The sequence below is a fragment of the Phyllostomus hastatus genome, unplaced genomic scaffold (assembly GCF_019186645.2).
Source record: "Phyllostomus hastatus isolate PE091 unplaced genomic scaffold, TTU_PhHast_1.1 phas_contig_86, whole genome shotgun sequence".
In the NCBI taxonomy this organism is placed as follows: domain Eukaryota; kingdom Metazoa; phylum Chordata; class Mammalia; order Chiroptera; family Phyllostomidae; genus Phyllostomus; species Phyllostomus hastatus.
The window spans coordinates 73,715,839-73,787,927 of NW_025333977.1; the positions used below are offsets into that span (position 1 = coordinate 73,715,839).

The 72,089-nt window shown below is 36.2% G+C and overlaps 1 pseudogene; it reads left to right on the forward strand.

Annotated features, from left to right (window-relative positions):
* The first annotated feature begins 10,259 nt into the window (after positions 1-10,259).
* On the forward strand, positions 10,260-14,929 carry LOC123827419 (annotated as a pseudogene).
* The last annotated feature ends 57,160 nt before the right edge of the window (positions 14,930-72,089 follow it).

Below are 72,089 nucleotides of genomic sequence, written 5' to 3' on the forward strand. Positions count from 1 at the left end.
TATAACTGTATGTACTTTTGAAATAATGATTTTACTTTTAAAAGTATAGTATAAATAAATGTTTTGCAAAAGATAGTTTTATCAATTAGTATGTGAGGAAGTCAGTTTATCAGAAATCAATATTTTATAGAAAAAATATAAGAATGGAATATAATGGAATAAAACAGAAGTACAATGTAAAAAATCAAAGTTCATCAGATGTAGAAGTAGTGAATAGTGTATTGGGAAACTTTAACATATTTTTTATTTTGATGAAGACATATCTTTAAGGTTTTCCCTTTATATATTGATTGGACCATCACTAAATCAAGAACACGAAGCTACCTTGCCAGAGATTAATATTATCGTCTAGCTAAACTGTTTGCTTTACATATTTCAAGGCTATACTGTTTGGTGCTAAATGAGAACCTAAAACTCTAACAATGAGAAATAGCTTAATAACTTACTAAATCATAATTGTTGGTGCCGTTTATAGAGTTGAAGGTACAAGGAAACTAGGTAAACTGTATTCCAAAACATAGCAAGTCCCTTTGAAAAGTAAAACACACAGTTCCATTTTACAGAGAGCAAGCTAGAAAGAAGTGTAAAAGGCAGGCAGTCTTCACGGAAGCAAGTAAAAAGAAAGCAACTGAAATTCAACAAATCAATGAAGACTCAGTGTGAGCCAGTGTAACAATTTAGAACACTTGGGAATGCAACACACAAGGGGATTTTTCATCCCCTGGCTAGATTTTTTTCACAGGCCTTCATGGGATCCTCAGATAAAATTGGGGGCAAGGTAGAAGATCCGTGAATGCACCTGGGTGGTGCGGACATCAAGAGTCAGCCTAGGTTTGAGAGTGGAGCAGCAGCACCTGGAGGCAGCATTCATGTTTCACAAGTACAAGTTGGTGATTGGCTGCCGCATCATGGAACTTCTCTCATACAGATAAAAATCTGTCTGCTCTTGCAGAAGGAGCAGAAATCTCCCATTCACCAGGTCTTGCCATGACACCTGGCAAGTACAACCAAAACTGCAGGGGGTCTGTACTAACACAGGTGAAAGCCATCTGCCATTAGAAGAGAGATGCTCAGGATCCTGTGCTGATGCAGGCAGAGTTCATGGCAGTCATGGAGGAGAGAAGTGGTTCAGGAAACATCCTTAAATAACGAGAATTGGCTGTTTGCTTCTAGGGGAAGAGGAGGGATTCTGAGAAAGTCTCACCATTACGCTTTACTTGAAATGTCATAATAATATTTGAAAGTAGACTCTTATGAATTCAAGGTTTGTATTGTAAACACTAGAGTATGCTTTCTTAAGTTTGGCACTATTGACATTTTGAGCCAGATGATTTTGTTGTGAAGGCCTGACCTTGCAATTATAGGATGTTGAGTAGGCCCCGACCTCTGTGGTCTAGGTGCATCAATAGCATCTTTCATCTGCGACAGCCAAAGTGGTCTCCAGGTACAGTCAAATGTTGACAAACATTGAGAACCACTGGCCTACATCAATCCTAGGAGGCAGATAGATAGGGCATAACCATGTGCTAATAAAGAAGATAATATTGAATTATGAAAAACAATCAGTTTTAAAGAGAGACAGGAAAGAGAAAATAACAAAGAATAGATGGGTCAAAAAGAAAATAAATAACAACATAGTATATTTAAATAATCTAAGCATCCCAAATACAAGTTAAGAATTCTATTTCACTTAATTTCAAAGCACCTTTCAAATTTGGCACATTTGGTATTTAAGATGTTAGTGAGGCATGACACCAGACCCTCATTTCTGACCCCCTTGTTTTCCTCCTGTAAAGGGCCCCAGCTCACAGTCACCGCCTCACTCATCTGCCTCACCTTTTCAAGTTGATCCCTTAACTTTTCACCAAGAATTCATAGCTTAGTGTTGTATTATCCATCAAAAAAGTGTTTTGCTAATAGGTGTTTTATTTACTCTGGGTTCTCTTCTTAAGATGAATTTTGACATTTCATCATCTGCTTTTCCCATAGGCTGCACACAGAGCTTCACTGAGGGCAGGGCTCTCAGTTGCTTTGTCTCACTGTGATATTCAAGTTGTTTGGACAGTGCCTGGAACAGTACCTGGAGCCTAGCACTTAAGGAAAATTATTTAAGTGCATGAACAATTGAGTATATATGAGCAAAATGATGCAGCAATAGAAATTTCCTCTAGAATTTAATTTGTCACCTCCTTGTAAGGAAAAGACTTTACCTCTCATTTTATTGTTTTTGTTATAATTTTTATCCCCATTACATATAAAAATTGGATTAATTTATTAGTAAATATTGTTGAGTAGAAATTATTACCCAGAACACAATTATAATTGCCAAGAAAGAATACTCTTTTTTAATTTACTAGACAAGACTCCTCCTAATAGTTTAAAACTTATTTATGGGGTAAAACAACTGAATATATCTAGAGAATAACTATAATTCAATTAGTCAGTCAGTGGAGAACAATATACTGTAAAAATGAAAGATGTGATGTGCATGGTACAGAAAGTAGATCTAGGGAGAAATCCTAGAAAGTTATGTTTTTAATAAAAAAAACCTTCAAATTTCCTAATAAGGAAATTCATCCATATTGCTAAAATAATATTAACATTAAAAATAGTATTCTTGGTTGCAAATACTATTTAAAAAATGTAATAGAAAATGGGAGGGGATTTGAGAAGATAGGTGAAAAAGGTAAAAGGGGTTAAGAAGAACAAATTGTCAGTTATAAAAATAGTTATGGAGCTGTAGTACAAGTATAGCATAGGGAGTATAGTCAATAACATAGTATTAATTATGTATAGTGTCAGATGGCTACTAGGCTTATCGAAGATCACTTCGTGAGGTAGACAAATATATTATGACTATGTTGTACACCTTAAAGTAATATAATGTTGTATGTCAATTGTATTTGGAAAATAAATTGATTTTTAAATAAATGAATAAATAAATAAATGGAAGTTTCTACCTTCAAAAAAAAGAGAAGAGAAAATACCATTTATAATTACAAAGAAAAAAAATAAAAACCTACAAATTACTTAAGAACAAATATAGAAGTATAAGAACTTTATGAAGGAAAGTATTAAATATCATCAAAAGACATTTCAAAATGTGGGAATATATTGAGAATAATATATAACCCTGGCTGATGTGATTCAGTTGGTTGGAGCATTGTCCCATAAACAAAAATGTTGCAGGATCAATACCTGGTCAGTGTACCTACCTAGGTTGTGGGTTCAATTCCTGGTTGGGGAAGTATGGGTTGCAATCAGTCATTGTTTCTCTCTCACATTGATGCTTCTCTCTCTCTCTCTTTCTCTCTTTCTCTTTTCCTTCCTCTCTCTCTAAAAATTAATAAACAAAATTCCTCAGGTGAGGATAAAAAAATTGAGAATAATATAAATAAATGCCACTGTTTCTATAAATGTTGGGTTGGCCAAAAAGTTAGTTTAGTATTTTTTTTTCATATGATGGCTCTAGTACTGCTTAGCTCTCTTTAACATCAGTCAAAACAATTTTCTTAGGTTGTATTGTGACAGCTGTCATATCACCATACATTAAAAATCAAAATTGTTGAATTTTTTGCAGCCAATTTAATATTGAAGATGAAAGGAAATACACAACATTTTCAGCATACTATGCTTTATTATTTCAAGAAAGGCAAAAATGCAACCAAAACACAAAAAAACTTGTACTGTGTATGGAGAAGGTGTTGTCACTGATGGAATCTGTCAAAAGTAATTTACGAACTTTCTTGGTACTATTGACACTTTGGCCAAATAATCTTTTTCTGTGGGGCTGTCTTATGAATTGGAAGATGTGCCTCTACCAACTGGAAGCCTATAGTGGGAGATAGCCAACTTACTCAAAATATCCAAATCAATAAACATATTTGGGAAAATGAAGAATATGTCTTTTATTTTATGGAAAAAATCTAAACAGACCTTTTGACCAACCCAGTACAAAAACAATTTTATTTTTATTTCTGTTTTTTCAAAGTTACTCTCCTCCTCTACCCCTCTCAATTTAGGACTTTTTTTTCCTTTTGAATTTTATTTTATTTTAATTTTTTAACATCTTTTATTGTTGCTAAAGTACAGTTTTCTGCCCTTTCCCCCAACCCCTCCCTACTATTCCATCCTTCCCCACCTCCCTCCCCTGTTTCCAACACCCATTGTTATTGTCCATGTGTCCTTTATAATTGTTTCTGCAAAACCTTCACCCTTTTTCCCTATAATCCCCTCCCCTCACCCTCTGGTCACTGTCAGCCTATTCTCAATTTCAGTGTCTTTGGTAATATTTTGCTTGCTTATTCATTTTGTTGATTAGGTTCTTGCTAAGGGTGAGATCATACAGTATTTGTCTTTTACCGCCTGGCTTACTTTACTTGGCATAATGCTCCCCAGTTCCATCCATGCTGTCCCAAAGGGTAGGAGCTCCTTCTTTCTTTCTGCTGCATAGAATTCCATTGTGTAAATGTACCATAGTTTTTTGATCCATTCATTTACTGATGGGCACTTGGGTTGCTTCCAGTACTTGGCTATTGTGAATTGTGCTGCTATGAACATTGGGGTGCGTAGGTTCTTTTGGATTCGTATTTCACAGTTCTTAGGATATAATCCTAGCACTAGAATTGCTGACTCAAAAGATAGTTCCATTTTTAGTTTTCTGAGGAAATTCCATACTGTTTTCCACAGTGACTGCACCAATCTCCAATCCCAGGAAGTGCACTAGGGTTCCCTTTTCTCCACAATGTCTCCAATACTTGTTGTTTGTTTCTTTGTTTATGATGGCCATTCTCAGTGGTGTGAGGTGGTATCTCATTGTGGTTTTAATTTGCATCTCTCTGATAGCTAATGATACTGAGCATCTTTTCATGTGACTCTGGACCCTCTGTATGTCCTCTCTGGAGACATGTCTGTTCAAGTCCTTTGCTCATTTTTTAATTGGGTTGCTTGTCTTCTTGGAGTGGAGGCATGTGAGTTCTTTATATATTTTGGAGATCAAACCCTGTCTGAGGTATCATTAGTAAATATGTTTTCCCATACAGTTGGTTCTCTTTTCATTTTAATACTGTTTTCTTTAGCCATGCATAAGCTTTTTATTTTGATGAGATCCCATTTGTTTATTCTTTCCTTTATGTCCCTTGCTCTAGGGGACATGTCAGTAAAAATATTGCTGCATGGAATATCTGAGATTTTTCTGCCTATGTTCTCCTGTAGTACTTCTATGGTGCCAAAACTTATATTTAAGTCTTTTATCCACCTTGAATTTATTTTTATGTATGATGTAAGTTGGTGCTCGAGTTTCATTTTTTTGCATGAGCTGTCCAGATCTCCCAACACCATCTGTTGAAGAAGCTATTTTTACTCCATTTTATGCTTCTTTCCCCTTCGTTGAATATTAACTGACCGTAGAGACTTGGGTTGATTTCTGGACTCTCTGTTCTGTTCCATTGGTCTATGTGTCTGTTCTTACGCCAGTACTAGGCTGTTTTGATTACAGTGGCCTTGTAATACAATTTGATATCAGGTATGGTGATCCCTCCTATTTTGCTCTTCCTTTTCAAAATTGCTGCAGCCATTTGGGGTTGTTCATGGTTTCATATAAATTTTTGAAGTGTTTGTTCTATATCTGTTAAATATGTCATTGGTATTTTAATAAGTATTGTATTGAATTTATAAATTGCTTTGGGTAGTGTGGATATTTTGATAATGTTAATCCTTCTGAGGAATATGGTACATGTTTCCATTTGTTTGTGTCTCTCAATGTCTTTCTTCAGCGTTGTGTAGTTTTCTGAGTATAGGTCTTTTACTTCCTTGGTTAGGTTTATTCCTAGGTACTTTATTTTTCTTATTGCTATATAAAATGGGATTTTTCCCCTTATTTCTGCTTCTGATGTTTCATTGTTGGTATACAAAAATGCCTTTGATTTCTGAATATTGACTTTGTATCCCTCTGTTTTGTCAAATTGATTTATTAGGTTGAGCAGTTTTTTGGTGGAATCTATAGGATTTTCTATGTACACTATCATGTCATCTGCAAACAATGACAGTTTTGTTTCCTCTTTTCCAATTTGGATGCCTCTTATTTCCTTTTCTTGTCTGATTGCAGTGGCTAGGTCTTCCAAAGCTATGTAGCATATAAGTGGTGAAAGTGGACATCCTTGTCTTGTTCCTGATCTTGGTGGGAAAGGTTTTAGTTTTTGCCCATTGAGTATGATGTCAGCTGTAGGTCTTTCATTTATGGCCTTTATTATGTTGAAGAATGCTCCCTCTATTCCCCCTTTCTGAGTGTTTTGATCAGAAATGGGTGCTCTATCTTATCAAATGCTTTTTCTACATCTATTGATATGATCATGTGATTTTTGTCTTTGCTTTTGTTTATGTGATGTATTACATTTATTGATTTGCAAATAATGTACCACCCTTGCATCCCTGGAATGAATTCCACTTGGTCATGGTGTATGATCTTTTTAATGTATTGCTGGATGCAGTTTGCCAATATTTTGTTGAGGATTTTAGTGTCTATGTCCATCAGCAATATTGGCCTGAAGTTTTCTTTCTTTGTTGTGTCTTTATCTGGTTTTGGGATTAGGATGGTGCTGGCCTCATAAAAAGAGTTTGGGAGACTTCCATCATTTAGTATGTTTTGGAATAGTCTGTGAAGGATAGGGGTTAGCTCTTCCTTAAATGCTTTTTAGAATTATCCTGTGAATAATTCCAGTCCAAGGCTTTTGTGTGTCAGGAGTTATTTGATCACTGCTTCAATTTCTTCTGCTGTTATTGGTCTGTTCAGGCTTTCTTTTTCTTCTTCATTGAGTTTTGGAAGATTACATTTTTCTAGAAATTTGTCCATTTCACCTAGGTTTTCAAATTTCTTGGCACACAGTTCTTCATAGTAACTTCTTACAATCTCATTTAAGGGCTTTTATTCATGCAAATACTCTATATTTCTGCAAGAGTAGGCATTAAATGCACTCTCATACTAGGTTTACTCTATTGTTTTAGGTTTACATATTACCTTATATTATAACTTAATAGAAAAATACATGTCTAATTTCTAGTTCAATGATTCTCTTTTCCATTAAACTACAAAACCAACTACAATTTGTTCACCATTCTATTCCCAAGGCTTAACACAGTGTTCAGACAATAATAGACTCAAAATTCATTCATTCACTCATTCATTCATTCAGATTGCATTTGGTTTTTAAACATTCATTTAATTTGGATACAATCTGTTTTTACACATCTGATAATGTTAATGATTAATAAAAATACTAATCAAAGTTGTTTTAAGTTTTATGTTTATTTTCATATAGTTTGATTAATTAGACCAAGGGAAATGGCCTATGGGTAACTATACACATACCAAAAAATTTTCCTCTTATTTAAGCGAGTCCATGTATAGAAATGGCACTTTATTTTATTATTTCTTTACACTGTGGTAAAGTAGTGTTTACACCATTTTGAGTCAGGGAAAACTGAGTTACAAAGAGGTTGCTTAGCCAACAAGACCTCTTAGTTAGACACTGGCAGGTTACATGCAGTAAGCAGGAATAAAAAAAAAACAAGTTTGAATAATGCATATCCAAACATTGCAGTTTCAAGTGTCACTAGATGAGAAAGGCTGGGATGATTATTTCTCAAGCACAATTAGTAACCATATCATATACTGGTGCCATTTAGAAGGCTAGCGTAATTCAGTGATTCAGTACACCTACAAATAATCTTTCATATCTAATGATATTTACTGTGATGTAGAATATTAACTAAATCAGCTCTATATAGAGGTAGTCTCAAGAAAACAAACACTTCAAGTGGTCTTATTGAGACCAATATTAATATCAAGTTCATCTACAAAACCCCCTGAGTACCTGGAGAATATATACTTCAGGTCTTGAAAATATTAGATGCTGACATTTCAGTTTATTCAAGTATTTTGTTTCATTTCCATAATCTGTTTTATGCACTGCTTTTTCATTTTGAAAAAATGGGAGTGAGTTGAAACTAATTGCTCAGTTGCATGAGCCTTAATAATTACAAAAATATCATATGGTTTATGAAGTACACTCTATTTTAAGAGATGCTTGTGAGTAACAAAAACCTGACTGCAATATGATTTTATGTGTGAATGCCCCTTTAGTGAAAAAAAGGCAAATTTTGGCCAATTATAATAAAACTATAATCATATTCTAGATATTGTTGACTCTCAATTTTCCTTCAGTGTTCAATCGTAGAGGCCACATCACAGTTTTTCAGAAGTCCATGCTTCTGGTAAGTTCTCCACTACAAGTATTTTCTGAGAACCTCAAGCATGCACCACTGATACCTCTCAAACCTTCCTACCACCTCCTGCTCCTAGGAAGTGGCATAATGAAGCTTCTGTCACTTACAAAACAAACATTGTTAGCAAGCTGTTTTTTTTTCATTCCTGAAAACATGCCTTAGATTAAGCCATAATATTTTAAAAATATTTTCACCGAAGGAATAAGAAAAGTTAAGCTGAAGAGAATAGTTTATGGCTCAGCCTCACTGTCACCAAACTGACACCAGAAAAGCTATATCAGCCTCTGCAAAGTTACGCCCCACCATTAGTGTCCTAGTACAAACTCTGCTTCCATCCCAGAGGCAAAAAGAACTTCTCCTCAAATCCAAGACGTTACCATTTTTTTTACCCCAGAATTTATCCCTTCTCAAGGGAAGGAGTTTTTAACTCTTTTATGGGGAAATTACCATTTTTATCTACAAAATAAAACCTGAGAATTAAGATAATCATACTACTCAACGTTATTCCCTATATCTGGATTTTAAACTATGAAATACCATTGCATGTGACATACTAATAAGGCAGCGCATGTTGGACTGTGACAACCTCAATCTGGCTAACAGTTGTCTTCTACTGCGGGATGAAGACACTCTCTGACTTGCACATCCTTCCTGGAGTGATCTGTCCTTCCTTCCAATAAATGCAAATGAATGCTTCAATGTAAAAATCATTGTATCCCAAGGACAAATAATAGTTTTCAGTAGTAGGATAGCATGAATTCAGATTCAATAAAAAATCCATTTCTCTATCTCAGCAGGAATAACATTTTGCATAAGATAAACCTAACTTCTACCATTAAAACAGAATACATTGCGGTGGCAAACAGCTGCATTTTGACCTCTCCTCCTCTTGGGGGCTACACTATAAGAACAGGGAGATGTTTGCTTTACATATGCATGAGTGAAAGAGGAAACCAGAGTATAAATTCCCTAGTCAGTAGAAACAAACCCAAAGTCCAGTTTGAACTCCAGTCACTGGATCTTCCAGCAAACCCAAAGCGGCAGTTTTCAAGTCTTAGCATTTTATAATTAAATCTTCATTACACACTCACACAAAAATATTCCAAACAACCCAGTAGGAAGTGATTCTTTGTTTATCCCCTGAGGAAAGCCAACATACTGCATACTTCTTATAACTTCTATTACTTTTCTTCTTGGCCACCACTAATTAACCTCTTTCTTTTTAAATCTTGTAAATCATTAAGCAATTATTCATTCACTACCTGGAAAATCTTTTCTATTGTTTCCCAGTGTTCCTTTTAATCACACATTACTGTCTCACCTCTCCAACTCAATTGTGTATTTGGAGGATAGAATTGTAGAAGGGGGACAGATTTGTGTCTTTCAAATTACCTTAAATTGTTTCTCTGCAATAGGTGATGAGTAAGTATAATCTGATCCTATTCTATTAACATGTTCAGAATAATACAGTCTCTACTGTCTTCTATTAACTCCCTCATACTATCTACAAGTTACCTTCTTTTTGGTACCACTGAATATTAAATGTGTTATCTCAGTTATAATGACTCAAAGTTTTCAAAATTCCCCTTTTCTTATTGTCTCAGCTACTTATCAAAAAATTTGTCTAAACTTTTACCTGACAAAAGCCTGTATTACTTTACTTTTCTTTTTAATTTCTCTGTATTTTGCTTAGCTCAGGACTCACTGGCATTATTCTGACTGCCAGTAATTCCCCAGAGATGGAACTTCCAGCCAATTAACATAACTGTTCATCCTTCCTACTAATCCCATCAAAACATAAAATTGTTTATGTCACCATTTTGTTTGAAACATTCCAATGTTTTCCTATCATAACCTTAGCTTGCATCAAAATTCTGTTACCAGGGTAAAGGGGTTTCTTTGCCTGTGTGTGTCAAAACCCAATCAGACACAACCTCGAGCTTGCAGCAAAGAAAGTAAGGGTTTACTTTTAGGAAATGGCCATGCCTGGAGATAGGTTAGCTAATGCTCAAAGGCCTGGCTTCCTAGTGGCTTCCAAGGAATAGGTTATATAGGGGGGAAATCATTCATTGTGATGACTAAGGGAGTTAGGATTATGGTCAAGGTCTTTGCCTTACTGAGTGGTCAGCACTAGGGTAGGGGGTAGTTGATCTTGCAGCTGGACCTGATGTCAGCCATGGCCTCACCTCATCTGGTTTCACCGCTTCTCTTGGTCTGCAGCTGCAACACAACTGAAGCCAAGGTGTTTTCTCTGGTTCGACTGAAACTCCGTCTCTGTGGTCAATTGGCCCAAGTCTAAGATTATTTGACACTGACCAGAAAAACCTTATCATCCTGAGGACTTCATGATTAAGGGAGTGGTTGTGCAAGGGAGAGGAGGCAGGTGAGTATGGTGCTGGATGGGGCCAGTATAAACCAAAAAGAATGAAAGGAGAAAAAGTTGTATTAAAGAAATAAAGTTTAGGGCCCTGGCTGGCGTAGCTCAGTGGATTGAGCGTGGGCTGGGAACCAAAGTGTCCCAGGTTCGGTTACCAGCCAGGGTACATTCCTGGGTTGCAGGCCATAACCCCCAGCAACCGCACATTGATGTTTCTCTCTCTCTCTCTCTCTCTCTCTCTCTCTCTCTCTCTCTCTCTCTCTCTCTCTCTCTCTCTCCCTCCCTCCCTTCCCTCTCTAAAACTAAATAAATAAAATCTTAAAAAAATTTAAAAAAAAAGAAAAAGAAAAAGGAGAAGAAAGGACAAAATACCTTTCTGGGCTATCCTTCCTGCCAGCCAGCTAGCAGGGGCCCAAACACAAGCACTGAGGGCTTCTTCCCCAAGTCCTGAAACAGATGCAGTCCTAGCTGAGGCCATTAAGGCACGTGTCCAGAAAAGTGGTACATCAGTTGTTGCTATTTGAAAATGTATCCTCCAGAAGTGCCTTCACTGGAGCTAGAGAGAAGGGGCTACCCCCTTAAATGAGCACGGAAAGGAGAGTTGAATAGAGGTGCCATCAAACATGCAAAAAGGAAAGGAGCTTCTGGGAGTTTTTTTGTGGTCCAGAAATCAATAAAATCCCCTCAGAAATCCAGAAGCAGAATGAACAGGAGATCTGCAGTGGATTCAGAACCAGAAGTAAAAGTGGAGGGTATCCTCCCACTAATCTTCACCTTTGTGAACCTGAAGAAGCTTCTTGCAGTCTCTTCAGAAAATACATGTCTCAGTATTACCTAAAACCTAGAGTGGACACCAGGTATGACCTGTTGGCCTGGACTTAAAAGCACATTATGAACCTAACCCCTTTTCATGAGAAAGGAGAAAAAATAAATATTCAATAAGGATTACTTTTAGCTAGGAATAAAACTTTTGTGCAGGTTTAATTTTTTATCCCAATAATTTTTCATATTTCCATATATAGCTTCATTTTGAAACCCAAACTACATGTTAACTTTTATAAGAGCCTGATAAACTCTTCTCATGATGTCAGCTGCTAGAATTTTCAGTGTTAAACTCTATATTGTCTCATATGCTCATTATTTTAATTATGTTTTCTAATTTTTATATTGTGGTAAAATACACATAAAATAAAATTTACCATATTAACCACTTTTAAATGTACAGTGTTTATAGTATTAAATGTATTCATAATATGCTACCATCACCACCATCCATCTCCAGAACTATTTTCGTATTGTAAAAATGCAGCTTGGTTGCCATTAAACAAGAAATCCTCAGTTTATCTTTTCCTTCAGCCCCTAGTTACTACCATTCTACTTTCTCTCTCTGACCTTGACTATTCTAAGTACCTCATATAAGTGCAATCATACAGTATTTGTTTTTTTGTGACTGGCTTCTTTAACTAAGCATAATATTTTCAAGGTTGATTCATGTTTTTGCATGAGTCAAATTTATTTTTTAAGGCTCAATAATATTGCATTGCTTGAATATCCTACATTTGAATTATCTATTCATCTGTCAAAGAATACTTGAGTGGCTTCATATTTTAGCTATTATGAATGTTGCTGCAATGAACATTGGTGTTTACATCTTTTGTTTGAGACCATGCTTTCAAATCTTTGAGGTATATACCTAGAAGTAATATTGCTAGATCAGATGGCAGTTATACTTTTAATTTTTGAGGAACTGCCGTAGTTTTCTCCAGTGGCTATGCCATTTTACATTCCCTTCAACTGTGCATAAGTGTTATAATTTCTCTATATTCTCAGCAACAATTGTTAATTTCTTTTTTAAATTATAGCCTTCCTAATGATATGAAGTAGTTGGTACCCATATTATATTTAGAGTAATAACAGAGCACATAAAGAATTACAGTTTCTATGACACTCTACATAGAAATAGCATACTAGCTTCATTCAAATATATGTAAAATTTTGAGAATTATGATAGTAATACTTTATTGGTAAAAATTGTCACTTACCATCTAGGCAGATCATTTAGATTGTCACATATAGTTATTAATGGATTCATGAAGACATACTAATTTGTATATACATGTATTTTTTTTAAATGGGCAAAGGACCTGAATAAGATCTTTTCCAAAAAGGACATACAGATGGCCAACAGATATATGAAAAGATGCTCAATGTTAAATTAAAGCTGCCATGAGATAATACCTATCAGAATGGCCATCATCAATAAATCAATCAACAAGTGCTAGAGAGGATGTGAAGAAAGGGGAACCTTTTGCACTGTTGGTGGGAATGCAGACTGGTACAATGACTGTGGAAAACAATATAGAGATACCTCAGAAAATTAAAAATGTATCTGCTTTTTGACCCAGCAATCACTTCTGGGGATAAATCCAAAGAAACCCAAAACACTAATTTGAAAGAACATAAGCACCCATTATGCTCATTGCAGTGTAATTTATAAGCACTAAGATATGGAAGCAGTCCAGGTGTCCATCAGTAGATGAGTTGATAAAATAACTATGGGACATTTGCACAATGAAATACTACTTGGTTTTAAAAAAGAAGAAAATTGTACCCTTTGTGACAGCATGGGTGGACCTGGAGAGCATTATGCTAAGTGAAATAAGCCAGTCAGAGAAAGACAAATACCATATGATTTCACTTAGATGTGAAATCTAATGAGCAAAATAAACCAACAAACAAATAGAAAAAGACTCATAGAGACAGAAAACTGACTGACTGCTGTCAGAGGGGAGGGGGTTGGGTGAAAAAGGTGAAGGGATTAAAAAGGTAAAGGGGAAAAACACCCCAAAACTTAGATACAAACAGCAGTATGGTGATTACCAAAGGGAAAGGGAGGTGAGGGAGGTAGAAAACGGTAAAGGGAAAATAAATGGTGACAGAAGGAGACTTGACTTGGAGTGGTGAACACACAATACAGTATACAGATGTGTTATAGAATTGTATACCTGAAACCTATATAATTTTATTAACTAATGTGGCCCCAATAAATTTTTAAAATGTTATAAAAAAGAAAAAAAAGTTGGAATAAGGACTTTTGTCATTGAAAGTCAAATGTTTTCTTTCTAAATACAAAATAAAATGTTCCTATTTTCCCCTCCCACAAAATAAATAAAATTACTATTTTGCTAATGCTTTAAGTAGAAATGTATATTGAGTACTTAATGCTATATGTGATTATGCACTCCTCACTTTCTTGAGCTTTACAAAAGGAAATACATTTTTGTTCTTATACATTGATATAGTAATACAAAACTGTATATTAAAAGATACTTTTAAAATAATCTGTATAATAATTTGTGTTTTACTCTACACACATACATGGACATATTTGTCAAGAACTTAACATTAGAAAGTAATAAAGACAAGCATGAGACTTTTACAGGGAGAATTCTGAAGAAAGAGTTTTGATAAGTGCTAGAAATGGAAATTTTGGTGCATTAATGCAATTCTGAGTGATAAACAGTCTCAAGGAAAATTAGAACTTGTGCTCAGGAAGGCTAAGAAGCCTTGGAAAATATTTTAAATTTCTGTTAATTTTCAGCAGTGATGTTGTGCATTACAAAATTTTGTTGAGTTCATTATCATTATTATTTTTTTAGAAAACATTGTTTCTACAGTGAAGTGTTGTCAAAATCCCAAACAAATGTTATTTTTGGGAACAGGGACTGCTTTTAATTTGGATAAAAATATTTTCTTTTAATAAATTTTTCTCAATGTTTACCATAACTGTTGGAGAAGTAATTATGTATTTGAAATAGTTTGATTTTTTCATTTTCTTTATAGATTCCTTGTCTTCCACCTTTCTTCTTCCTTTCCTTTCTTTTTTGCACTTCAACTTTTTTGCTCTTTGCTTGATAGGTGTTAAAAAGTGAAGAAATATTGTAATTAATCTTTCTGTAAGTAAATCAATGTCTCTTTAGAAAGTCACTGAGATAGCATGTTGAGTTAATTAAGTTAAAACAGGAAATGAGGGCCAAAAACAATAATTATCAACTAATGCCAAAATCTAAAATACATCCAAAGGAGTTATTCATAGGTTATAGGCCTGAATTAAAGAGAGATTATTTACAAAGGGAGAAATATAAATGGAGTCATACTTATCCACCTAGGCTTCCTCCAATGCCAGCTCTGATCTCCCCCCCTCTTTTTTCCCCTCCTGATTTGCATCAAAGAATTAATTCTAAAGTGGGAAATGAGTGTTGCTGTTAATTGAATCAGAAATAAAGACCTGGCATTGCAAATAATTGCTATTTTTCTAAATGACTCTTATTGGGACACTCCAATTGATATTTTAGCTCCTCTCTGGAAGCAATACATTGGTAGGCCTTGTTGCTAGGCAAGACCATACAGTGAATAAAAACAAATTATGAGATTTAAGTGGCAAATTTAAAAAATATTTTAGATCTGTAATTTAATATTAAATGACATGTATGTCTATGTAATATCTTTGAATTATATGAAGTATAACTTATTTCAGACAGAAAGTTTCCTGATCAAAATGTGATATCTTTCAAGTTACAGAAGACCTTAAAGTACAGAGTATACATCATCTTTTAAAAATTTAATCAGTGATTTGCCCTGGGTGGTGTGCTCAGTGGATTGAGCACCAGCCTGCTAGTCAAGAGGTTGCTGGTTCAATTCCCAGTCAGGGCACATGCCTAGGTTGTAGGCCAAGTCACCAGTTGGGGGTGCACAGGAAGAAACCACATATTGATATTTTTCTCTCACTCTCTCAAATAAATTTTTAAAAATCTTTAAAAAATTAGTCAGTGATTACATTACAACAAATCTAGTTTTTTTTTTTTTCTGGCTGTAAAACTATTAGCTATCCAGTTGGCATTTTTATGGAGAGGCACAATCTTCCCAAACATTTATGAAATGAAGGTGTTGAGAGGTAATTCTGTATGAATCCTTGTGTTTTTGCATGCTTTACAAGCAGAGGCATTGACAGTGTTTTTATACTAGATATCTTTTCAAGGATGCTTGTATAGCAATTTTAGAAGGTAGAGATTCTTTCATTCCAGAGCAAGAAGCAAATCTGTTATACCCTTAAAAGATAATACCTCTTTCTGGAGTATAGGGCAAGCATGTTCACTACCCATTATAAAAGGTTCAAGTTCTCTAAACTCAGTTTTCCAACCCAATCATAAAATGCACTGTGTGTATAAGTTTCACTTGGTTCTTTTCATATCACTCTGTGGGAGCTGAGGAGTTGGAAACCCGTACAAAAGAGAGTTAATACTCTGGATATTGTTGTTCCTGTACTAATAAAATCCTTTGTCTCTGATCTAGAAGTTACTATCTGTGGAACTGTGGCAGGCTAACTTGTTTTGACTGTAAACTAAACATGTTGGCTAGGTATTTCTTCAGCAAAAATAATGTATTGTGTGAGGGGGAAGGATTTCAGTTTGGTATGTGCACTCACGATGAGACTCGTGCAACTCCCCAGGGAAACAAAGGAGAGAAACTTTGTATACTGTGGGGAAGACCAGAGAAGTGGCTGTTGTTATCATAAGAGTTTTTCCTATAAGGCTTTTGCAACTGTCGTTGAGCATAAGAACTCCTTCTACAGGTCCTCCGGTTTCCTGTTTTGGTTAAAGTCTTTATCATTAATTTGAACATTTCCTCCTTTTGATCAAAATCTTTCTCTATACCCTGATTGATGTGGCTCAGGTGGTTGGACATTGTCCTATAAAGTAAGAGGTTATGGGTTTGATTCGGGTCAGAGCACATGCCTGGGCTGCAGGTTCAGACCTGGTCAGGGAGTTTGTGAGAGGCAACCAATCGAAGTTTCTCTCTCACATTGATGTTTCCCTTCCTCTCTCTCTCCCACCCTCCCCTTTCTTCTCTCCAAAATAAATAAATAAAATCTTTAAAAAAAAACCTCTTTCTCTGAAAGTGTCACAGATTAACAGTCAGGCCATCAGATTTTGTGGCCCTTTGTTCCTCCATACCAGGAAAAAACTCTTTAGGGTGTCCAGTGCCATGGCAGATGGAAAGTTCATGGCCCCAAAACCACCTCTTTTCAGGTACCTGGGAAACAGGTACAGTGCTTAACAACAAGAAATATAGAGGAAAATTAAAACAACATGGTCTGTATGACAATTCTAGAGCAGAAGCTCAGACATACAAGCAGTGAACTGAAGGGTCATTACTATATGGGACATTGAGGTTCTTGACAGCAGTTTCAAGAGCTAGGGATGTTTTCCCTTCCTCAACATTGGGAACTATAGCCACGAGCTTTTTTTTTTCCCAAGAGAGAGAAAAAGAAATACAGTAAGAACTTACAGTAAGAAAAGATGGTACAGATTTAGTCTAGTCGTTTTGGGGAAGCTGTCTTCTTCAGATGCAGCTTGCTTCAATGTTTTTGACAACTTTAACTTTAGGTTCTCAGATTGTGTGCAGGTTCATCACAGTTTGGTGCCTTCTTCAGGTGGAACACATTAGTCCAAGTGTCTACTCCCTAGAGTTTAGCAGCACAAGGGTTAATCAACAATCCATGCAGAGGCCCTTGCAGCAAGTCTGGAAGGAATCTTTTTGGAGGTGTCTTTTCTAGTAAACAATATTTCTAGGTTGCAGAGTGTGGTGTTTGAGGTTTTCATCTCCTTAGATCACACTGTGAAAAAATTATATACCTCAGCATGGTTATTTTTAATAGAAGCAATTAAGCCTTTACAATATTGAACTATGTTTCCCTTTATCAACTGGTGATTTAAAGAAGCAGGGGCCAAATGCACAAAGCATCTTGAATTTATTTCAAAAGGTGAGAGTTTATAAGCTCCAAATAGGAAACTTTAAAAAGGACAAATGGCAAAGCTTTTGGTCAAAGTATTTGGAGGGTCTCCACAAACTTTTTAATTGAGGTTTAATAATGCTATTAGTATCTTCGACTAAACCTGAGGACTGAAGGTGGTAAGTACAGTGAAAATGTTTTAAGACCAGTCAAACAGCACAGGCTTGTTGAAATGCCTGACCAGTAAAATGTGTTGCCTGATCACTACATGACTGCATAGATCCAGAGGGGTCTCCTAGGTAGTGATAATCTTTTCTAACCAGGGAAGAGGTAGTAGCTTACCTTCAAGAGGAATCATCAGTCCAGTAAGAAAACAAATAGTCATGATTAAATATATCTATCTACATAAGATGAGGAGAAGCTATATGAAATTCATTCACCAAACTTCAAATAGTTCATTAGGCAATTTAAAAGGTCTAGAAGCAGTGTGAACAGGCTTCCTTGGGTAACACTTTGCACAATTGGAACAAGTGAAGCAAGTGCTTTTTATGGCCTTATTAACATTTTCCCCACCATTATTGATTTATAGATGCTATCATTTTATAATTAGACCAATGATTTCATGCATGTGCATTAGTTAGGAGTGGAAAATTTAGATTCTCTGGTTAGGATGGGGTTGTTGTTTGGCTCAAACCAGAGGTGTTTTCTTTAATTAAACCAATAAATTTTGGGTTTAAATTCTTATCTTTCCTATTCTGAGGCCAACTGTTGGTCTTCTCTGGCCATTTTATTCTGTTATCAGTGGGGAAAGTATCTCTTAAGGCCATGATGAAGACGTGACTGCTTCTGCCACTTTTAAGGGCGGCATTTCTTGCAGAAATATCAGCAAGGTGATTTTCTTTAGCTTCTAGATAGTCAATTTCAGAATGCCTTGGGCTCTTAATAATAGCTAAAGCCACAGATTAAAGTATAGCATCCAGTGATTCCTGAAAATACAGGCTTTTTTAAATTTTATATCCACTGGAAATAAGGAAGCCACACTGTTTTCATAACACTGTAAAATCATAAGCTATTCTGAAACCTTATTGACTGTCAGTATAAATGATGGCAGTTTTGCCCTTGGCTAACATAGAAGCCCAAAGGAGATAATTAATTCAGCCCTTTGGACTGAAGTAGCCAAATGTAAAGATGATGCCTCGATTATTTCAAAAGGAGTTATAGTAGCATAGCTAGCACAATACTTACCATTTTCACACTTTAAATATGAACCATCTGTAAATCATGAGAAGTTAGAGTTACTCAAGGAAGTTTACTGCAAATTATCATGAAAGGTCAGGGGGTGATCTGTCAGTATTAAGTAGCCATGAGGGGCTTCGTTGGTATCAGAGGGGAGAAGTATGCCAGGGCTAACGTTATTATACATGAAAAAGGTATGTGAAAAGCAACTGCATTGGGTACACAGTTGATAGAAGGGGATCACACAAGAGTTTACTCTGTAGCATTAACCAAAAGGGCAGTGGCAGTAATGGCTCTAAGGCAAGAGGATATCCCAGAGCCACAGGGAAGAGTTGGTGACTATAATAAACCCTGTGGGTTTATGGTGGTCTCAATGTTTTTGGGTAAGTACCCCGAGGGCATTTCTTGTACTTTCATATACAAAGGGAGACAGGAAACCTGATTATTGGGATGCCTGAGAGCCAATGGGTTCATTAAACTCTCCTTTAATGCTTTAAAGCCTATGTCATCTCTTCCTGCAATAAAATTATGTTGGGATCATAGTTCTTTACTAAAATATAAAGAGGCTTGGTCATAAGAGAGACTATGACTCACTTTCACCGACAGCCAACTAGCCTAAGAAAACCTCACAGTTTATGCTTAGTTTTGCACCTTGAGAAACTTACAATACCATGAAGCCTATTTGGACCCATGGTAGTTTTTATTCTAATATCAGATGTCCCAAATATGAAACCTGAGTTTTAGAAAATTGCAACTTTTCATTAGAGAATTTATATCCCTTTAAGACCAAGAGTTTTAACAAGTGAATGATGTCTTCTTGTGAGAACACCTAGCAAGAAGAGCAAAGAAGCAAGTCATCCATATTTTACAACAAAGTAGAACCTCTAGGGAAAGTTATGTCATCCAAATCAACCTTCAGGATTCATGGGAAATAAAATAGGACCCCCAGTGAAATCCTGATGCATTACTACTGACCAGATAAATTTTTTTTTCTTACCACAATAAGGCAAGAAAGTATTGGCTAGCTTCACCAACTGGAAGTGCACAGCACAGATTAATGACAGTAATGAATTTTCTTCCAATTGGGATGCATGCTAGAAACATGGAAATTAAGAACAACAAGTTGTCAAGATAAAAGTAATGTTTATTTCTTGGAGGTCTTAGACAATCCTCCACTCTCGTCTCTTGTCTCTTGTCCCTTCTGGGTTTTGTTGTTATTGTTCTTTTACAAGGAAAATGTAAGTGCTGCAGGGACTAAAGCAAAGGATAATGAGGCCCTGAGTTTCATAATCTGTTATAAGCTTTATACGTTGAAAGGCCTCTTTACATATGGGGTATTAATTAGTTCTGGAAAGGGGTTTTGAGGAATCTATTAGAATTTTAATAAGAGGGGCACTTTGGATTCTGCCAATATAAGTTGAGGATTTTCCCCATAAAAGGGAATGGCATCTGATCTAATAGGGGCAAATGTTCAATATTTCCAGACTTAGCCATAGTGCCAACAGTAATGAGATAAAAGCTGTTGAAGGGTCCTTTACTTCACCTGATTGGCTATTTGGACAGCTACTTCTGTTCAAACATCAGGTGACAGGATTATTTCCCTCCTTTGGGAAAAAAAAATTTCAGCATAATACTTCTTTAGGAAGTCTTGGTCTAATAAAAGTGGTCTTGGTCTGCTCCTAGACTAGGAGCAGAGGAACAAAGGAGAAAAGGGTGTCAATCTGTCAACGAGCCTAGACAAAGAGGAGTGAGTAGAGAGACAGGAACCTGTTGAGTTTTATTTAAGATTCTGACTCTTTGAACTTTCTTATTATTCTCAGGCGGGGGCTGCTTTAGAGCAGTGCAATTTATCATTGAGAGTACATCTATGGTGTCAGTAAGGACAGGGTAAAATTTATTCCGAATCAGGAGAAAAATTTCTCCAGTTTAGTTAAGAGGGACCATTGGGAAAGGCTGCTGTGGTTCCTCGTAGCCCTAGCACCAGAAATGAGGGGCCTGGGGAAGGCTGCTTAGATGAATGAGGGTGTCTGGAGCTCTTCAACTGGTGACGATTGGTTTTCTAATGTTCTAGCTCTTTTCAACGAAAGCAGAAAGTAGGAGGGTTTTTGTTTCATATAAAGGGACTTCATTTGCTGGAGTTGAAAATTAAAAATCTAGTGGCCTTGTTTCTAGGTGACTTGTTTAGGTGGCCAGGTAGTTTATTTGCCAAATCAATCAAATCTATAGCAGGCATGATTTCTCATTACACCCTGGTATTTTTAACTAAAAAAGAAAGTTTTCAGTTCAGCCCATTAGTGAATATACAGTTAAAGGCTACCCAAGTGGAATCAACATCTGAAGAAAGGCCAAAATTTTCTTTAAAAACTGTCTGTAGTCAATTATAATAGTCATCAAGATTATGATAGTCACCAGACTTCTGAGAACAAGCCTTTATTTTGTTTCAATCAGTAAGCTTTCAAAAGGCTACTGTAATTGCTGTAATTGCTTGGTCTCCAGCAAGTTTTTTTTCTTTCTTTTTTCTCTCAAAAATCAGTTTTGTTTTTCTAACTTCCTTTCAGGATATTATCATTGGGCAAGTCTCCTCTACTGTTGAGCTTTGCTGTTACTGAACAGCAAGTGGGGTCCTGCTGCTGGCCGCCACCCTCTAGGCAAAATTTCAGAGGCAAAGTTTTGGTGATAAAGGAAAGGAGTCTTTATTCAAAAGCTACACAATTTTGGCATAACAGCTTACCACATGTAGTAGTCACTTAAGCCTTTAACTCCTGAGTTCCCCTTTTATTTCCCCAGATAATTTTTAATTATCTTATTTCAGTAGAATTAGTTTACAAACTAAAACAACATAAGATAAAAAAGGTACACAGTTTTGGAAGAATGGCAGCCTTCTGACTCAGAGTCTGTCCCCTCTACATCAGCCAAAGAAGAATAACTCTGCCTCCTGCTGTCAGACCAGCCTGATCCTAGGATGCATCAGGAGTTTCTTCTTCATCCAAAATAGTGTCCTTTGGGAAACACAGGCAGCTGCAGCACTTTCATCCAGGCATTGTTGAGGAAGATCGCCTGAGAGCCAGTCTCTGCTCTCCATTTCTTTTAAATATTTTAGCCTATAATTCAATGTGTTCTAGAGGCAATCAGTTTCTCAGCCCATCCCATTCTTGACTGTTTACTGTTGCCTTGGGCAATCTCCTCCTAGGGCCCCTCCCTACTCCTTCCCAGTGATCTGATCAGACAGATCTCTCCAGATCAAGACCCTCACTAGCTAGAGTATGAACTTGCTGATATAAATCAGAAACCCTGGCTGGTGGTTTGAATAACCATATTAAACTGTTTAGTGAATCTGTGATGATCCTGTTACCTTAAGAAATTCTTTAAAGGTAAATTACAATTTATCTCTAGTCCTGGGACTATAGGAAATATAGGGTTCATCAAGATCCTCAGAGGGTTTAATGTTAAAGAACAGGTATAGAGGAGGACAGAGTGCAAGAATGTTCAAAAAGGACGGCACTAGAGGAGAGCGTGAGGCAAGGAAGCTGGATATGGAGGTCAAGATGACATCGGTGGTAAAGCTGGAGACAAAGAAGTGGGGCTGAGGACAGGCTGATAGCTCGAGGTGGAGCTTAAGATGTAGAAGTAAAGGGGGAAGGGCAAGATAATGTTGGAGAGGAGAATGAGGCTTCTAAAGCCACCTTCTCTTTCTTTAAATATTTGTTAGTCTCTAATTTTAAAACTTCATTTTGCAAAGATGTAACTTCAAATTTCTGGTAATGATTAGATGTTTCAATATCCTTTAGGCAGCAGTTAGAAATAAGCAAGAGGAAGAAGGAAGGAGGGAACCACCCCTGCTTGTTGACCAAGGAAAACAGCTGAAATAGTTTTAGTTAACTATCCTTGTTGTAAAACAGTTTCAATTAGCAAAATTTTCATTGTAGTTTTCACCACCCCCAATCATGTGGGCAGTCAAGGGGAATCATGGGAAAGGGAATGCATAGATGAGACTAAAGTTATATGACCAAAATATCTGTCAATCAATATGCAACTCCTCCCCTATGCTAATACAATCACCCGTGTACTTAAGGCTGAGGATTTAGGACACCCATACCTTTTCTTGCCACACTTGGCAGGCCTGTTCTCTTCCTTAATGACATAGTAATAGAACTCTTACTCACCCACTCACTGATCTATGACTCTTTACTGCATTGGTAAGAAGAACTAAGCTCCAGTAACAATCCCACTAAAAACAGGCATTCCATTCAGTTTTGCAAATTTCAAAACTATGATTGTCTGATTTAGTTCTAAGAAAAATAAGTTCGAGGATTTCAAAAGTTTTCCATAATGGTCATTGAGGCTCTAAATTACTTTTGCTCAGATCAGTCCATTTAGTTAAAAATATGCACAAGGCATTACCTTGGTTTTTAAACATAAATTTCGGTAGGGTTCCTGCAGTACATCTCTGAAAATATTTAGATAAATGAGGTCCCATTTTTCAGAGATTTTTCTCAAGCAGAAAACTCAGAACAGCCTAACAGCTAAGGCAAATGAAACAGTTTAAACAGTTTAAAAGGAGCTAAGCAGCCTTTAAACAGTGTGAGTAGCCTGCAAACTTACTACCAGCCAATTCCACTTTTGAAGAGCCCAATCCCAAAGGGGTGGGGTCAATGGCTGTAGCAACACAGATTCAGAAAGGCAACCTGTTCCTGAGCGAGTCAGGCCATATGCTGAAACAGCTTTGTTCTAATAGAATAGCCTGCTTCTGAAACTGCCTGGCCAAAGGGTGAATGACAGTTTCCAGTGGGACAATCTGGCTCCGGGTCTCCAGACAGAATCAGACCAAAGGGCAGAATGAACAATCTAGTTCCAAAGGAATCAAGTTAGTGGCAAACAAGGTCCCAAGAAACAGCCTGATTCCCTAAGGAGTCAGGTCAAAGAGCTAAACTCAAGCTCACAGGAAAACAGTGCCTTTTAACAGAAAAAGAAAGAAAAAGGAAGAGAGAGAGGGAAAAAACCAACAACCCTCTAAACGGATCCTCACTAAAGCCCAGAGAGCCTCAAAATTCAAAAACAGTGGAAGGTAAGAGCTAGAAAAAAATCCTCAAGCTGAGTCAGGGAGAAGACCAGTGAGTTCAAATGGCTCTGCCAGCACTGCACCTGTTTGATCACCAGCCCCAGAGCTGTTGGAGGGTTTTCTTGGAGCCTCCAAATGTGTTGTTTATTATAAACAAGAGAGTCATCTAGTATTCTTCAACAAAAAATGATATTTTTGTGAAAAAATGATTGCAATCTGGGACCTGCAACTATGACAAGCACCATGTAAGACCCCAGGGTAAAAGAGAAAAGAAAGCTTTTGTATAGAGGAAAGGAGGAAGTGAAGGGGATTGTTATAATCCTAGAGTTCTTCTTGTAGGGCTTTCACCTGGGCTGACAATGGGCATGACAGCTCCTCTTGCCTACAGGCCCTACTAATTCCTGTCTCGGTTATTTGTCATTAATTTTGACACTTGTTAGCCTAAAAGAGGGTAAATTCTAAGACCCTTTGTGGTTCTTGACAGAAGACATTCTTTTATTGACAGTTAATGTTATAATAAGTGTATTCAACCAAATGAAGCTTTAGGAGACTTTGACTCTTAAGTAGTAAGAGTCAAACAAATAAAAAGTACATAAAAACAGTAACAATAAGTAGTAGCATGGATCTGAATTCTAGGCAAGTAATTCAGAATGTACAATTTGTACCTCATTGTTAATTTATGAACTAGTTTGTTCTCTGTTAATGAAGTCTAACCTTAAGCCAAGATGTCAAGAAGAAATTCTTTCGGGTAGGTACATTTATTCAGAATTTTAAATATCATTCCATTTAGACATTTTCCTGCTTTGCCCAAACATATGTTTCTGATCATGCCTCACATAATAAAAACCAAATTACTAACATCTGAGCTTAATGTTATATACCTGTGATATTCTTATTTATAATAAGAAATATACATTTGTCCTTAGTCCTCATTCTTGGCATGGAGCTCCTCAATAAGTGATGAAAGCGGTAAAGGAACATTTTTTGTTATGTTAATGAATGACTTTGGGAATGTCCCTGGGTGACTTAAGGCTGGAGGTTGGTTGCCCTAGGGAGGAATCAACCTTGTGATGGGAGGTTTGAAATTTGCATGCCTACCTCCTTATTTCCGGAAAGGAGGGAGGGGCTGGAGATCGAATCAATTGCCAAAGGTTTTGATTTAATCAATCATGTCCGTGTTGTAAAATCTTTATAAAAACCCACAAGGACAAAGTTGGAAAAGCTTCCAGCTTGTGAACAATGTGGAGATTGGGGGAGAGTGTCAGCTAGGAGAGGACACAGAAGCTGTGAACCCTTTCCCCATACCTATCCTTATGTATCTTAATCTATTTGTATCCTTTAATATCCTTCATAAAAAAATGGTGATCTAGTGAATAAAAGGTTCTCCTAAGTTCAGAGAAATACTCTAGCAAATCAGTTAAACCCAAGGAAGAATTTGTGGGAACCCCTGATTTGCAGTCAGTCAGTCAGAAGTACAAGTAACCACCTTGGCTTGAGATTGACTTCTGGAAAGGAAGGCAGTCTTGTGGGACTGAGCCCTTAACCTGTGGGATCTGATGCTATGTCCTAGTAGATAGTGTGAAAATTGAGTTTGAGGTGCAGGACACTCAGCTGGTGCCAGACAAGTGCTTGCTGGTATGAGAAAAGTTCCCATCCTCTGACAATGAAATTAGGTGCAGAATCCTTCATACTGGTTTCCACTTTTAAAAAATGTATTAAAATTGCCTGGAGGATGTTAAAACACAGATTGTGGGTTTCACTTATAGAATTCTGTTCCTGTAGTCCCCAAGAATTTGCATTTCTAATGCGTTTCCAGGTAATGCTGATGCTTTTGATCTGGGGAGCAAACATTGGGCATCATTGATATGGAATGATGTTTTGATATGAGCTCTTCATATTTATAGAGCACATTCTTTTTTAAATTGTTGTTCAAGTACAGTTTCCTGCCTTTTACCCCCATCCCAGCTCAACCCCCCAGCCCTTCCCGCCTCCCTCCCATTTCCATCCCCTCCTACAGAGCTCATTCTTTAGAATAGACAGACCTAGGCTGGAATCCCAGATCTGTCATTAACTAGTTGTGTAATCTTGAAAATCATAATTTTTTTGTGACTCAGTTTCTTTATCTATAAGATGGGGATGATAATAATAATATATTTCTCAAAGAGACTTTTGAATATTGAACAATTCATTTGAAGTGTTTTGCATAGTATGTGCACTTAATAGGTATTCAACAAAAGATATCTCTATATGACTATTTTCTAAAGTAATGACTTTTGTAATATTCATAAAAGAATTCTTTAAATATTAAGTGCTCTCACTTCATTTAAAATATACTTAAAATGGTAATATCTAGTGTGTGTATATATATAAAGTATATATATACCTTATAAAAAGATACATCTATATTAATATCATAGAACAGGCTAAACATACTTTCATTAAATCAGTTCATGAGTCTAGAAGCAAGTCATTTACTTGGACAGGTTCTCTCAGGCTTTATTAAAATGTCTTTTATAGGTATACCAAACATTTTTTTAAATATTGAGATCTGTTTACATTCCATGCATGGTGTCATGTGAATACATTTTTGACATTTTGGTTGTTTTCACTTAAAATTGGACATTATCTCATGATATCTATGGTAGCAGATGACTGATTTTCTAAAAATTGCCATAAAATCTGAGAAAAGCCCATTTGGAATTATAAGATAAATTACCAATTTTCAATGTGATTATGTTTTATGAGGACTTTTTCCTCTATCAAGAAAATGTATTTTTAAAAAATGTTTATTTCAGTATTTGTATGTATGAGTATGTGTATACGTATACATGATTCTTTATGACAATTAGTAATATGCACAGAAGTTTATTAAAGTTTAATTAAATCCTTGCAAATCAAAATGTGTGCCACAAAGAGGCTGCATTAACATCACCTGGGTAAATATTAGAAATGTAGAGTCTTAGCTCCCACCACAGACCTGCTGAATCAAAATCTGAATTTTAACAAGATCCCTAGGTAAGTCTTATGTTCTTTAAAATTTGAAAAGCACTGATTTAATAACATCTCTGATTTTGTGAATTAATTTTCTTTTATTCAGCTACACATACTTATTTTTATATTGAAAGTATATATCCCTTTTTTCCTCCAGTTTTTTCTTAGTTATTTCTATAAATTTAAAAAAAACATACACAATGTATGTCCTATTCTATTGCCTTTATTCATTGTTTAGTTAAAATTCTACAGTGAAGTATAATCAGAGTTCCTCTCAAGACCTTATGCTGGAAATAGCTGGTACATTTTTTGTGTTAATTTTTTCACATGCTTCCACACTGATCTCTCTGATTGTTCTTTCTATCTTGCAGTTAATTTTCCATGTGTCTTTTCTGTTTTATCTGTGATTAAACCTACATAGTATTACACATTCTGTTTTTACATCTTTTAATTGCATAGACTAGCATTTACCAAAATATTTTAACTAAGGTTGGAAATACTGTGCACCCTCATTCCATTTTTTTATCTTCACAGTAATTTTGGAAAAAAATTATTTTATCTTAGATATTTTTCTTCTATTACATTTTTACCTATTACATTTAGTGGTTATGATTGATGAATTTATTAGATAAATTTGGGACATATATTGGAAAAATAAATTATTTGGGTACTCTGATGTGATTATGTGATTAATTATAATAGATTAATAATCAATAAACAAAACCCTTGAATTTCTGGAATAAATCCTCTTTGAACCCAAAATTTCAGAATATTGTGTATTTGCCCTGGCCAGGTGGCTTAGTTAGTTAGATCATCATCCCATTTGCAGAAAATCTGAGGGTTCAATTCCCAGTCAGGACACATACCTACCTTTTGGGCTTGATTCCTGGTTGGGGTGTGTATGGGAGGCAACTGATTGATGGATTGATGTTTCTCACATCGATGTGTCTCTATCTCTGTTCCTCTCTCTCTAAAATCAATGAACAAATCCTCAGATGAGGATTTAAAAGATGTGTATTTCAATTAGTTCATTTCATTCTTGCTCTCAGATACAAGGTGTTCAATATGCCATCCTGTCTGATTAACCCTATCTGGTTCCTGAACTCCAATATTTTATATTAAATTAGAACCTTGAGGTTGGCTGCTAATGCTGAACTGTTTGGTACTCTCCAGTTGTGACAAGCCAGGTCATCTTTATGGAGGAAGATTCTCTGTGTTGTTCATACATAACTTTTCCACCGTTGTGACTACTTTCATCATTGGTTTACTGGGAAATCACTGGTGTGGACAGAGAAACATCTGACTTATTCACCTTGCTGATTTGGTTATCAGGAGCTTCACTCATTGTGGTGGCCTCTCAGTGATCACTTATCTGCAACAGAGAAGCCACCTTATTTGTGAGTGATAGATAATGACAATGCAGAAGAGTTAGGAAATGGAAGGAGCAATACCTAAAGTTGGGTGAGAAGGTTTGGAGAAGATATTCATGGCTAAACCTTTCAGAATAAGCAAGGATTTGAAAATATCAAAAATTACCTTTTTCTTCTGAGATAAATGAATTTTAAAAGCAGAGCTAATTTATATTCAATTTCCCCACCTTCCTTAATATATAGATGTGTATATAGTTTATATATAGATGCAAAATTTATTCCAAATAGTTCTTTGTCCACATATTTTAAAATTTTCATATAAAGCTCTCATTAATCTTCATCTATATAGTTTCAATTTTAATTCTTTTTTCTCAGAGTTATATACAAGTGCTAATAAATTTCAGAATAAAATGTTGATTTTTGACTAAATATTACTTGTAAATTTCCAATGTTATTACATTATATTCAATGAATGAAGCACTTTTTTTCTCCTCATGAATTTGTAGAAACTTGGCTGTTTCACAAGACTGTGAAAATTGTGGACAAATACATGCTATTGTTTTATCCATTGTCTATAGTATTAGTTGTTTTTAGTCATCAATTTAAATCTTCTGTCTAGTTCTCTCCCTCTGTCTCTGTCTCCCTCCACACACTTTTAAACCATTTTAAAGTGAGTTTCAGACACTGTGATACTTATATCCCTGAGTGTTAAGCAAGTTTAATTACTAACAATCAAAATCGGGCCCGATAAGTATTCCCAAGCTGGCTATTTTACCCTGTATGCATGCTAAAAATGCAAACAGTGAAGATTTGCAGCTGGTGATTCTGAAGTAAACTGGAGCCCAACAATGTACACGTGCACACTTACTAAATATCCTCCAAGTGAGTTAGACACATAAGTATGTTCAGAAACAAGTGGACTGCTCAACTGAGGCTCAGAGAAGTTATAAGTAAATGAAAAATAGCAGCAACAGGTACGAGCCAGCTGAGACAACAGTTCCCTGAAACTGAGGCAAAGCTCAAAAGGGAGAAAATCCTTTTTACATTTCCTGCTGTAGTGAAAACTGAAACTGAACATTATGGCCAGCCAACATTCCAATTTTTTTCAAAAACAATATAAAATTAGTCTTTTAAGATTGTTCAACTTCTTTTGTATAACCTTCAGGCATAACTCATCTGAGAAATGGGAAGTATTCAGTTAGTTAATTAAATGCTTAAATCATAGAAAGTTAATATTTTATCCTTTTCTTCCTTTACCTAAGGTATTGTATTAGAAAAAAGTTTTAAATATTATCCAAATAAAATAAAGTACAAACATATTTAACCCTTATTAAGTTTTTGGTCTATATATCTAATATCAAAGGCTACTATATTATTATTGTTTCTCACTGCCTCAAAAAACATGTGTTACATGTTGACAAAGACTCTTGTCTTGACCTAACTCTAAATAGGCTCCTCTGAGTGTTCTTTCTGACTAGGTCTTAACCTTGTATTCTATCCTTGGCCCAATTCTAGTTTTAGCAAGAATCCTGCTGTGTCAGTTTACTGAAAATCCACCACCCTTAAAATACGTTCACCTTGACTGCATTTAACAAGAATCCTATTAGGTCAATTTAGCAAAAACTTACCCTACCTCTTAGTAATTTTCTATCCATTACCCTTTCACCCTGCTCCTTGGCAATAAAACTTCCCTTTTTCTTAATTGTATTTGGAGTTGAGCTGAGTCTCTCCCTTACTATAAAACTCTATTGTAGTAGTATAATGGAATGCACGTCCACTGCCTGCTGCTGCAAAAGCCAATACTTGACAGAGAGGTAAAGGAAAATGGTTTTATTCAGATGCGAGCAACCTGGAAGATGAGGAACCGTCTCTGGGGAAGATGTGGGGACTCATGTCTCAAAGCCTTTCTTCCCTCTTCTCAGTGGAGGCAGAAGCTTTTATAAGGAGAGAGAGGGGAACAGAACAAAAAGATCAAAGAATGGGGTTGAAAAGTTCTGTACGTGCAGAGAGCAGAGTTCATTCCAATAAAGCAAGTGATGGTCCAGTGTTTATCTTCCTGATTAGGTCATCCTGGCTTCACATTATCTTGGCTTCACATCATCCTGGCTCCATGGATGAAGGTCAGTAAAACTGCCAGCAGTGGGATGCTTGAAAGTCAGAGTCTATATCTTTTGAAAGTAGTTCCTAGTATTCTTATACAAACATGCTATTTATCTACAAAGTGCTTATTAGTCAGAGTCAGCACTTACAGAAACAATGTCAAAAGAATGGTGGGTTGGGTTACAATTTCCTACCATTACAACTTTCCACTGTTACAGCAGTGCCCCTGAATACAGTCTACCTTATTGTTCTTTAACAAGTGTCATTAATAATTTTTTCTCTAACAGTAACTAAGAAAATATGGAAACTGTGGTATGTTCTATCTTCATTTTGGAGACTGATACTCAACTATAACATTTCTTTCATTTTTAATTTTTTCCATTTTTAAAAATTTTATTGTTGTTCAACTACAGTTTTCTGCCGTTTCCCTTCACCTCTGCCCCCCACCGCAGCCATCCCCACCTACCTCTTATCTTCACCCTACCTTGGTTTTGTCCATGTGTCCTTTATGATTGTTCCTAAAAACACTTCATCCTTTCCCCCCATTATCCTCTCCCCTCTCCCCTCTGGTTACTGTCTGTTTGTTCTTAATTTCAGTGTCGCTGGTTATATTTTGCTTGCTTTTTTGTTTTGTTGATGTAACATTTTGAATATCCAGAGTAATCTGTAAGTTAATATTTAACCTAAAATTTCCAAAATTTATTTGATTATTAAATCTTTTTATAATGGAATAAATATACTTAACTTAATTATTTTCAGTGTGGTGAGAAAAAATGGCATAGAGCTGTGTTGGTAGTTATAGTCCTGCAACCACCACCAGGATCAACATAATCTGAGCATTTGTTTGTAATGCAGAATCTTAGGCTCCACCTCAGGCTTACAGAATCAGAAGCTGCATTTTAAACAGATTCCTGCTGATTTATTTATATGCACATTGAATTTAAGAAATACCCATGTAGCCCTGGCTGGTGTAGCTCAGTGGATTGAGCGCAGGCTGTGAACCAAGCATCGCAGGTTCGATTCCCAGTCAGGGCACATGCCTAGGTTGCAGGCCATGGCCCCCAGCAACCGTACATTGATGTTTCTCTCTCTTTTTCTCTCTCTCCCTTCCATCTCTAAAAAATAAATAAATAAAATCCTTTAAAAAAAAAAAGAAAAAAGAAATACCCATGTAGATAAACTAAAAAAGTAGGTTTTACAATATTCATTTTATTGGAATGCACTATTGTCTTAGTTAAATGAATCTATATTCCTTGATTAAATACTGATAGATTAAAGGGAACATTGTTTCATATAGTTATGAGTGGCATGAAAAAAATCCCCTGGGATTAAAAATTTCCTACAGGTTGATAATCAAAATGGATTTTTTTTCAAAAACTTAATTAATTTCAATTGGGCACAACTATGTACAAGTTTTGCATGACATTATTGTTTTGTTTGAAAACGCAAGATGCAACAATCTATGCATATGTTCATATAATCAATTTAAACGGGGAAAAATTTGGAAAACTGTAATATCATAATCAATAAAATATACTTTAAAAATACAGTTATATCTTTCTTGTTCAAATTTGAAGCAGTCTTTTGACTTCTTTAAATCGACACTGAGATTTTACTTTTCTTATATTATTCTTTGGACCATCTCCTGCTGTCCTCTTGCCCCATACTCCCAAAACAAATATATCACAATTTTTGTCAAATCAACATTCAGGGTTTATGTTGCTAATTTATCCCAAATTCCTGAAAAAAAAACTGCTAAGTTGCACTCAATAGTCTCATATTTCGGGGAATCTGTTCTGTTTATTTTCTGTTAGAGACATTCCTTCTGGAGACTTCTGTCTCCTTACTTTGATCTGAACTGCCTGTTATCTTGACCAGATGCACAGATGTTTTCCTAGGAATGACTTCCACTACCACCCTGTAAATTCTATTTCACTTCCTTCTTTTTTTAGATTTTTTGTTTTCAAGGTAACTTTTAGTTCTTTTCCACTTCTTTGTTTCTTCAAACATTCTGCAACCTCCATTCAAATGGATGAATCTTGTAGCTTCAAGCAGTGGAGATACATTTTTTGAAAACTTGTACATGTGAAATGCTATTTTCTTCCTTCAAACTGTATTGCTGCAGTTTATTCCATATCTTGTATAGATTATTTATTATTTTAAACCTTTCTGCTCTTTTTCAATGACTATGCTCTGAAACATGGTAATGTGAGTTGGTGTGGGTCTTTTTTCATCTATTGCTCTAATGGACATGTAAGTCTGGAAGATTGTCTCCACCTTGGGAATTCTGGAAAGTTTTCTTATACCATGTTTTTCATTACTTCTTTTGTTCATTTTCTCTATTTGCTCTTTCTGACAATATTAACTGCATGCTGAACCTCACAGATTGATCTTTGGTTTTAATCATTTTTTCTATTTCCTCTTTTCTTAACTGCTTTTTCAGTGGTGTTATTAGATTTATCTTATAACTCTCCTATTCATTTTCTCTTTATTTCTGCTTTCATTATTTAGATTCTAAATATACACACACACACACACACACACACACATAGATATACATATATTGGCATTTTAACATAGCATCCCATATATGTTTCATAGATATTATATTCTCTATTATTGCTTTGAATATAACTAAAATAGTTTTACCTGCTATATTTTATATTACATGAGGTTATTATCTGTTGCTTGTTTTGTTTCAGTTTCCTCCTATTTTTACTTTTCCTTTTGTTATTATTTGTGTTTTTATGTTTTAATTTTACTTGCAAAGCAATTCTAAAAGGCAAGAACTATTTTAAACTACACTTAATATGGGAATAAAATACCTTAAAATAAATTGCCCCGCTTCACATGACAGGAGAGTGATCTATTCAAGCTACAAACGTGACTCCATATTCAGTTCTCTTAACTTCTAAGCTATATTAACCTTGCCTTTTCCACATTGCTAATGTAGGACTAGGTATTTTAGAAAAACTGTCGCTGAAATAATAACCCTTGTACATAATGAGAGAAAAGTACACATGTTTCATTGATTATGGTTTTACATTGTATAATGAATGCAATGATCTTTCAAAGTTTTCATAAGGGTTTTGAAAATTGTAATTACACCCATAGTACACATTACATGATCATATCAATTATTCATGGCCCAAAGATATCTCAAAGGTAGACAATTTAAATATCAGAACATTTGGTTTAAAAGTTTTGTGTTCAGTATATGTCTATAAAGAAAAATAGCAACGACTTCTAAGGTCTCCTGTCTTCTGTTTCTTTCCTGAGAGTTGAAGTTTTTGTGACAAGAAAAATGTTATTTTGGTATAGTTTAGTGGTTGAAAATTCATGTAAGTAAAACTGATTTATTAGAAACTACTGAATACAAGCACATATCTTACCTAAGCCGAATAAAAATTAACCTACATCCTGGAGCATTTTGACTTTAAAAAAAACAACTGAATTTAAAACCATAACATTTGAACCATAACATTTGAAAGAACCATAACATTTGTGCATGTTCCTCAAATAGTGTCCAGGACACAGAAGCTACATAGGGAGTCGATAATGTTATATTAATAAAAAGGCCCATGGATAGATACTTGTGCAGATTCTGAGTTAAACAAAAATTAGAGGATTCTACAGAACTTTTGATGTGCTGATGTGAACAGAAACTTTCCAAATAACTATATTAAGGCTACTTTACAAAATACAGAAGGTAATTCTTCAATCATGGTGCCTATATTTGATGGAGCACTAGAGGTTCAACTTTTATAGGTAATGTAATTCAGATTTTGAGAATATGAAGTACATTGATGGATATTGTTCTCTACTATCCAGTATTATTTCATCCGAGAGGGGCACACACTATGTTAAAAACTCCAGCATTTTTGATGTGGGGAATTTAGAAATGGTCAGTGAAATGACAAATAAAATAAAACAGGTAAAAATAAATTAAGATACCTCTATAATAAGTCTGGGTACATAATTGTGGAGCCCAATACAAAATGAAATTAGAGCCCCTTATTCCAAAAACAGAAAAAAATTTTAGTTAAAAAATAGCAAAATATACAATTTGTTTGATTTTCTGTGATTTTATTAGAAAATGTTGAACAATTGTGATGGGTTTGAATGAATCAGTTCTACCACACTGACCTGTTGCTACAGTCTTTGCTGTCAGTCTGTGTATTCAGCTTTCTTCTAAGCACTTACCTTCCATTTGGCCCCCAGATTTTACAGAACAAGCTGACAGGGAAAATGCATTCACCTGGCAAGTTATTAGTAGGTACATACTCTGTGCCAGGCCCTGCTAAAAGCGTTGGGCACATAGCAGTGAATACAAATGGCAGAAATTTATTTTGTCAGCATATGTTCTAGTGCATGGATACAATTAAATACTTTCTCTCACCTCCTGTGTCCATTCCTTTGCCTCCTCTTGTCATAAATTGACTTCAGCACTTCTTGTTCTCCGGGCTCTGTGCAAGATGATGTCGAGTGCTTGCCATCAGCAGTCTTTCACTTCATGTTATGCTATGGGTTCACTCCATGACAAATCCTTGTCCATTTCATGACAAATCCTTCATTTGAGTCTCTCCTAATTGCCTGGTTTCCTCCCCCCCCCCCCACACCAATCGTCAACTGTTTTACCTAGACTCTGACTTTAAACTCTGTCCCAATTCTGAGACATTCCAGCTCTGTCAACTTTCAGAATGTTGGGCACCTCAGCACATCCTGTACCCCTACCTTGAGGGGGCTCTCCCTTTACTGGTTATGCTCAGCTCTCCACACCCTCTTCAGTCCTGTGCCTATTGGACGTTTGTTTCTGGGATGTATTTGCACTAATGTCTTTGCTTTTCAGTATGTAATGTGTTGTATGTGTGGTTTTCTGCATGTAGCCAAAAAAAAAAAAACAATAAAAGTATGGTTTTTCAGGGTTTCTTAGTAGGAAAACTTAACTTTCAACTCATGGAGCTTCCTTTTCCTCTTGCACTTTTAGGTGAGATATTGCTTTCCTTTCTGGGGAAGGTTTCATGTGGTGAATAATGCAATCATAATCCACAGTGATGCTCCAAAGAGGTAGCTACTTATTTCCTATTAGAGTTTAACGTAGTCCCTTCTTTTCTGTGGTTTCATTTTCTGCAGTAGTCAGGCAGGGCAAGGTCTGGCAGATGAGACCTTGAAAGCCTGAAACAGACCCCTCGTGGATGACCAGTATGTGCCAAATTACCCACAGCTGGAGGTCCTGAGTGCTAGGAAATCGTGGAGGAATTGACTAGTTATTGACACCCCACATTTTGCCCTTTGATTTCTCTCTTTACACACACTGGTCCACTGACATTTCTATAGAGACATCAGAAGCTCCTGGCTGCAGTTGGTTCAGTTTGTGCTAGAGCCCCAGAAGGGTAGAAGCAAAGGAGAGCTTCTCTCCCAGTTTCTATTCTACTCTCAGTTTGTTTGGCACATAACTGGCTCTAGATGGGCAATTGGCTGTCTAAGTTTTATCTTTTTTCCACCACTGACATCCCTTGCCCCGTGGCCCTTATCTATGGGTTTTCTCTGTCAGCTGCAAAGATGCTCCACCTGGCCAGGACCACCCTGCTGCTCCTGCTCCTGCTGTGGGTTTTGGTCACAGGCTGTTCCTCCAGGATGGTGCACCTGTCCCATGTGGTTTTTACATCACACTGAGAAGGCAGTGTCCTCTCCCCCAGACTGCATGCTTCTCTCTGGGGCTTCTCCCCTTGGTGAACTAGGAAGACCTTTCAAAGAAGTCCATGCTGTCTTGCTCCTAATTCCTGGATGTTTGGACACTCCAGAATGGTCTATATCCCTCCTTCAGGGCAGAGATTTTTTTCTCCTGCATTCACTACCTGAGAAAGAATTCAAGGCTGAGAAGCGAGGACCATCCCAATTCCTTGCCCAAAGGGGAGGCAGGTGAAAGTCCAAGAAGAATCCCTAAAAGGGATGCCAAAGAATGAACACAATCAGGTATAGAACAACAGGCAGAATGTCCAGAACAATTCACACTGCAGTGGGGATCTACCACAGACACCTAGGCCCCTGAAGATCAAGGGAGTCCTCACCTCCCTCAAATGCAGTCCCAGGCCTCTGGACCTGATTCCAAGCACAAACAAGACAGCTTGAGTGGGAACATCCAGATGTCTCCCATGTGCCCCTCCTCCAAATGCCAGGCAGTCACATGCTCATACAACCCTGTGAGAGATGCCCTGCCTCCTCTGAAGCCTGAGTCAGAAGCAGCCGTGCTCTCTGGCTCACCCCCATGCTGCTCCCTGCTGCCAGAGAGATCCACGGAGGAAGTGCTGGGTGAAGACCATCCACCCAGCTTGCCAGGTTTACTAACTGTGTAAGGAGATGGATGCTGAAAAGTCATCCAGGAGAAATTTTCCATGGCCTCTGCCAGCAGGAAGCCCTGCAGAAGAAAGATTTCCATGCTACTTTTGCTACTGCTGCTACCACTGCTGTGGGATCTAAGTGAGCTACTCTCACCTCCTAAGTTGCCTTGCCGTGTTGTTGACAAAAACCTGGCTGCCTTGCAGAGTACAAAAGACCTGAGAGGACAAAACAGAGGTCATGGCTGACTGCAGTGCCTCTCAGCCTGTTACTCCTCTCTCTCCTCCTGGCCCAGCAATTGCAGGTACCTTGCCCCTGGCCAGGGTGTGTGCAGATTTGACCTCTCAGCCAACTTTAGATAATGATGATGATGATGATGATAATGATGATGATGACATTAAAATGGATACTACTCCCCCTTGCTATGCTGCCACAATCATATCTTCTCCAGACTGCAATGTAAGATTCCTCCTAGTTTACCAAATTCAATGCATTGTGGGGCACAGGTGCTCTCCTGTCCCTCCACCCACACTGCAGGGCTACTGCCTTTTGCCAGACAATCCCATTGATTCCCAAACTACATCTCAGCCCCCTTAGGAACCCCTGAAAGTCAAAACAAGGAAATATCTCTTCTCAGTGCCCCTGTTAGCACTAGACCACCCCTTATGATGCTGGAGTTGCCACCAAGACACCTACCACTGGAGACAGCTAACAGTTTCCCAGTACATCTCCAGGCCCACTTGTGATTATGGGACCTGCAGCTTCCATGGATGGTGGGAGTTATGGGGTCAGTATATCCACCCCAGGCCCCTCTCATTCCCAGGCATCCACAGCACCAACTTTAGAGACAGACTGGAGAAGGCATGCAACACTGCTTCTATGTCTCATTTTGTCTGTATTACAAGGGATGGACCTGGCCCAGCATGGCTGCTGCAGGAGGAGGGGCATGCACCACCCCAGTGCTTAGTTATACTGCCAATTCCACCTTAAATCCAATCACCTGGTACCCACCTTTCCCTAACACAGGCTGTGTGGTGATGGGAGAGCATCATGCCATTCCCAACATGGGAGGCCCTGGTGTTTACACCTGCCATCCATGCACCTGCAGCCCACCTGGACATGGAAAATCTCCTACACTTTTAATAGACACCACCATGGAGAATAAAGGTATGTCATGAAAAAAATAAATAAAAACTTTTTTGTTTGAAAATATTTTATTCTTTATAAAACATAATAGGTATTGTAGAGTTGCATGAGGAATAATGTAACCTTAAAAACTATTGGAAAAATGATAGTGTGGTCTTATAACTTCTATTATAATAATTATATATCTAATGACACACTTTATTGTATATGATTATATAATAACAATACTCTGTTAATGTGATACCTTGATCTTTCTGACTTACTTCTCCAAACTTTATTTATTTACCAAATGTATACTTTTAGCAACTTCATTTTAAATCTATATAAATGAAAGTAATATCTGTTACAAATAATTATCAAATAATTTTTGATAATTTTTATTTTTGAGAGAGATTTTTGGTTGATGGCAACTGTTAGTGGAGCTCTAATAACTTTGTATAATTATTTCAAAATGAAAATTTTAGTATATCCAGATATCATGATTCCTGAGGAGCAATTTAAAAAATAGTTAACTAAGAAATCAAATTCATGTAAGTCTAAATGTAAGTTTCAGTGCAAATATGCACAATGGCATTTTAATGTATCTTTGACATTTCCTGTAACTGGTCAAAGTTACACCCCAAAAGTGATTTTATTATTTGTTTGTAATTCAAAATGCATTTATACTTTTATCCACTGACTTCAATTACAAGATAATTAATTTTAAAATTTTCTCTGTGAATAATTGTTTTATTGCAAGCTTCATATAAAAAGTTGTGTTTCATCAAATGTGATGATTTTTAAGTTCAATTTTTATTTCTATGCTTATGGAAATTTGCTTTTGAATGTTGCAGCAGTTTTCAAAAACAGAGCTTAATCCCTTTGAAGAATGTGTAATGTTCATGTGTACACTTTTATTTTGTTATAATTCACTGACACAGTTTACAGCCTGAGCACCAGAAGTTCTTGCATCAGCATCCAGGCTAGAAAGTTAATATTTGTGCAGATGTGGCAGAGACAGGCTGTGGGAATGCACAAGCAATCTGGTGTCCATTACTGCTGTCACTGATGCTGCTACATCTGCCATCCTTGCTATCATTGCCACCAGTCTAGCTCTAGGGCTTAGTCTCAGACACCCCTTTAGGCCCCAGGGTGCCACAGACTAGCCCAGACATACACACCAGTTAGCCAGGTCTCCTGCTTGGTGTGCATGCTGCCTGCCATGCTCTCTGGCCTGAGCTTGTGTGTGTACTCAGCGTATCTCCTCTGCTCATGTGGTTGCTCCATTGTCTCATTGAATTTTACTTACAATACACAAGTTCAAAGTAAAAATTTATAAAGAATTTCAAGACAGCAATTGCAGATCATTAAACCAATGCAGGACCCTTGAATGCCTTACATAGTTTACATGTTCTGTTGCTAGCTCTATCTCTGTGTCTCCATATTATTTTATGTCCCAATGTACTGAAATCTTTCAACTTTAATCTGAATCCTCTGAGACTGTCTAGATCTCAGAGTTGAACTTGAAAGACTATAGTATTCCAATTTCTCTGAATAAAGCACTTAAGTACTATTTTTCACTGTTCTGCTGGGAATAATTTTACTCTTCCTTTAATAGTTAACTTAGGTGTCATTAGTAGACAATGATTCATAAACAGTGACACTTGCAGAGACTTTAGTGTTTGTGACAATTGTCATTTCTGAGATTTTGATGACTGAATCTTTGAAATTAATTTTAAAGTTTCTACTAAATATTAAACAAGTTATTTTATTGATTGACTTGATAGCAAGAGAGAGAGAGAGGGAGAGAGAGAGAGAGAGAGACCAGTTTGTTCTTTCCATTTATTTATGCATTCAGTGGTTGATTCTTATGTATGTCCTGACTGGGGGTCAAACTCCCAGTGTTGGTGGATCAAAATGACTCTCTAACCAACTGAACCACCTCGTTAGGGCATAAGTCATTTCTTTTAAACTTAAGACAGTGAATACAATTTTTTAAAAAAATAGGAGTTAAGTTCTTCTAAATCAGAGACATGCTTTTGACAGAATCTACTTCTACCTTATGATCCTATTCTTTAGACACAGATATCTATATATTAGTATTAGTTTCTGTAGGAATTGATAAATTATAATAAGTGCTGTATCTTAATATAATAAGATTTCAAATTAAAGTTACATATATAATAAATGAATAAAATATACTAGTATATTATTTATAACTTAATAACAGATGGAAGTTTGTTGTGTTAGGTAAGAATATTTGGGGAGGATTGGCCATAGACATAACATTTTTCAATTCAATTTATCAAAATTGATTAAGTACTATTGTTCTAGTATATGAAAAGACAAATGAGACATGATCTCTATTTTAAAGGAACATAAAACCCAGGGATGGTAGGGTGCTTGATTAAAAACAATCAACATTTATTATAGACTATTTGCTGAAACCCAGCAAAATTTCACAGTCAAGAACCTATAATCTATTTTTTTCTTTCACTTACAGTTACATTTACTAATATACTCTAAGCTGACTAAAGCATTTTGTAGATGTTCCATGAATGCTAACTATGACTATGTACAAGGACTTTTACACAAGTTATCTCAGTAAGAATTAGGACAACTCAATGAAATTTACATCAGTGTCTTTTACATTTTGTAGATGTGGAGAGTGCATAATTGAGAGATTTTAGAAAACATCCACAGGAAATTCAGCAAGTAAGTGGCATAATTGAGAAATGAATTTATTTCTTAATTATATTTTATTGATTATGCTATTACAGTTGTCCTGATTTTGCCCCTTTGACCCTTCCATCTAGCACCCCCCACTCCCTCAGGCAGTGCCTCACCATTGCTCATGTCCATGGGCCATGCATATAAGTTTTTTAGCTACTCCAGATCCTATACTGCACTTTACATCCCCATGGCTACTCTGTAACTATCTCTTTGCACATTTTAACCCCTGCACCTCTTCACCCATTCCCTGACAAAATCCTCCCATCTTGCAACCATCAAAATACACTCCATACCCATGATTCTCTCTCTGTTCTTCTTGTTTGCATAGTTTGTTTTTTAGATTCAATTGTTGATAGATATGTATTTATTCCCATTTTATTGATCATAGTTTTGACCTTCTTTTTCTTAAATAAGTCTTTTTAACATTTCATATATGGTTTAGTGATGATGAACTCTTTTAGTTTTTTCTTGTCTAGGGAGCTCTTTATCTGCACTTTGAATTTAAATGATATCTTTGCTAGGTAGAGCAATCTTGGCTGTAGGTCCCTGCTTTTCATGACTTTGAATAATTCTTGCCCATCCTTTCTGGCCTGCAAGGTTTCTTGAGAAATCAGCTGACAGTGTTATGGGAATTCCCCTGTAGGTAACTAACTTCTTTTCTTTTGCTGCTTTTAAGATTGTCTCTTTGTCTTTAACCTTTGGCATTTTAATTATGATGTGTCTTGGAGTGGGCCTCTGTGCATCCATCTTGTTTGGGATTCTCTAGGCTTCCTGGATTTGCATGTCTATTTCCTTCACCAAATTAAGGAAGTTTACATTTGTTATTTTTCCAAATAGACTTTCAATTTCTTGCTTTTTCTCTTATCTTTCTGGCACCCCTATGATGTGGATGTTGGAATGCCTGAAATTATCCTAGAGGCTATCTACATTATCTTCATTTTTTTGGATGCTTTTTTTCTTCTTGTTGTTCTGATTGGTTGTTTTTTGCTTCCTTATGTTTCAAATCATTGATTTGATTCCTGGCTTCCTCCACTCTACTGTTGTTTCCTTGTGAGTTGTATTTCAATTAGCATATCCTTCATTTATGACTGGGTCAGTTTTATGCTGCTGAGATCTTCACTAAGTTCCTTGAGCATCTTTATAATCAGTGTTCTGAACTCTGCATCTGATAGATTGGTTGTCTCTATGTCTTATAAGAACAAAAATAAGGGACTTCTGGTCAAGATGGTGGATTAGGTAAGCAAGCTTGCCCCCTTGCACAACCACATCAAAATTAATATTAAAGTATAGAACAGCTATCAGTCAGAATGATTAGAAAATAAATTGAATGAAAGACTGGCAAGTATGGAATTAAAGAAACCACATCTATCCAGATTGGTAGATCGGGCAGAGATGTGAAATGGGCTGGTCCTACATCCATGTGCTGTGGGTAAAAATTTGGGAGACATATATCAGGAGCAAGGAGTCCTAGGTCCATATTGGGCCACCCATCCTGGGGTTCCAGTGCCTGGAAAATAAGTTTCCATAACCTCTGGCTGCAAAAATCTGAGGAAATTATGTCAGTGGAAGAAACTTCTGGAATTGTAAGCAGTTCCCTTTAAAGAACTCACACATGGACTCACTTACTCAGACTCACTCCCCCTGAGCTCAGCACTGGGGTAGCAGATTGAAAGGCACCAGTGGCATACAGGGAGGAACTGAAGTGTCTGGCATCAAGCCACGAGCTGGGGGACAACTTTCTCTCTGACAAAAAACTGACAGAGGCCATTCTCTCTTTGCTGAGCCTTCCAGCCACAGAGCCAACAGTCAGATACCATATCTGAGACTCCATCAAGCTGGCTCATACTGCTTGCCCTGCCCTGGAGATCCCCTGAGACTCTTTCTATCCAACTTATGGGTCTACCAAAAATGTTAACCATGACTTTTCCATATGGATGGCTAGTCTTGGCTCATGCTTCACAACTTCCTAAATCTTATAAAACAAACAACAGCTGGCTTCATGAAGCTCCCAGCCCCCATACATAACTTGGCTTTACCTGGGAGTCTCTAAGACCAGCACAAATAGCTTTATAGCTCATGCAGGGTGGATCAAGGCAGAACCCAGGTGGGGCTGAACTTGGCCTGCAATCCAGGAAACCCCAGAGCCTGCATACCCAGTGGACAACTACAGACTATGCTAGATCAAAACCACCCTGCTCCTGAGCATATGATCCTCCACAGAAGGTAGAGGTTGGTGGTCAGTTGTCACAGACAGTCCTTGCAGCTGACTGAGCTGGGTAAATCTGTCCCATTTATCTGTGAATAGCAATCATGGCTCCACTACAAGAGGAGGGTGTCCTCAGCCTGCACGAAGGGTGCTCCTCAAATACCCAACTTGGATGATAGGGGAGTCTGTGCCACTGGACCCTATAGAACACCTACTACCTTATGCCATGCTACCAAGAAATGGAGTCAAAGCAGTTTATACCCAATAATAGAAACAAATGCAGGGAAACTGCCAAAATGAGGATACCAAAAATCAAAGCCCAAATGAAAGGTGAAAACTCCAGAAAAAAAGAAAATAATTTAAAACTAATTTCAGTACAAAGCTCTATTCACCGTGCTGAGTTATTCTTACAGTGTTTTCTTTGGCATATAACACTCTGAAGCTTCATTGTAGAGTAGGCTTTCTCAATTGTGCATGATAGTATTTTTCTAGAGAAGCATTCTAGGAAAAGAGGGCAAGGACCACAAATGGGAGAATGGGAGAGATTTGTGGTTAAATGTGTTGGACTGAATTCTCTTTCTTCCACTGGAAATTCATAAAATACATTAGCATGTTCAATGATCTAATATACCTTGCAATATAGATATTAATCAATTGTTCAGTTAGCACATATACCAAAAATAGCAAAGAAATACAGAATAACATCATAGTGCTGATATAAGGATGATACCTATAAATTTGAAGTACCACATTTTTCTGTTTACCTTACCTATTTTATGTTGAAAAATGTACATCTAATAAATTTTATTTATCTGTAATAGTACTCCTCACGTTTGTTTGATTGCATATTCTTTATTTCCTTAATATCAATTATCATATTGTGAAAATATTGTTTCATTAAACTAATATTAGGGAAAATTATGTGGAGATATAGTTTCAGAGAGAATATATGTGAGGCCTGTCCAGAAAAAAATCAGCCATTGTTAAAATAACAGGAATAGTTTGCACAGCATCAATGTAACCTGGTAACCAAGGACAGTGGACTGGAATGCTCATGTGTGAACAATCATGACTTCACTGTCTTAGTCAGTGGAGGCAGTAGATACTGTTGAGCATGTGTACTGTGTGGTTGTCACATTCAAAATGACTGTGAGAGTACAGTAACAAATCTTTCATCAGATTTTGAATTAAGCTTGAACTTTCCTGTGTGGAAGCTATTTGGATGATTCTGGAAGCCACAGCTATGGGCAACTGGTGATTGGCAGCTTCATCATGACAGCATGCCCACTCATGTATCACATCTTATACAGAGGTTTTTGGTGAAACATTAAATTACCCAGGTGACTGGGCCCTGCTTCATCCCAGATTTGATGCCCTGTAACTTCTGGCTTTTCCCAAAACTAAAATAACCTTTGAAAAGGAAGAGATTTCAGACCTCCTTCAGAATTCAGGAAAATACAACAAGGCAGATAATGGCGACTGGGAGAACTGTGTGAGGTCCCAAGATGCCTATATTAAAGGGAACTGAGGTGTCATTGTCCTATGTACAATGTTCCTTGTATCTTCTTTAATAAATGAGTCTATTTTTTTATATTATATGGGTGAATACTCTGTGGACAGTTTTTATATATATAGCTATAGAGAAACATTGACCATAATATTACTGACAAGAGAGAAAATGTTGAAGTTGGTGTCTCATAGTTAGAGCCCAGATTGTTTGTTTTATTGTTATTATTTTGTGTGGAAAATGCCTTATAATTTACTAATTAATAATAAAATTTGTATTTATATAAAAGAATCTTCATGCAAGTTTAGAAGGAGATTATTTTTACTGAAGATTCCTTTTGTTAACTGACCTATGAAATTGTTGTTGGAGTAGTGATATAAACAGTAAAATGTGTGGGACATGTGCTGTGTATTGGAGATTTGACCAAAAGGAACAAGGGAACAAGGAGTTTAAATTGATAAGAAAGGAAGGAAAGAAAGAAAGAAAGAAAGAAAGAAAGAAAGAAAGAAAGAAAGAAAGAAAGAAAGAAAGAAAAGAAAGAAGCCAGGACTAAGTTTAAATCTTAAAGGTCTACAATCTAAGGAAAGTACAATCACATTTAAAAGATGGGGAAAGTCCCCAAAAGTAAAAAGTAAAAAAAAAAAGTTTGCTATTATAAAATATATACAAAATGGTAAGAGAATATTAATTGTTTTATTTTAAAAGTTTATTTTGTATAGGCTTGTTTAAAAGTGTTTTTAAAACTCAACATTTTATCTGAATGTAGGCAAAATAAATCTTTTTAATTGAATTTATTGGGGTGACATTGGTTAATAAAATTACATTGGTTTCAGGTATATAGTTCTACAACACATATTTTATTGTGTGTTTACCACCCCAGTCAAATCTCCTTCCATCACCACTTATCCTCCCTTCACCTTTGCCTCCCCCATCCTCCCTTTCCTCTAGCCATCGCCATACTGTTGTCTGTGCCCAGGAGTCTTTCTCGTTTGAGAGGTCTACTATATTATTTCACCTTGCTCGGGCTCCTGACTGCTTATCTCATTAACTTAAGTGAGTCATTTCTCTTGAAAAATCAGGACACCAAAATAATATATTCCTCAAATGCAATTTGAAATTAATGCATAAAAATTATGACCTGTTGCTTTATTTTGACCTGGTGTTACATTTTTTATAAGAAGCTTCAACCCAATTGAGTTTTAGGAAAGTAGTTCTTTCTTCATTACCCTGTAGTTGTCCTCTCAGCTGAAAATCTACAAAGTGAAGATTTGAAGGCATGTATAGGGAATGGTCTGAGAAATCCCAAGATTCAGTAAGTAATACATTTTTTAAAAAGAGCCCTTCTTCTTTAGCAAGCACGTATGTGTCTCCTTGCGCGGCACCATGCTGGGCTCCAGAAGGGATACGATAGGGGCAGTGTGGCTTGAAAATTGGGTATTCCTTTGATGCTCTGCAGCAATATTTGAGTGGCGCAGGTATTTTCAAAATAACACTTACCTAAAAGAATTCAGAGTCTTTTTAGGGGTATCAGCAGTTTGAAACTTCCTGGCTTGGGTTTCATTATTGGAAAAAAAAATCCAAATGAAATTTCTGTTGAGAGAATATAAGCACAACAGGGGTCCTGATGTGGGTTTCTTTGTAACAGAAATGAAGGTAGGCTTCATTTTAGATCTTACTGGTCCCTCAACATCTGTTTTTATTCAGTTTCTTAAATTCAGGATTCTTTCATGTAATGCTAAATGTATATTAACTTTGTAAAATAAGCATGAAAAGAATATTCCTTTGTGTATTTTATTTGGGGGTGAAGTCAATATGTCATATGATATGGAAAAATTAATTTAAACAGCATTTTTGTTTTATTATAAGAGAAAAATTTTAATTATTAAACTTGAACATAGTTGCCTATACATAAACATTCAGGAAGTTATTATCTCTAAATAAATATATTCTTTAATCTTGAACAATGTGCATTTGAATTACTCAGAATATTTTCCTATTCCATCATCATAATCCATTAGAGACACATACTCAGATAAGAATATTTCGATATCTTAGTATTTAAAGAACACTTAGAGCAATACTTCTCAATGTATGGATCAAACGTCTCAGCAACAGAATAAATCACCCAGTGTACTTTGATTTTCGGTACTTAAAACCCAGGTACCTGAGTACCTCCCAAGATTTACTAATCAGATTCTGAAGGGAGGTGATGTTCTGGGATCTGTATTTACAGAAGATTTTCAACTAGTTTGATATGATAAGCTTTGACTATTTCTGCCTTAATGTTGAAGCTGAAATATTTTTTGTACACTAATTTTGAAGGTTTTTTTTTTTAAAGATTTTATTTATTTATTTTTAGAGAGGGAAGGGAGAGAGAGAGAGAGAGAGAGAGAGAGAGAGAGAGAGAGAGAGAAACATCAATGTGCGGTTGCTGGGAGTTAGGGCCTGCAACCCAGGAATGTACCCTGGCTGGGAATCGAACCTGGGACACTTTGGTTCCCAGCCCGCGCTCAATCCACTGAGCTACGCCAGCCAGGGCTGAAGTTTTTTTTAATGAAAGGTATATGTATTAGTTTGTTCAGGTTGTGATAAAAAAATACCAGAGACTGAGCGTCTTAACAACAGAAATTTATTTTCTCACAGTTCTGGATGTGGGGGAGTCCAAGATCAAGTTTCCAGCAGGGTTTGCTTTCTAGTGAGGGCTCACTTTCTGGCTGGTAGGTGACAGCCTACTCACTATGATCTCACAGGGTCTTGTATGAGTAGGGAGAAAGAGAGTAAATTCTCAGGTGTCTCCTCTTATAAGGACACTAATGCTCTCAGTTGACCTTAATTACTCCTCTGGAAGCCTCATCTACAAATACAGCCACACCAGGGATAGGGCTTTGATATATGGATTTTGGGATAACCTAAATAAACATTCAGACCATAAACTAGTACATTTCGTTTCTTCTATAAAACTGCAAAAAAAGTAGCAGTAAAAAAGAATTAATTCTGTTCATAAAAATAGGAAAACTTGAAAACAACTCTAGTTTTGAAAGTCCTTTTCTAGGAAAGAAATTTTATAAATAGTTCTGTTAATCTTTTACATCTTAGAACAGAAATTGAATTCATAACCTTTCAAATTTACATTGCATGCTTGTTCTAAACACAAAGAATAAGCTGTGAAAACAAATCTGAAATATTTTCAAACTTCAGCCAAACTAAAAGGATGTATATCAGCACTCAAAGATGGTTGCTGGGCCTGGGTTCAACACAGTCATGAATTTTGAGAAGCCGGAGGAAAATTAAAACAAAGGGGCTGACTAGGCTGCATTCTCTTCTGGAAAGCATGAATGGGGACAGATGTGATTCCACACTCACTGAAGTTGGTGACAGAACTAATTTCCCAAAGATTACATGACTGAGGGCCCTGGTTTTTTTGTTGACTATTGGCAGTTGACTGACATCAGGCCCTGAAGTTTCTTTTCCACACGAGCTTCCTCAGTGTGGTTGTTTACTTTGTCAAGTAAGCTAGAAGAGATGCTAGCTGTATTCTACTGAAACAGAATCTTATATTACAGAACATAATCATAGGAGTGACATTTAACATAATCCATTCAAGGCAGTGACATAGAATCACTTCTGCTATATTCTATTGGTAAAAAAAAAGTCACCGATCACAGTTGTACCCATGAGGAGGGGATTTAAAACAGAATGATTCATTGCAGTCATCTTTGGGTGTGCTGCCACAGATGGAAATAGGTGCCTGAACAGCTCTTTTGAGGCTAAATGCAATTATGTAGAGAGAGTTCATGGTTTATAGTATGCACTACTAACATAGGAGACATTGCTACACTCTACTGACATGTGTAATGAAGAAAGAGTCTTTTGAGACAGTAGATGACCCTGACTCATCTTGGAGACTCAACTCAGAACAACTAGGGAGTTTACTGTGTTCATTGATAAAGGTTGCCCTTGTATCTTAGTACCAGTTTATGGTAAGAGCTCATCAGTCTGGATCAACTCTCAGAAAAAAACATGATAAGGAGGAAAACTGACCAATGACTTCCCCTTTATGCTCCTGCTCATTCCTTCAGAAGCACCCTGCTGATCTATCTGTATAACTCTCTCCAACATCAGGAGGCATTATGTCATTCTCTGTATGCTCTGGGGCCCTCTTAGGCACTTCCCTAGTGTCCACTCGTTTTGGAAAGAATCTAGTACTATAAATCAAACTAACAACACTGTTTCATCACTATACCACCCTCTACCCCTGGGGTTCGCATTTACATAGCTATTGAGGAGCTTAAAATAATTCAACATGTTTCTTAATATGTTACCTTTGCCAGAAGACACTAGTAGATACAGTCCCGGCATACAGAGGAAGGCAAGCAAGGAGAGACTGAGTGAGCTTGGAAGTATATCTTTTCTGAGTTGATCACTCTGATGAGAATGTGGCCCAGTCAACATGGGATTGCAGCCTTTTCAGAGTCCGAGCGGAGGATCCCTCTAGGCCGTGCCTGCACTTGTGAGCTATAGAAACTATCTTCCTAAGTGACAATGTTTAAAGTATTGTGCCTAAAATATGGGGCAGAATTTTCATCCAAGGGGACCTTACCACAACTCTCAAGCAAAAGAAAGTTTTCTTCCTGTTATTTATTGTTTAACAGAGAGTGTATGTTTCAACATACAAACCAATTATATTACTTTAAGGCAACTTTTCAGTGTCTAGATTGGCATTTCTTATAAATGCACACTGCTGGAAAGGAACTCAAAATAATCACTCTTAGAAGAGTAATCAATGTTTTATTACTGTCTACAGCTTACAAGGCACTTTTAAAAATATTCTCTCAATCCTGATACCACTATAAAAATGTTTCATCAGTAATTCTTTAAGAAAAGTTTGTGAATTTCTCTTAAGATCATAAGACTGTCAGACAGCAAGTATAAAAATACAAATGAAAATATGTCTCTTAAGTGTAATGTGTATTTTGTAGAAAAAAATAGGTGACTTGTTTTAATCTAGAGTTTAAATTTAATTACAATCAGCCATTTGAGTAAGTGCTCCATGACTATTGAAGTGACATTGCTAACAGAAGGTGGATGTCATGTGCTTTAGTGACGTGGTCCTTGTAATGGAAAGTTAAAGAAAAGCTGAATTCGAATGAAGTTTCCAAATGCCATATAAATTAAAAATATCCAGGAAATTGGTATTTAATGGGCAGATAGTATTTTATTTCAGCACTTCACAGACTGAGAACACAAGTGTGTGGGTTAGGAATCTTTGACATGCTGAGACACCAGCCAGCAGCCCTCGGCCACCTCTGGAGGACAGCCTATCAAGCACGAAACCCTTCTCATCAGACTGTTTCTGTGCATGACAGGTGTTTTCAGGACCGGAGGGAAAACAGCTTAGTTGAATCTTTTTTCATTGCTTGAATCAGCCTCACTGAACTGAATTGATTAACTATAAAATGGAAGTACCGGCTTGATGAAGATTAAAGCTTTTTTCCACTTTTAGCATACATCAGATTAAAGAGATAAAATGGGACGTAGTAGGCAGTATGGGTGGTGGGACATTGAGTGGTACCGTGTGGGCAGCCACGGGTCTCCCTTCTTACCCCCTACCACACCCCCATCTCAAAACTGAAATTCTTCATGTTCATGAAACTTACAATTCAATTTAAACAAAGCAGAAAATAGGTAATACATAAACTTCAAACAAGACCTGGGGTTGTCCCATCATTTGCAGGGCACAATGTGAAATAAAAATGTAGAACTGCTTTTCCAAAATCATTAAAAATTTCAAGATGGCAACAACATAGAGCATGAAAGCAATTTCAGGGTCCTTTAGAGCAGGGGGCCCTGTGTGACTGTACAGGTCACACGCTGTGAAGCTAGCCCTGCAAAGACCATCCCGGTCACGCCTGCAACCTCTCAAACTTCAGTAGCAGAGTTATCCCTAGGGTAGAATAAACATGTATCTTAATTGCACTTTAGAGGGAAGACCAGATCCTAGGAGGAGAAGAAAACATGGGTGTTGCGTGCTACCTGGTACCCAAAACATTAGGTTGACTCTGACTCTCCGGCCCAAACTCTGACTTCATGCATGCCCTTCTGTGCTTTGTTCTTGCTTTCTTTTACCCTTTGATGCTTGTTTTAGTCCAAAGACAATGGATTAACATGCTGGCAGACAAGATGAGTTTTTTCCCCTTTTCCTGCACTGTAGCCCATGTATGGCCCTGAACCATCAAGGAAAATTCTTATTTTCATTTGTTTCTTGGAAGAGGCTTACATAATCATATCTTTATATAAATGTTATAAAGTGTAGTCATAAACACACCAGCTTTAAAATCAGAATTGTAAGGTCTTATGACACGATCTACCATTTCCAAGTTGTTTGATTTTTGCCAAGTCATCTGTTACTTTTGAGTCCCTGTTTCTTAATGCAAATGACAATGCACAAAGGACTGTTTTGTGCATTGAATGAGCTGTTTCTAAAGACCAGTGCCCAGTATATAATAAATACTCAAAAACATGATACTCATCTCTGTATTATTAAAGTTTTTATCATGCTTTTCAGAAAATAGCAATTAGTTTTATATTAACATAAAGAGTATACAATCCAGGAGCAGGGAACTATAGAGAACTTCAAAGATTTTCCGGCTCAGTAGCTTTTTAAGTTTGTTGGGACCATAGATCCTTTTGAATTCTGATCATAGTCAGTCAGTCTGTTTTCTCCACAAAAGTTACACATACATTCAATATTCAGTATTTCTGAAACAGAAATCTTCTGTTTCAGAAGATTCTGTCACTACCAAAAGCTCATCACTGGAACCTGGGAACAGAGGTGGAAAGGAGTGTACCTAACCTTCTATTAGAGTTTTCTATTCAAAAAACAGTGGTGGGATTGGCCTCTAAATATCCCACTCTCATTATTGAAAACTACCCCCTTTCACAGCCTGTTTTCTGAATATGGGTCTGTTTCTTTTCTTTGCCACAGAAATGCTGAACACAGCCTAGAAATTAATGAAAACATGATATAATGATACAATGTCTTCTTTGAAAGGAAACAGGGACAGTGACTTTCCTTTTGAATGCCTTTGTCTTCTGAGAGACCCTCCAGGGCTGTGAAATTCTTTTTTTAAAGTGATTACATCTAATATTCTGATGATTACAATGCTAATCATTTTATACTTGGGCAATGAAATAGTAGCTCAGGTTGGAATTAACAAGAGCTACATGGGCTTTTTAATATGAGCTCGGGATGGTCACGTTGCTCCTTATTTTATTTTTTCTTATTTTAGTTAATTAAATTTAATTTATATTTAGTTATTTACTGCTTCTTTTTTCTTTCCCTACTCTCACAGTATGCTTTGGGCCTAGTCTGCAAATTATTTTGAAAACTAACCTGAGTATTGAATTTCTACCTGATCACCAACATTTTTATTTGAGTGTCCAACATGATTCCAGATGCTTCTCTCATCTTTGGCTATTTCCCCCTTCTCTTATCACACAACAAACTTTTGGCAGCAGCAGATGTATTGATACTTTCAAGGAGACCATTAAAGTAGAGCTGAAAGAGAATAGAAAGGGCAGAGTTCCATCATATCAATTAGGCTCATGATCTGGTTTTCATTTTGTTTTCTGTCTGGTTCCATTTGACCCACATCAGTTCCTACTCTTTTTGAAGCACACATCCAGGGTTTATGTTTACAGCTGAGAGATGCACGTAGAAAGTACACGAAGAGTCACTTCCAAAGGTTAACCAAAAGAGGGCTGTTAATCTTCTCTTTATGGATATTTTGGCTCAAAGTCATTTTTATATTTCTCCTAGCTCTCCATCAAGCTGACGTTGAAAGGTAGGATACCTTGATTGCTTCCACATTTCTTGCAATGGTATATTGCAAAGCAAAATCCAGGGGGAAATGAAACATCAGCTGTCATGTTTAGCTAGGGTGAAGTTATATGACATTGAAAGTGCAGGAGCAGGGACAGTATCTGCCAACCGGAAAGTTTTTAACCCCCATTTCTGAACACTGACAGAGATGCTGAGCTAATCCCACAGTGCAGGTGCCCTGTCTGCTGCTGACATGCCATCTGCTCTTGTTCATACTGGATATGATCATAAGTGAACCTCAAAGACCTTTCTAAAGCTAAGCCTTATTTGAGTCACAAATCATTAACTCTCATCCAAACTCATCACATTTTGCCTTCTTTCCATACGGGTTTTATTTAGTAGGGAAGTAATTGACATGTGGCAGGTAAGCATCACCACAAGGATAGAGAGAACCTTTCAGGTAAGTGCACATTTCTCCAGGGTCATAGAGCATTGTTGACAGAATTGTCTAGATTTTCACTACATAGCATGCTTGTATAATTTATCTACATTTATTTTTTAAAGTTGTGTGTGAGATTGCTTAAATTTTTAATTGCCTCTCCTCTTAGTAATAGAATAAGAGAAATGCTTCTTATGTGAGAAGTTTCACAGTGGGGAGATGCATTAATCGAAGCCTCTCCAGAGTGTCCTGACTCAAGAGAAAGCAGAATGGTATTCTAACTGTGTTTGAGGAGTTGATGGAGTTTCAAGTGGGAATCATCACACTAAAATAAGTCCCCAAAGCTTGTCTTTTCACTGTTACAGACTCATTCCTTTGGTATGAAAAGACTTTAGTTTTCAAAAGTGTAGCTATTAAATTGCAAGTTATGTTGCAAAATAATAGGCAATATCTGCTAATCTTCCATTATAAAGCCAAGTAGGCACTCAATCCTGGAGAGCAGGGCACGGAATGGGTGTCAGAATGATGAGGGTAGGTAGGTGGGCACAGTCATTCCGGATGTTGAAGGGGCAAAAAGACAATAATCATCTGCTTCCTGATTTGTTAAAATTGGACTCCACTCTAAAGTGTGGCTCTGTAGTCAGAGGGGTGATGAGTTGCACTGCCAACAGCAGTCTGTACATAAAAATTACTGATGAATGTTTGAAGAATGTCTGACTGATGTTGCTTTCATAATTACAATGTTACTAATTTTTATTATAAGCCTGTACACATGTAAGGCACCTGTTACTTACATTATTATTGACAGAGGAATTGGTGTTACATGTAGCAAACACACAAGATATGAACATACAATATTTTTCATGTGAGTTCTTTGGAGAAGAAAACAGGTTCAGGACTGAGCTACAAATAGAGAAAGTAATTTCTCCATGGTTACAGCAGAGGTGTGCATGTAAAATGTGCATTTTTATCTTTATTAGTTTTAGTTTACATTGCTTAAATTATATAAATCATTAGTAGCAATTTATCATTATGACTATTTGAACATATGAATTTTTTATTTCTAATAATATTTAAAGTAGTTTGTTGAGATGGCTTTCTATTTAATATAAACTAATAAGGGAGAAGGAGACAAAAATGTTATTGTTCAAAGAGGTAAATAATACACAGGAGATTCTTTTTTGGGGGGTATTCTTCATTGTTCTTTCATGATGTTCCTTTAAAGAATATATTCCTGCACAGAAGAATAATCTTAATTCTCTTAAAACTTATGGTTATAGAGTGAATCTATTTTCCTAAATTTGTTTTTGTTGGAACATGAGAAGAGAGATATATTCACAATTCCAAAATTTTTGAATTAATACTGCTATTATATGATCTGACCTACACTATATTTAAAAAATTAAATGTAAATACAAAAATAGAAAACCTATATCATATTTAGGTTTATACTTAATGAAATTCATTTACAGAAAGACACTTTAATTAGAATTGGTCATGAATATTTAGGACAAATGATTGATGTTGAATAAAGTCTGTGAATTGTGATAGAAAAAAGAAAGTTAATCTAGAAAAACATAATGAGGACAATAATATTTTTCTCTTCTATATTGTTTTCTTAAATCATAAAAACATTTTAGCATGGAATCTCTTAGTAGAGACTCCAAACTCACACCAAATCTCAATGAGATTTAATTATTCCTTATAGATTTGCATCATTTCATAGTCAGTCTCCTACTTGCATCAATGTTATTTATCTAATCATGCTTAATTAATTAGCACCCATTCCTTATACATTTTTTTCTATTCCAAGCCAACAACCCTTCTATGGTGAGAATACAAAATTCTTCTCAGAAGTTTTCTTTAAAAATTCTATGTGAAAGATTCTATCGTTTACCTTTGGCTTTTGAAAGATACTGGAGGATTCTGGTATTTGTGAACAAGTGGTAAAATAGGCTGTAGATAAAGACAAAATTAGTAAGTATTAACTTTTTATGAACTTTACCTGCTCTTTTTAATGAATTAGAGACTTAGAGAATATGAAAATAAAAAATAATGTTGTATAACCTGTTATTTTAAGAATGGTTATAATGGGAAAATCAGTCTCCTTTTCCTTTCCTTTTTCCTTTCCTTTCCTCTCCTCTCCTCTCCTCTCCTCTCCTCTCCTCTCCTCTCCTCTCCTCTCCTCTCCTCTCCCTCTCCTCCCTCCCCCTCCCCTCCCTCCCCCTCCCCTTCCCTCCCCTCCCCTCCCCTTTCGTTCCCTTCCCTTCTTTTCTTTTTTCCTATCTAAAGTACTCACTTTAGTTCTTAGAGGAGTCAAGATTAATGGTGTCAGCCCAGCCTTGGCACTGGGAGTTCCAGTAAGGCCACATCTGGGAAATGTCTCTGGTAAAAAGCAATGGCCTAACCCTAAGCTGGTTAGAGATCATTCATGGCTACTGGACTGTGCTTTTGCTGTTGTTTTTAAAGAAGTGGTAGAGAGAGTAAATTGATATGAGAGAATCAGATTGAAGATTTAATGAATCTAGGCACTTAGGAATTAGAAAATGAGATTTGGAGTTTAGGCTTTGTATATCACAAATACAGTTTATTAAATCACTCAGCTTATTTTTCATGTTTTCTAAAATTCATGTCTGTATTCTTTAGGGCAGTTCAAGTATGAGGTATGCTGGAATTCAGGCACATCAGGACTAGGATGCATTTCAGTTACTTAGTGATGCCTAACAAATCACCCCAAAATGTATTGTCTTACAGCAGTAGTTTCTTTTTCATGATTGTGTTAGGTGGAATGAGTTTTCTGCTGATCCAGTCCAACCTAGATCATTAGTGTTGCATATAGCTCTGGGGTTGATTAGGGAAATGGCTCTGCTGGATTGTAAACTAGGTTGATCCAGTTTTCTTCACAGGGCTTTTTGTGGGGTTGACTTGAGATTTCCCACTTCCTGGAGATCTCAAGCATCCTTCCAATAGGAAGTATTTCAAAAATATGAAAATGGAAGCTCCAAAGCTCTTGAAGTCTAATGATAGAAACCCTACAGTCCCTCTCCCACCACATTTTACTGGGCAAAGCAAGTCACAAAGCCAGCTCATATTCAAGGGGAGAAGACAAAATCAGACCCACCACTTGATGAGAGAGTGGTGAAGTCTCATTGCAGGAGGCATGCAATATGAAAGATAGTATTATGATCATATTTAGAAACAATCTTCCAAAGAAATAGGTGCCAAGGCTTGGGCCTGGGCATGGGATGGTGTTGAGGAACACAGACTAGTGCTAGTACCCTGCCCTGCAAAAGAAATCCAACTATTCAAGTTGTAATATTCAAAGTCCATGTCCAAAAAGGATTTAATATATCTTAGTTAAGATCATGAACTACAAAAGCAAAACAACTATTTGCCTAAAAAATTGGCTATTTTCTATTTGATAAAGCTCATCTGTGCCTCAATTTCCTTATCTATACAATAATAGTTTTGATTTCAGAGAGTTGTTACTTTGAAGGTTAAACATTTACTGTGTGTGAACAGCTTAGAATAATGCCTGGAAAAGATGAAAAATTCAAGTATTTGTTATTTTTATTATTGTTATTGGATATATCTAATTGTACTTCGGATGCAAGCTGATATAAAGTTAGCAAGTCATAGCTACAACTAGGAAGGGTCCTCCAGTTTCAAGAAATAAACCCATAGTCTTCAGAGTTCTAGTTGGGAAGTCCATGAAGGTAACACACAATGAGGAATAGCCTGCCTCCTGGAAGATGTTCTGACAGTAGGTAGGTGATCTATCAGCATCAGGGGTATAAGGCAGGACCCTAATTCTGAGGCCATGCAGTAGAGAGCTAAGAAAATAGAAACAACAGAGGGAACCCAATCAGATGCACACAATTATGAATAGGATCAACTCTTGGTTGCAGCTTTGTAGGGACAAGAATACATTGGATTTTTCTCAGATTAAAAAATCTGTTAGTATACAAATGAGTTTTGGGACACAAGGAAACACAGATTCTTTTGTTGAATTACTGAGCTTATGGTTCATGACTTAATTTCAACCTCCAATTAAATAAAATTTTACTTTCTACCACTGTTGATTGACTTAGGAAGTAAGCTCAGTGTTGGTTTATAAATGGGGACCAAGAGTGGATTCAACTCTAGAAGTTGGGGAGAAAAAGAAAAATGCAGGGCTGTTATAGAAGGCTGATAGGCTACCTCACTGAAAGGTTATCATGATCAAATTAAACAATGAATGTAAGAGAGTTTGTAAATATTTATCATCAATCATATCTCCTGGAGCAAATACTTTTTCTTTTAAAAATAAAGTGTACTGTCCTGGCTGGTGTGGCTCAGTAGATTGAGTGTGGGCCTGCAAACTAAAGGGTCTGTGGTTCAACTTCCAGTCAGGGCACATGCCTGGGTAGAGAGCCAGCTCCCCAGAGAGGGACATGCAAGAGGCAACCACACACTGATGTTTCTCTTCCTCTCTTTCTCCCACTGTTCCCCTCTCTCTAAAAATAAATAAAAATATTTTTAAATTAAAAAAATAAAAAATAAGTGTACTTGCCAAATTTTCAAAGTAAATATCCAAGGATAGAATGCATGATGTCACATATGAACTGAGAGCCAGTGTCAGCTGTAACAGTCTCTAAGAACAGTACTTAAGCAATCATGAAGGAAAAGAAAAGGTAGTGAATGTATTGGGACTAGAAAATTAGAATCCTGAGTGTGTGGGTGGATATCTCACTTGTGTGCAGTGGAAATATGACAGCAAATCCCATGACAAGGCTTATAATCCTTCTGCCCTTGTTGTAAGCAGACTTTTTAATGTGGATGGATAAGGCTCACAGGTGTGTGCTGAATGAACCCCAGAATAAACTCTGCAGGTGCCAGTGACTGCAATAAAGGTCTAAGTCCCTTTAGAGAGTCCTCACCATCTGAATAAATGAAATGATTTTGAATGCTTCTGCTTGCTACAGAGAAATTTATAAAAAGATGACATGATTTTATGTTTTTTAGGACAGCTTTTTAAAAGAGACCTGGACCAAGAAAATAATTCTCAAAAAGCCTGCTAAATGTTTATGATAGAAACAAATTTATTCCTTAGTATAAGTAACATTAATTCTATTTTTAATTTATGCTGTGAGAGAGTTGAGGTTTTTAATCACTCTGCCTATGCTTCATCAGATCTTTGTGTAACCAGCATCTGGCAAATATGTCATCACTGTATTATTTTAAAATAGGACTTTTTAAAATGACATTTTGTTCATTATATCTACTGTTTTGTATTATATTGAGAATTAGTCAAGAATGTGTTGCAAATTACTAACTTATTCCATAAGAAAATATGAGTTTATATAAGTAAGTTTTATGTAAAGATGGGACCACTACACAGTACAGACTGTACCCCAGAGATTAATCCCCCAATATTGCTGACTCTTCTCCTTACTCCTTACTTCAAATACCAAGAAGATGGTGCCTCAAACCTAATCATTCCCAACTAAACTCAAATATCTTCTGCATATGAATTGTGGAACTTAGAGTATTCTTTTCCCAAAAGGTGCCATTAATATAGATAAAATCAGTTCCAATTTTGGAATGATGCCATATATTCAGACTTACCTTTATAATTGCATCATTTAAAATAAAGTTATTCCAAAAGTATATTTTTTCACGATTTTCCAAGTTCATGTGATATCTTCAGGGGAGCCAGAAACTTAATTCCTAGTGGCATTGGCAGGCAGAATAGTTAAATGCAAAAAAGAAAAACAGACTAGAGGGCAAGAAGCAGAAGTTGGTTTATGACATGGCAAGAATAAAAAGGATAGGAGTTTAGATGAATTTTGAAAAAGACTTTGAACTAAGATGATGAGACGATATTTTGACAGAAAAAGTTTCTAGTGTTCTGGAATATACAATAGAGTAAGCTTGTGAGAAAATCCCCAGTACATTTTCACTGAATTGAAAATTATATTCTTCCCATCAGAATTTTATTGGCCTAAAACAATGGTATTTTCTCACATCCCAATGTTAGACTAATTTTAAACTATAAAAGTTTATTTTTCAAACTTGATAACTTTTCACAAAAAAATAACAAGCTACTTAACAAGATTTGTATCTCCTGTAAAACACACTGCAAGCAATACACAAAACAAATTAATACAGAAGTAAGCTATATACCTTACTTCTCTAGAAGCACATGACTCAACTATTTTATCAACTATTCACAAAATATTTTAAAAGCAGAAACAAAATTACCTTTATGGTATATAATAAAGATAAAATGTAGTGTATTTCTGTGTCTATAACAGGTCAGAATAATATCACATTAAAATGAATGGTTTCTCTCGTTAAGCCTTATTTATGTTGTTTAGTAGGCACACTGTTGTGACTATATAGTAGGTGCTAATATAACTCACTAAATTCCCATAATATCCTTATGAAACAGGCACCACTATTATCTCCATTTTACAGATTAAGAAACTGAGGCATAGAAAGGTTAAGTAATTGTTCTAATTCATGCAGCCTCAAATGAGCAGAGCAGTGATAGGAATCCTGGAAGTTTGGCTTTCAGAGTCTTTACTCTTAACCCACAATATTATTATACAGTTGCTCATAGAAAATATATTATAATAGAGAATATAACCAGAGGATGTCATTGATTAGTAAGTCTCGAATTATACAGGAATCCCAACTACTCTCTGCCTGTTTTCATTTCTACCTGTATTTTCCATGGTCACTTTAAACCAAGAATTTTAAATGAATTATCTTTCCATGCAAATGCATTCTTTCTTTATACCCTGTATTGGATAACTACTCACTAGTCACTCAGTAGCTTAGGTAAAATCTAGGAGCCATTCTAGAATGCTACCCATGGTCAATATCTACATCTAATTACTCACAAAATTGTCCTTTTTCTAAATATTCTAAAAACTAGCCTCTCTATGCCATTGTCACTTTTATTGCCACTTTTCAGGCCTTTGTCATCTTATGATCACATAATTAAATTGTCACTGAAATGGTCTCTGTTTTTAAATTGTCTCCATTCCAGCCATTCTTCACTCTACTACTAATAGAATCTTTAAAAGATGTTTGATTAATTATGTTTCTCTTCAAATTAAGTCACTTCATTCTCTTATACTGCCTTGGTATAATGTATAAGGAACTTTTGGACCTGATCCCTTTCTTATTTCCTGTTGTTCCCCTAATTATATATCATTATGTATCAAATACCTTATGCCTCTTGTCTTTGCACATGCTATTCCCTGTGCTTGGAATGTCTTACTTATCACTTGTCCTCCTGGCAAACTCATGTGAATGTTCAATAAATGTGCATCTGCTATGTCCAGCAAGCCTGCAGTAGGCTGAAAGAATTACTTATGCATGATGCCACATCTGCACCTGTACAGCCTTCTGTTATTGTATTTACCACACCTTATTGTAATTTGTTTTTTACATTCTGTGTTTGACTCTGAACTCCTTAAGGGGAGAGCACTTAACAGGAGGTCAATAAATGTTAGTGTGATGAATTTGTTATGAATTTCTATTCTAGCTCATTGCACTGTGAAAGATTTTATATTGTCACAGATGGAGAAATTTGAAAAATAATATATCCTAAGAGCCATAGCTAAAGAGGAAAAGTGGTAAGATAAAATAAATTAGAAGGTAAGGAAAAGCATAATGTTTCATTAAGGTGGAGGAGGAAATAGTTTTTACGTAAATGAAATCAATTTTCTCTTCTAAATAAGCAAGAATTTACTTCCAGTATTACTATCGAATTTACTACTGTTCTACCTGGGATCTTGACTTGCCATTCTTCTATAGAATGTCGTTTGGTTGTATATACTCACACTCTTGCTTGACCTCAATAGTTCTGCTTAGCAGTGCCAACAATAAGTCAGCCAGGTCTCTTTTGTCTCAGAAATTTCCATGCTGAAATCAATTGTTCCTCAAGTTTTATTTGTACTCCTCTGCATTCATATCACTTGGCACATAAAATTATTCCTATCATTTGTTTTGAAGATAATTTTGGTTAATGTTAATATAGCCAATTTTTAAAAATTGATTGCATAGTCTATTTTTCAATATTTTGCTTTTATACCTGTTTATATCTGTGTATATTTAAAGTGAATTTCTTATAGGCAGAATTTAGTTGTTTTTTGTTTTTTAATCCAATATTATGATCTCTACCATTTACTTTGGTTGAATGCATTCAGTACAATAATATACACAGTTGGATTGAAATCTACCATCTTGCTATCTGCTTTCTATTTATCCTATTTTTTGCATAAATTTCTCTCTGCTTTTGGGTTAATTGTCCATTTTTATGGTTTGTTTCCTCATTGTTACACCTATTTATAAATAAGCACTTTTAGCACTAGAATTGACAATATATATCTTCAGTATGTCACAACTAACCTTCTGGAAATATGATAGCACTCACATACACTGTACTACATTTCTAATATTGCCAATTTCTTTTTTATGTGTTTTGTATTGTTACTATATATTTCACATATACACACTAAAAAGTTTCAAGATATGTTTTATTAATTGCTCTTTAGATTGTAAATGATTATTAAATTGATTAAGAATAAGGAAAAATGTCTTTTTGAAATAGGGCAGCCAAAGAACATATGCATGACCCATGGACATGAAGAATGGTGTGGGGATTGTCTGAGGGAGTAAGGATTACTAGGTGGAGAAGGACAAAGGGGGAAATCAGGACAACTATAATAATATGATCAATAAAACATAATTAAAAAATTAAAAATAATACACTTCTATGTTCAAAGCTCAAACCAACTTCTGTTTCATGTTATATTCCTTTTTCCTAAAGAACTTTCTTTAACATTTCTCACATCACAAGTCTGCTGAAAATGATTTCTCTCAGTTTTTGTTGATTTAAAAGTTACTTTCATTTTGAAACACACTTTCATTGGGTATGTGATTCTGGGATGACAGCCTTTTAACTTAAGTACTTGGAAGATATCACTCAAATATCTCCTGACTTGAATGTCCTAGTAGGGAGCTTGCTGTTATACAAATCTTTAGTCCTCTATATATAAGGTGCAGTTTTCTTCTTTACCCATCTTTAAGATTTTTTGCTTGTTGTGTGTGTGTATGTGTATGTGTGTGTGAGAGAGAGAGAGAGTAAGAGAGAGAGAAGTTTATCTTGAGTAGGATACTCAAATATGTCATAGGCCATTGACGTCTTTCATTATTTTGGAAAACTCTCTATCATTATCACTTTAAATATTCCCTCTGTCCCCCTCTTTTCCTGCTCTTTCTGGAACTCAAAGCACACATTTGTTACACCATATGAAAATTTCCTGGAAAATATCTTTGCACTTTCCCCCCATGCCTTTTTATTTTTTTACTTTTGGGTTTTGGTGTGGATAATTTCTACTGACCTGTAAGTTTACTATTTTTCTATTAACTGTTTTGAATTTACTAATAAACTTGCCAAATTAATTTTTCTGTGTAACTTTTAAAATATTTTCAACATTTGGACTTGATTATTTTTTATAGTTTTTACTCTATTGAAATTCTTCAACTTTCCCTTTATTTTTCTCACTAGATTAAAAACAAAACTGAATTAAATAAGCTAGGTAGTGAAAGACAAATACGATATGATCTCACCTATAAGTGGAATGGAATCAACAAAACAAACAAGGAAGAAAAATATAACCAGAGACACTGAAATTAAGAACAAAGTGTCAGTAACCAGAGGGGAGGTGGGAGAATATAATGGGGAGGAAGGAGAGGGTTGTCAAGGAACATGTATAAAGGACCCATGGACAAAGCCAAAGGGGGGTAAGATCAAGGATGGGAGGTGGGGATGGCTGGGGTTGGAAGAAGTGGTGGGGGGAAATGGAGACAACTGTACTTGAACAACAGTTAAAAAATGAAAAAGAAACTATTTCACTGATATTCATTTTAAAATCAAAATCATTATCTAAGAGTTACAACATGTGGTCATTTTTTAAATTCTGGTTCAGCTTATTTTATGTGTGTGTGTATTCCTTTGTTTTTTTCTTCCTTTTCTTTTTTGCTTTTTAAAAATGTATTGCATTCTTTGATTAACTGTAAGACATTGTGTTAGAATAGTAAAAGTAGAGGTCAGTACTTTATATGTCTGGAAAAGTCATGCCTCTCCTTCTGTCAAGTCGTTAGTGAGGTGTGGGATTCTGGGAATCTAGTCAGGAGGAGAGCTGCATGTGGGTTTCATTATTTTTGTGATTATCTTTAGTGCATTCCTTGTTTGAATTTTCTTTAGTTTTTGCTACTCTTATCTTGTTCTTAAGGTTTAGGTTGTGTTGCTGGATGAATTTTCTCAGGGTAAGTACTTCATCCTCAGCTTTCAGCTCTTCCTGCCTTCCTGCGGCAAACCTGGTGCTCTCCCTCCATGCTCTACCCCAATTCCTCATTACTGTTGTTTGTTGCTATGCACTAGAGTTGTCTTCGGGTAAGAGATTTCCTCTCTCTTTCCCCGTAATCCAGCCTCATGATTATGAAGGCCATGTGTGCCTTAGCTTTAAGTACATGATTTTCTCAGCATTACAGCCCTTCATTGCCATGACAGTCAAGCACTGTCTTATATCTGTAGTTCATATGATGAAAATTTTCTTTCTCTCAGGTGTCAATAAGAGATTACTCTTTGATATCAGTGTAAGATTCTAGGCCCAAGACAGTGCCCTGCTACACTGGTTTCCTGTTGTCATCTAGAGTAACACGTTTTTTCCTCTATTCTTTCCCCAGCCACTAGGTCTTTTCCTACACTCTGGGTGTGGCGGACTTTGCTGCCCTTCTACCAGCAGACAGAAAGCTTTTGCTTCATAGGAGAGAAAGGTCTAAAAAATATGCACTGTTTAATTATTGTTCCCTCCCAGCTCCAATTGCCTCTTCATACTTATCTACATTCTTTCTGCATCACTCACTCCAAGCTCATGTTCTCCCAGTCTTTCCTGTCTCACCTGGGAGAGACTTATGAGAAAGTTTTCAAAATGAATGAAGAGTTTCTTTATGTCCTGGACTCAGCTATTTCAAGCTGACAAACTTGTCTACACTTGGACTTTGGCAGTTAAATACATTGTTTTTACTGGTTTATGTGGTAGGTGGAAAGTTCAATACATAGTAAGATAATGGAAATATTGAAATTAAATAGTTTATTTACTCAACCATTTTCTAACATGATACAATGCAATTTTCTGAGGGTAATCTACTATAGACAAATATTAAATCACATTGATAATTATACTTACACAGATAAATGTTATAAGCTCTACATTATAGATAATTGCATCTATAGGGACATTGAATTATTTGCTTATAGATGGTCAATATTAAAATTTAGACTTGAATAAAATGACAGGATTAGAATTTCAACTTATATCTTTATAACTTGGAATTGTATGTTTTTTCCTATGATGAAACCAATAAGTTTCCAGAAAATGTAACTAAGATTATGGTATATATATATATATATATATTCATTTTCACTGAAGAACAGGGATAAAAAGGCATATAAGCAAATAAAAAACAATAACTGTTATGAATACTATAATTGAGGTATGAAAAAAGTGCTATGGAAATACAAATTATAGTTCCGTTAATAATTCTACCTGGAAGAGACAGGGGTAAAGTTATAGTGCAGATAATATTTAACTTGTGTTCTGAAGAACTAAGAAGATTTTTTAGGAACAAAACATGCTGGCATACTTTTGTTTATGCTAAAACATATACATGTACAAAGTATGTGTTATATGCAGGGGGGAATGGGAATTTCAATGAGGCAGTCTGCACTGTGTATAATGTGATTTAGTGGGTACTAGGCCAGAGAGAAGAATGGGACCAGATCATAAAGATCTATAACAGAGTAGAAACTTTCTTTCTTTTTTTTTTTTAAGATTTTATTCATCCATTTTTAGGGAGGGGAGGGGGAGAGAGAGAGAGAGAGAGAGAGAGAGAGAGAGAGAGAGAGAGAGAGAGAGAGAGAGAGAGAGAGAGAGAGAGAGAGAAACATCAATGTGCGGTTGCTGGGGGTTATGGCCTGCAACCCAGGAATGTACCCTGGCTGGTAACCGAACCTGGGACACTTTGGTTCCCAGCCCACGCTCAATCCACTGAGCTACGCCAGCCAGGGCTTCCTTTTTCTTTAAACTGATCTTTCTCATTCTTTTTTGTTTCCTTCAAGGGCTTGTTTTCTTTCTTCTCTTTAACACATATTTTATTTAGTCATAATTCTGCATTTTGGGCTAAGTGCTTCCTAGGCAGTTCTGCTGCTATCTTCTAGGGCCACTGTAATGTATGAAGTCATCTGGCTGCTCAGCTGGGGATGGAACACATAAGATGGTCTCAGTCACATTTCTAATGGCTGCTACTGGCTGTCAGCTGGTTGATCTGGAACGCCTCAGCTGCAATGGCTTGTCTGTGCTCCATGAGACCATTCATCTTACAGTAGGCTAGACATCACATGATGGTAGAAGCATTTCAAGAGAGCAAGGGTGAAAACTGCAAGATTTATTGAGACCCAAGCTCAGACATTACACAGTGTCACTTCTGCCATATTAAATTGGTCGAATCATGTAATAGATAAGCCCGGGTTCTAGAGGTGGAGATAATAAACTTCACTTTTTGATTGGAGAAGTGGTTAAGTCTCATTGCAAAGGAGCATGCTTAAAGGGGTAAGGAGGATTGTTGGAAAAATCTTAATTTTTCTACCACAGAGTTGATTAAAAGTTTTTTCTAAGATTTTAAGAATAACACACTTAAGTATAACACATACAAAGTGCTCTTGTAAATTTATGGAACCAACTATTAATTTGAACGACCATTTCTTTTTTACTTCATGCTTTAAGAGAAATCACAGACTAATATTATCCAGATGTTTTGAGTTTATCTGTATCCTCTGATGTATGTATGTAGTGACATGAGATGGATATACATAGGTCGAATCACCAATCATTTTCAAAGATCAAGTTTCAAAAATCAAGAGTTTTGACTAAGTATATGAAAGTATACATCTTTGTGTTCATGCATAGTCCTTCTGACGCTAAAGTGATTTTACTTTTCACAAATCAATATCTAAGGCAGTTCAATAAATTTGTTCTCTTACCAGCAACACAACTTTGTCCTCAGAGTTCCCTGACCTCACTCCTAAAAGTAAATCACAAAAAAGTGCCTTGACATAAAATATGCTTACAGATATTTGTGGAATGAAGTCTTGACTACTGTGCCAACTTACTGTACCTCTCAGAGAAACTTACACTTTTATCCACACAACTGTTAATGACTAAAGCCTTCAATCAACACCAATCAGTGATTTTCAGTAAATTCACAATATAGACTCCATCATAAAAAGACAGAAATTAGAAACTTTAAAACAATTCAGAAAGCATCTTGTCAAAATATATGAGGTCTATCCAGAAGGTATTCAATCATGTATTATGAAAAACAGAAATACTTACTGAAGAAGATTTAAGATACAAGAAATATTGTCATGGGACAATGATGCCTCTGTCCCCTTCAAAGTAGGCACACTGGAACCTCACAGACTTCTCCCAATCACCATCAGCTGCCCCATTGTGTTTTCCTGAATCTCATCAATGGCCTGAAATATCTTCCTTTTCAAAAGTAATTTTAGTTTGGGGGAAAGCCAGAAGTGACAGGGAGCCAAGTCTAGGCTGTAGGGGGGCCAAGTCACCTGGGTGATTTGATATTTCACAAAAAAAATTGTGCACAAGATGTGATGCATGAGTGAGCACATTGTCGTGATGAAGCTGCTAATCACCAGTTGCCCATAACCAGTTGCCCTTAGCTGTGTCCTTCTAAATCATCCAAATAGTTTCCACAGAGGAATGTTCAATCTTATCATAAAATAAGACACAGATTCTTTGTTCTACCTGTTCAGTCATTTTGAATGTGACAGACACGCAGTGCACATGTTTAACAATGGTGTCTACCACCCGCACTGACTAGTACAGTGAAGTTGTCATTGTTCACACATGTGCATTCTGGTCCACTCTCTTTGGCTGCTAGGTTACATCATCTCATGCAAACCATTCTCATTATACTAACAAAGGTTGGACTTTTTCTGAATAGACCTTGTATAGTACCATAGTTTTACTAATTTTGGTTTATGTGATGGTTTCTTAAGAGTCTCAAGTTGAAATACATTTCCTTAAAACAACTTGTAGACTTAGACAACAGTGTGATGATTGCTATGGGGAGGGGGATATAAGGGAACTAAATGGTAATGAAAAAACACAGTAAAGATGATATAAAAAATACATTTCCTTAAAGAAGAATGTTTACTCAGAGAACACTTGAAACAGATAACCAAAAACATTTTACAATGAGAGTTCTTTCTTTATTTTTCTCTCTATTATTGTAGAACTTCAGTTTGAATGTTGCTTTTCAGTCTCACCATCTGGCATCTCTTTTTTCTTAAATCCAGGAATAATCATCTGTTTATAAAATGTGGTATACTAAAATAAAAGAATCCAAATTCCAAATTCTGCACCTATCTCCTAATTATTCCTTCTCAAAAGAAGAATTACAGAACTTAGACTTTACCTGGTCCGGAACATCAAATCAAGACTGAATTTGAAAATCCAGATTTCTAATGATGACCTTCAAAGAACACACAAATAAAAGCAAATAGGTCTTGACACCTCTGCCCAAGTATAATGACTCCAGTGCAGTGGTAACATTATCTGTTAAATATTAGCATGTTCCTCACAATCTGAGTACAAATTTCTCTTCCCTTTTGCTCTATTGTGATATTTTCCTTTGTTGTTATCTTAGATAAAATAAATATTTTCCAGGATCTGCAGGCTGAATAAATAGGAATACTATAAATATAGAAAACTTTTTGTTATTAAAAACTTTTTACTGCTTTTTCAAAACTAAAAACATTGACTTGGAAAAATTAAGCTAGAAATTTTACACCATTTAATGAAAGATGCAGCCCTGAGAAGATGGATAAAAATCCAAGAGCTCGACTGAAATTCTAGGGTCAATGTATAAGAATAAGAAAATTAGTTATGGAACCATCATAGATTCTAACTGGAAGAGTTCAATTTGATCTATGGAATTCTCCTGCTTTCTTTTTTCTTTTTCTTTTTTCTTTTTTTTTTTTTTTACCAAGACTTCAACTCTGCTTCCTTCCAGAAATACTTAGGCAGGTTTTTATATTTTATGCTCTGCATGTGAATCTGTACCATCTGGATACCACTGCCAAGAAAAATATGGAGCCAAGAGGTATCTTAGAGAAAAAGAGTAGTTTTAGAATTCTTTGTGGTAAAATTTTGATGAAAGAAGAAGAGAGGTCATGTGACAGAAAATTCAAAGATTGTAAACTAAAACTACCCTTTCCTGGCCTAAAATAATTGGCTAAAAAAGCTTTAGGTATTTTCTAATACTAAGTAGGAAAAAAAGTCAAAAAGGAGAAGTTGAGGTAACAGTTATTTGAAATAGTATGTGTTATTTGTCAATGTCTCACCATACAGAAAATAATCTCCTACATTTTGCATATAATTTGATTTTAAATTATTAGAACATTTTTAATTCAATTTGAAAGATTTCTCCCTTAGACCAACTTGAAAAGTAATCTGACACTAATGTTTGCATTGAGTCTATATAATTTGGCAAGGTAACCGAGAATAAGATCCATATGTTCCATAACTTATAAAAAGGTTCCAGGTAACACAAAAGGGACTAGAAATGACAGTTTGTGTATCTCTCCTTAATCATGATAAGCTCTTTTTCCTTATAGTATTATAAACATGCAAAACAATCAGTTTCCTATAATTAGACCTATTATGGCATCATCTACATGCAATTTACCAAGCAACAGTTATATGAATAGACATATTGAAGTTGTTTTCTTTTAATCATTGAACACCTACTACCCTATCTTTGATTTCTGTAGTTTGAATATGATATGGCTAGGTGTAGATTTTATTTATTTATTTTTAGAGAGAGAGAAAAGGAGGCAGAAATAAAAGAACAGAAACATTGATGCAAGAGAGAAACATTAATCAGTTGTTTCTTGTACATACCCTGACTGGGAACCAAACCCACAGCCCAGGCATGTGCCTAGATTGGGATTTGAACCAGTGATGTTTTGCCCTGTAAGAATGACACCCAACCAACTGTGTCACACCCATTGGAGACTTAGATGTGGGTTTTTGTTGCTCCTTCTCCTTCTCCTCCTCCTCCTTCTCCTCCTCCTCCTTCTTCTCCTCCTTCTCTTTCTCCTCCTTCTCCCACTCCTCCTCCTTCTCCCACTCCTCCTCCTTCTCCCCCTCCCTCCTCCTCCTCCTCTCCCTCCTCCTCCTCCTCCCTCCTCCTCCTCCTCCTCCTCCCCCTCCTCCTCCCTCCTCCTCCTCCTCCTCCTCCTCCTCCTCCTCCTCCTCCTCCTCTCTTCTCTCTTCTTCTTCTTCTTCTTCTTCTTCCTCTCCTCCTCCTCCTTCTTCCCATTTATCCTTCTCATTTTTCTCTGAGCTTCTTGGATCTGTGCTTTGGTATCATTAACCCTATGTCAAAAATAAGGAAACCCAAGCTTACAACAATTTTCTTGACCAATATATCCCAGGTGGTACCTGATGGAGTTATTAACAAACCTAAGAGTGGCTAATACAAAAGCTGCTACACCATGTCTTTGCATCCACCCTCATTTTCACCTCCACTATTCTATTACATTATCTTATGGTTTCTTTCTTAAAATAGTCCAAGAATCAACCTTTGCTGTCAGAAACTTTAAAAATATTATAGAGCTGTATATGGCTTCAAGTTTCATTAAATTGCTTAAGGTCCAATTTCTTTTATAAAAAGGAGCAAAATAATCATCATGGAAAGGCATTATAAAGATAATAAGATATTTATAGAAAGATCAATATATCCATTAAATGGATTTATGGATATATAATTATACCTATATTCATATGTGTGTATACTAAGTGCTAAGTATACGTATGTTAGCCAGTATATGTTAATATAGCCAGTTACTCCCTATTTACCTATAATGTATATTGTTTCAAACTAGACCACTCATGTCTATCCTTCAATGTCTTCTTCAATGGGAAGTGGTTCTCCCATTACTTACTATAAGTCCATGTCTTACTGAGTTTCATGGTTTTAAGTGAAAAAAGTGTCTTCTAAACTGAGTGCCAACTGTCTCTAAAACCCAAAACAGTAACTCACCCCCTCAACCAACAACTATAGAAGATAATAATAATAATAATAATAATAATAATAATCATAATGTTTAGGAAACTATTGCCATTTATAAAGCACTTACTATTGACACACAGAATGTTCCATACTGAGTAAATATTTCTTGCTTAATTTATCCAGGCTGCATAATGGCTGATGGAGATTTGTCTATATAATCATTTCATGCACACTTATGCTTCAGTTGTAATAGAAAATTAAAGAAAAGGGGTAGGAAATAATAAACATTCTAACTCTGATTAAAGAATCTTGGATCTAGAGTTTTAAACAAAGAACTTGTGCTTCTACCCTTTGGTGACCCTTCTGCAGTGTGCCCTCCTTTTCCAAAATACCAGATCCCAGCTACCTTAGAATGAGCACAGTGTGGGTTCTGATTCCTAAAAAGGCATCTTATTATGGAACATGAAACTGTGCTCTGTCAACCAACCAACCATGAGCTGTTCACAACTAGCCTTCATGTACATGCTACAATTCCAGCAACTGGTACTGGCTTTATTTGTTTTCTTTTTGGCTCACTGGTATTTCAAAAGGACACTTGAGTTTTATTTTCCTTACCACTTGACCACCAGGTCTTTGATTACACTTTACATGTCTGTATTGACAAACTTAATTATGTGCTCTTGTGACATGTTTCATGCCTTTGGATACTTCCTGCTTCATAAATTGTTAGAGCTTGTATGTAATATATTTACCAAATCTCAGCCTTCTTTTCCACAAGACTGTGTGATTGTTAGACTTACCATTTGTAATATTCTTTGTTAATTCAAACTGAACTTTCTTGTTCTTACTTGATCAGAAATAAATAACAACAACAACAACAACCTACAAAGACTTAAACAAGATCCCTAAAATCACATTTTTGAGGGAAGGGATAGGTGTGATTTAAAGAGAAATACATTTTCTGAAAGGGTAGGACATTAATCAACTAGTTTTTTCTAAGTAGTTTGAATTTATTCGTTAGATTAAATAGAGCCATTGACGTGGGGTGGAAGGGAAAATGAGGAGAAAGTTACAAATTGTGGCACACTGCCAAGGAAAGATTAAATGAGGAGCTTAAAATGTTGGGCCTTTGTTTACAAGGGATTAGCAATGTAAAAATAAAGGTAAACACTAACACAACATGCACAAGAATAATTTCAAATATTTCAAAATTTGCCTAAGGCTAACCTCAAAGACCAAAGCATATCTCAGAAAGGTTGTCCATAGTGTAGGAGAATTTATACCTTATTTTCCCACATGAAAACAAGTAAAAGGATGCATGTTGAGCTGCATTTGAGGGAGAGTGTTTTCCTCTGGTATTTGCTAATGTATCAAATCGAGACTAACTTTTCCAACTTTTTTCTAAATATGTTACCACTTGCTGTTTAAGAGTTCTGTAGATTTCAAGCTTTCATTCATAGTTGTGATGCCAGCACAATTCAAAGGACAGGCAGATGAGCTATGTTGCTAGTACATTCAGAAAACCAGAAAAATGGAAAAAAGAAACTATTAACCCATAGCTTAAAAGTAAAGAGGTTGAGATAATTAAGTTCTACTCTTGAAAATATTATAGATTTGTGGTTGTACAGCCCGTTGTTTTCAAATCCAAATACTGGGACAGTACAGAAGGAAGAGATGTTTCAAGATCAGAGGATAGTTAAGGAACCCTCTAGCTCCTCTGTGCTTGCACTAACCTCAAATGAGGAGTCAAAGCACTCTATCACATTAGATTAAATCTTTGCTCAATTTCACATTGCTAAAAGGAATAGACAACTTGTTCTCAGGGTAAATTAGTGATGAAGAAAACAAAAATCATAGACCTACAGATTCCATACTGATTTACAGACAAACCCCAAATGATAAAAAGAAAATAACTGTTTTGAGCCGTTACAAAATCATAATCACTATCACATTTGGTAATACGAGGCAATTTTAATTTTCTAAAGCAAAAGTATTTCTGGAATGTATCTGACCTGTAAATTTAAGAATATGTTAATTTATTTTGAAATTATTTATTGAGTGACTACAATACACCGGGCAAGACATATGCATGAGTAAACAAGAAGTAAACAAGAAAGTCTACATGTAAGGAATTTTCCAGTGGGATGAGCTGTGTGTGTGTGTGTGTGTGTGTGTGTGTGTGTGTGTGTGTGTGTAGGAGTGGCAAAACATGGACTGTAAATAAACAATCAAATAGGAAAATTACCAAATTGTGAAAAGGGATGAGAGGGACTGAATGGAACACTGGTTCAGGTTTGTTGGACAGGGAAACTTGCATGATATTTAAACTGAGATCTAAGAGACAAAATGAGTCAATGAAACAAAGATTAAGAGGACCAATTGGTACATAGGGTTCTGGGTAGAAATAAAGGAGTAATATCCAGTGTCACTTTATTGTCTTAGGGGAGAGAAAGAGGGCTAGGAGAAAGGTCACAGGTTAGCCAGGAGCTAAAACATATCAGGCCTTTTAACCAAAATAAAAATTTGAATTTTGTCTAATTGTGATG